Raw genomic sequence first — 72,089 nt, 5'->3', positions numbered from 1 at the left:
GACATTTGACATAAACATTTATATTCACATCGAAATTTGTTTACAGTTTTCTTAACACAATGACATGAAAAGAAAAGAAATGAAATCAGAATATCGATTACACTAATTTATCGAAAATCATAAGAAAAAAATTATATGTACAATAGTACAGCGTTGTTGTTGTTACACCCTAACCATCCTAGAGGGATCGGATTCCAACCATGGCTAACGATAGGCCTGGCACGCCCGCCACGGACGCATCCTTCGGCGGGACTAGCCCCCATTCTACGTCCAATACTTTTCAACCGTACCTGCCCACGTTAGGCTAAATTTTTCTGCCTGACTCATCTAGTAATGTCACCGTCAGAGGGTGATACGGGATTACAAGTCCCACCGCCACACCTCCAAAGTGAATTGCAGTGACGCAGTCACTGCCCTGTGGATAAATTTACTACTTCACCAACACAGTTAGACCGCAACAGACCGGTGATGCTGTTTTGTAACATATCAAAAAAAAAAAAAATCATTCACGATTAACTCTTGCTTTGCTAATTACTTTAACAATTACGAGGTTACTTACGAACATCAAAATGAGTTGAGCTTTTCGCTAGTATAGCTGCACATTAGTACACAGGCAAAACACCCTTGCTTTGCTGATCACTTTAGCAATTACGAGGTTACTTACTAACGTCAAAACGAGTTCAGCTTTTCGCTAGTATAGCCTACATTAGCACACAGGCAAAATACCAGTAAATCTAGCTATATATTATCATTCAACAAAAACTATTTAGCCGCCTTCACGATATGCAGTAGTAAATGATCGGTTATCCGAAAAATTCGCTTTTCGAATGCTCCCCACCCTATTCTGAATTGTCAGACATAGCACACAGGCGCTCAAATTGAGTATTTACGCACCCGCGTGTCCCACGGCAACTTTTAATTAAGGCAGCCCGACGTGGCGCGTCCCCTCGGCGAATATCAGAGGAAATATGGATCCGAGACTACCCGAGCGAAAAGACGAGCGCCAAGAACGAAGTGCAAATGACTTCATCCTCGCGAACGCCCCCGCGATAAAAGGGGGATTTATATTCGCCTGCGTTCGGCTCTTGAGCTTCCGTCCCCCTACTTTTTTCCGCCTCCCCTCGGCAATCGTCTCAGCATCCGGCCTGCTTACCCTCGCCTCGCCAGATATCACAAGACAGAGGCGCTGCGCCTGCCCTGCTACCAGCAAATGGCGGCCCTATTATCTCTCTGCCTCTATAATCCACCCGTTCGTCCCAGAGATAGCGCTGGCGTTGTGGAGCGGAGACTGCTGTTAGCAATTCCGATACCTCCCGGTCGCAACCCAATCTCCTTCAAAAAACTCGGGCACCATCGGAATCCGTCATACGTCACTCAGTTTCTAACGAGTGACATTCCCACTGCCGCAGTCTTCGCTTTTCCGGAAAATTTGGTTAGCTGACAATTTGTTCGCAGACGGAGAGTGTGGTGTCCCCCCCCCCCCCACCACCACCACCACTCTCCTCCTTACCCCCGGAAAACCAGTGTGGCGGCTGGTCGTATTTCGTTGGGTTCGTGTTTCTAGATATCCTTCTGTTACCTTGCCGACCGGTCTCTCCCTTCAATTTTATTTTACGCTCCACTTGCCACCGCCTTGCTGGCCACTTACTTCACAGACGGATGGGGGGAGCAGCGATGAAGAAATCAATCAGCGTGAAACACCACTGAGATCACAATCCTGCCTGATTTGTTCTCCTTAAGAATGCGATGCGATTTCATGGTGAGTCATCTCCGAGATTCTACAGAAAATGCGTTACGCTGAAAGCTGCCTGAGGAGAAAATACTCGATAGCCAGTAGTCACTAGGAAATTAGAAACGTCGATAAAGGGCACGAAACTGTCAAAGCATACTGAAACACATGTACTCCAGTGCTTTAACTTCCATTACAGTTCATCCGGATTGTGAGAAACTCGGACTTGAAGGATTATCGAAGGAAGTATTATCAAGAGTCTGCATTAGGCGGGGTATCTAAGAATATAATACGTTATAACGCACCCACACTTTCGGATAATTGAATTAACTGATGACACGTGTTTCTAATGTCCCTGTTGTCTATGAAAAAGCACCGGTTCCGAAGAACAAATTAAATAAAGAAGACGTAAAACCAATTAATAGCCGAACAGTTATTGCGCGACTACTTCTACGCAATAACGTTCGAAAGAATTGTGACGAAAGATAAAAACTGCAAAGCATTTAGCGAAATTCATGATAGTTGTCAATCATTTTGGGGAACTACTTACCTCGTAATTAACGCAAGACAGGCAGGCTCGAACGGACACAATAACACTAACTTTAGCCCAGACTCAGAATCACAGATAGAAACATGTAACAAATCTGATCGTGAAATTGATGAAGGAAACGGATATAAGCATATGCGCTTGACTGATAATTGTTTTGCACTCAGTTTACGTAGCAAATACCTTCGTACAACCTACCATAATGCCTACTGTTAGTATTTCTACTACTGTAATTGTCCTGAAATACGTATTTTCTGTTAAGCAAAATATGTCTTATTAGCGCGGAACGTTGATTAAATAGCAACTGCTGAAGTTTTGCTTAACACTGTTACGTATTTTGGAAATGAGAGCAGAAATTATTGCTCACACAAATAAATTAAATATTCTGATCCACAGTAATCTTTAATAACTGACTGAAATTAATTTTTCATAGTCACTGAATATTAATACTGGTTTTTAAAGTGAAGATTTCACTGAGCAACATAGTCCATTACCTTTATCTTTGTCTCAGTTATTTTTTAAGTTTTGATAATTTTGATTTCTTTAAACAAATTATTAGCATTGCAGTGGCTTAGAAATCTTAGTCTCTGTATCGTCAAAAGTGAGACTCGGTTTTAATTAATAATGACAGGATAGGACGTTACTTGGTAAGTGTTCAGGTTTAAGCACTTGCAACACAGCATTAACGCTAAGCTGAAAATTATTCACAGAATGAAACTACTACGCTGGCAAGCCTTGATACACTTCTAAATGTTAAAGTTATATTAATGAGTAGTTGTTGGTGCTGCTTGAGCTCGTCGACCAGCATCGCAATACGCTCCTCTTACTGTCTCTTCGCAATGAACAATTTTGGGCCCACAATGCTCTTCTTTCATATTTATTCCTCTTGTTGCTTTTTGGTTTGTACACTGTTAACACAGTAATTATGCCTGGCCAAAACACACGATTCTTCCAGTCTGCTACCTTACGATGTGTCACTTTACATGCCGCTAGCAACAACTACGCCAGAGCACTCTGCTGGCGAAGAGATACCGTCACACTGCACTGCGCTGTATGCATCCGTGCCCAGAGACAATGTTCCCTTCTTCACATATGCTCTTTGACCAGCTGGTTGCGCTGTCCACCAATTAAAATTCTTAATTTTACTGATGTATGACAAACAAACATACCACTTAAGCCTAAAAATCCTACAGTAGTAATAACTGTGAACAAAAAATGTAACGCGGCTACATTTGATGATAAACATAAAGTTTTGGAAAAAGAGAGAGAGAGAGAGAGAGAGAGAGAGAGGAAGTTTCTCCTTTGAGTGTTCATTTATTTTCAATAACGTTTATTGCAGTTTAGATCATATGGTCGGTTTGAAACGTAACATCTTAGGCGCACGCGTAAGTTGAAAAATTTAAAATATTCAGATGTATATATAATGCCACAGGCATACAAGTGCCACGCCGTAGTCGGCCTTCAATCTCGTATTTTACGTAAATTTGTCTTGTTATCTTTCTCGTCTCTGCTAGATTAAAACAGATTGGTAAGTGACGACACGAAATACCAACGGTCCAAACCGTAACTAACAACGTGTAACACGTTAACTGCCTGTATCAGGATTCTGTGATCTAGAAGGGGTATGTGGATTACGTGCTTGGCAGACCTACATTTGTATATCTTCAAATGTGAAGTCCAGAAGCATCATTCACACCTGTCAAACTTACGTGACTTACCCAAAGGATGGCTAATTTCATGTTGCACTGCAGTCTGTGAATTCTGAGCACCAAAGTACGCCGAAATTAGTACTCCTGGAAAGTGGTTACTCTGATAAATAAACAACAGACAAAGCTGGGAAATTTCCTTAATATATTTTCGCGACCCAGTTGTTGTTTTTGTTGTGGTCTTCAGTCCTGAGACTGGTTTGATGCAGCTCTCCATGCTAATCTATCCTGTGCAAGCTCCTTCACCTCCCAGTACCTACTGCAACCTACAACCTTCTGAATCTGCTTAGTGTATTCATCTCTTGGTCTCCCTCTACGATTTTTACCCTCCACGCTGCCCTCCAATGCTAAATTTGTGATCCATTGATGCCTCAGGACATGCCCTACCAGCCGATCCCTTCTTCTAGTCAAGTTGTGCCACAAACTTCTCTTCTCCGCAATCCTATTCAATACATCCTCATTAGTTACGTGATCTACCCACCTAATCTTCAACATTCTTCTGTAGCACCACATTTCGAAAGCTTCTATTCTCTTCTTGTCCAAACTATTTATTGTCCGTGTTTCACTTCCATACATGGCTACACTCCATACAAATACTTTCAGAAACGTCTTCCTAACACTTAAATCTATACTCGATGTTAGTAAATTTCTCTTCTTGAGAAACGCTTTCCTTGCCATTGCGTCTACATTTTATATCCTCTCTACTTCGACCATCATCAGTTATTTTGCTCCCCAAATAGCAAAACTCCTTTACTACTTTAAGTGTCTCATTTCCTAATCTAATTCCCTCAGCATCACCCGACTCAATTCGACTACATTCCATTATCCTTGTATTGCTTTTGTTTATGTTCTCCAATTTCGTATGTGTATATTCGTTACAGCACTGGTATAATGTACCAGCTGCTTCGATCTGAAATTCACAGTGAACTCGCGAACGTAACTTCTGCCTCTCGGTCTGAAACTACCGATACACCAGTTACTTGCACTAGAACACCAGAAGGCACACTACGGTCGCAGGTTCGAATTCTGCCTCAGGCATGGATTTTTGATGTCCTTAAGTTAGTTAGGTTTAATTAGTTCTACGTTCTAGGCGACTGATGACCTCAGAAGATAAGTCGCATAGTGCTCAGAGCCATTTGAACCAGAAGCACAATAATAATCTCTCGTCATTCTATTCAGTTTGAAACTTTACTTGTCAGGTGGGTCTTGGTATGAAACACTACCAGGATAGTTTTATGCCCTGGAACTTCAGCAGCAAACACAAAATGGCTAAAATCTTTCCCTACCGCAAAATAATGGTCATCAGCGACGCTTATTATACAACACTAACAGAGCACACAATTGGGCAGTTAAAACAAACAGTTCACTTGCTTGCATGGTAGCAATGGTAATGCAACTGGCATTGACGTCGGCTAAGCCTCTATGTCACAAAGCAAAAACCTCTTATAATCACCAGACAAACTCACTTCCCACATGGGTAGACCATTGACAACGTAATTTACGCAAAATTCGCTCAGACAAAGCTTATTTTGGCATAACTGCGGAGCCGCCGCGAGGTACGTGCGCCCGCTTTAGGCCACAGCAGCATTCTCCTCGAGCAATGAAGCGTTCTCTTGTCTTCTGTTACACCTGGGTGCAATGACGTGCCGTTACCACCTTTAACAATTGTGTTTGGCTTTGATATTAGTTCTCACGCTCTATTGTTTATGTTACTGTGTCCTTCAGAAAACGCTGTGTCCACTGCTGCCAACTACGCAGTATTCTGTAACCGTCTTCCAACCTTCCATGTTTCCAGAAGCGGTCGCTACGCCTGCGCCTCGGTGACTTGCGTTTCTCGACCAACACCGCTCCACGCCGAGGAATTAGCGCTGCCCGCTTCCTTAAGTGCACTCATTGATTACGATGCACCATCCACATTAAAACGTAAATACCTCATGATCCGTTACTCAGTCGAAATTGCGGTTTTCACCTCCATTAATCTAACAAAATCCTCTATGCTACTAGATATGCCTTTACTTGGTTAAGTTTGCATAAATTGTTTTAACTTACCGAATCTTGGTCCAGAAGTACCATCAGCATAGAGTGTGGACACATATACCACTTTCATATCTCGAGTGGAATCCAACATTTCGCAATTTCTTGATAAAATTCTGCAAAGTGGCTCTCTGCCATGTACATATCGTATCACAAATGTGAAGGCACAGCTATCTTAGACAAAGAAGAAAAAATTTTTATAATCCAGTGCTTGACCTGTATTTGTCTGCAGTATGAAACACCACTTCATAACCTGGAAGACATTTTAGATTTTAAGATACATGTTTGATACATGAGATTAGTTATAAGACATCTATGTATTACATATGATATACAGTGTTCAAAAGACTTCCTCTGTGGGATTTAATAATTTCTCTTTGAGATATGATCACGCTTACATATTTGTGTTGAATCCTAAGGTTGGAAATCATGTATCCAGTATTCACATGGACTGATCGCTACTAATGTTGCATAGGTACTGGCGAAAGTACCATCTTCCTTCTGTGAAATGAGACCAAGACCGTATGTTAATCTTTGCCAGATATATTGCAGTATGAATGTACTGCGACGGCCATCGCATAATTGTAATTAATGTTAACACTTCACCTGAAAATAACTAAAGAAAAGCTTCGACGATGTAAACTACATAGTTTAATGTTGAAAGCATCCTCTTAAAATTTCCGTGTTAAGCAACAGGAAGCTAATCAAGTGTTCATGGTGTGCAATGGTTGCTTTAAGCACCTACATCCAATGTTCCAATTTCTCAATCCTCCTACCCAGTGAACCCACAGAATGTCAGTTTTGAACTACAAACAAAGGTATCAGTAAAAAGAAAATGACGTCTAGTTTAACGTTTTCCTACAAATCATTATTAAATCTGAAATAGCTGAGAGGAAGGAGCTGAGAGGAGGGTATAATGTTGCGTGGGAGAAAGGCGTGATCGATATGGCTATGTGTAAACACAAGGATAGGATCACGTGAAAGAATCTCAAACCGTAAACATCCACGTGCAAGATTGCCTGTAAAATGTTAGACACAAAATACCTTCCATCGTGAGTAATTTCTTCAGTTGCACGTCTCTCTAGTATGTTTGATCTCGGTAGTGTAATTGTCTGCGAGGACAATATTTTGTCCTTTCAGAAATCGAAACACGTACTGAACGTCACATCTGACGGACGTTTCAGTTCACTTTATAAGTACCACTCATTGTTGTGTGGCGATAGCTGTACCTTTTTGAGTTGGCAAGTAGTCTGCCTGTTTGGGTTCACAGAAGAATGCTGAATTATTTGTACTTAAAATCCCTTGTGGTTATATCCATAAATATGAAATTGGGATCAGTAATATCGACGTGAAATCCAGCTTGTTCACTTACTGAGTAGCCAGACGTAAAAAATTGTTTTCACTCTGACGTGAAAACACTTGGAATATTTATGCCCAGCTTCGATAAATTCCTGTAAAATTTGGTATCAGAACTGGAAACTACTCGGCAAATTATTTATTTAGGGTGGGGACATCATATGACATTGTTGTAGATTATGTTACAAATATAAATCAGTGTTACTAAAGGAAAACATTAAATTGTACAATACTTTAATGGTTCAGTGTCGCTGCCCGAATATGATGTTAATTTACAGTCACAAAGAATGTGTTAGGGTGGTATGATGTGTTTTGCGACATCAGCAAGATAGGAATAACACTTTTTCCATTCTGAAAAATAAAGTTCTTGCATTCCGTGTAGTTCGTTCAGATTTTATTAGATGTCGTCCACGTACATGGAGTCAAATAGAAGCTTCATGGTTTAGTGAGGGTGCTTAGATTGCCTTGTTTTTCTGGTGATTCTTGCTGGATTCATATTTGCTCCCATTTATGACGTATAGCATATTCTTCATCTAAACGTCTCCAGCAGCTTTTATTGTTGTCTGTCTGGATATCAGACTGTCAGAGGTAGCAGTCGAAACGTAGAAAGAATGGGATGCTGGGGTTTGTTGAGTACATTCTTACATTCATGTAACAAAGCTTAGTGCCTTCTGATTAAGATAAACAGATATGGCTTGTAGTTGAAAGTCAGTAAGATGATGTGTTCCGTTGATATCTTTTGATCATAAGTACTTTTGCACTAAGCTGGTATGGTTGCTGATGACGCGCAAAATTCTGCAGTACTATACATTAATTTCAATTCAGAGCAGCCTAGCATTGCCACTGTAGATCTTGTGATGCCACCAACATCTGAAGGATACTACTCATGGTGCGATCTATGGTTGTAGCAAGAGTGAAATGTATTTAACTGATCAAGGGTTTATCGAGTGCAACAGGAAAATATTTTGAGGTATGCTTGTATTTTATAGAATTTCTCTTAAAAGAGAATGGCAGCTGTCTGCTGACCTGCCTGTTTCTTCTGCGAACTTTCCGTGGATATTAACGGCTAGGCCATTTGCATAAGCGAATTTTCAGCAGCCACCATGAGGAACTTACGCGGTATACATTGAAAAGAGTTGGAACAAATATAGAGCCCTTGAAAGGGTACAGTACCGCCCGACGTTGAAAATAGGTACAACATACTTCATTATTCTTGTCTGAACAACATATTTTTTCTAATAATAACTCAATTTCAATTAATACAGCGAAGCCGGATACCAGTGTGGGAAAGAATGACAATTTATTTATTTAATTGATCACATGTGCACTCCCACAAAATAAATCCCTACATCCACTTTGGTGAGATCTGTGAAATGAATGAATGTACAGTCGTCTGCTAACCGCAGATATTGAATGTGAATATATGATCATCTTTGAGACGATCCTTTGGCCACCTTTGGTGAAACCAAAGAGATGAAACTTACCGGAGCTTTGAGCACCTGAAATGTGGCTGACCAATACGGTAGCATGGTCTTCCCCCACCTCGACAGAGGTGCGAGATGACCTGAAGAACGGCCATGTTTCAGCACTCTGCCGCTGGATCTTGTGCTGTTAAGACCTGTCTTAGTTGTGCTCCGTAAAGACAAAAGAGTGGAGACATGGTATGCATGTGGATATTTAAGAGTAGTTTGAAATAATAATTTCTCTATTTCAGGAACTTTTGTGGGGAGAATTAAATGTCAGGCAGGTAATATTAATGGAATCGTAGTAATCTTCGGAAGTGACCAATGGTCACAATGAAACCACGTGTAGCAATAAGTTGAAATACTTCCGTGCGCTTAAGTTAAGCTGAATTACTAGCGTGTGTACCATAAGTTGAAATATTTAAGAAATGGCGTGTGGAGGACTTGAAATTAGAGACGAGTACTTCCACGTGGTGAGTACTGTGTGAGTCTCAATCTGTGTATGAGACAAAGGATGAAGAGAAGTACTCGTCCATGGTATCAGTTGAGGACTTGCCTGTGTGATGAATATGTTCTTAATATTACTTTGCGTGATATGATTCCGTGTGACGCTAGATTCAAACTCTGAGAGAGAAGCAAGGTGAGTCGGCCGTCTATCCAGCAACGGCACTTGGCTTGCATTGCACAGGAAGACGTGCATATATCTCCAGAGTTCATAGTAGGAAAGTAGAATTACAAAGTGGGGCAGTGTCGTGTGAAACTGGGATAAATACTAATTGAAGTGGGAAAGCTGAAAGCGGTAGTGTTGTGACTATTTATTGTATTGTATTCCATGTTGTAGTGTGGTGTATGTCGTGTAATTTGGGTGCGTGTGGTTTGCATGGGAGAGTAGCAAGGTAGTTTCAAAAGATTAGTGGATTATGCTTGTTCCTTCTGTACCGCTCGATCAGGAGGAAAGTTTCGTGATGATGATTGTGAGAGTCGAAGTGTGAGATATAATAAAAGGTCCACCATCCTATCCAGAAAGTGCACTGCAGCGTTAAATAATTACGAGACCATAAGGTAGAGAATCACCAATGTAAAGCCATGCCCACTGGGCGGAGTTTCTCATGTGTTATTGTTGTAGGTTATAGAATTTGTGTGTTTAGGTTATAGAATTTATCGGAAGAAATAAGATAGTGAAAAGAAAAAGATTGGTGGACTTTTCCTTCGAGTTGTATGTTATCATGATGTCCCGAATTTATAATGTGTGCACCATTCAAATTCAGTGCGGTGGCCACGTGTTGATAAAAGCCGTTAAATAAAAGACAAAAAGAAAATGTGGTATTGCCAGTGCGTAGTGAACAGTCAGAGTTCTGTAAATTACTGATAGTCAGTGTGCGTTTCCGTTGCATATTATTCATACAAGAGGATAATTTGTAACTTAATTGAGAGTACGAGAGTTCATACTACTCGATAAATAAGAATGAATCCACTCACTTGGCAGACCACTCATCTTGCAGGCCAGACTGCTTGATGCCACAGTATGAGCAAGGCATGTGGGTGCCTCTCATAATTTCGACCCTGCCAGGATTATTGCTGTAAAGATTTTTTTTATTTGATGGAATATATTGTGATACCGCTAAGAACTAAAATTTTTTTTTTGTTTGCAATTTCTTTCTGGATTGGTGAGGATCTTTTATTTTTTTTATGTAATTAATTGCTATATCGTCCAAGGCTGGAAGATCGTTGTATAATTTTTTTTGCATAATGTCCGTAGTAACTAGGTCGCAGTCGAAAAGTGTAGTCACCATGGAGAATAGTGATTGTGGCGTGAACGTAGGAGTGTAGCAGGAAGTAGGTGTCGATTTTGGGCTAATGAGCGAGAACGGCAAACACTCGGAAGGGGCTGAATTGTTCAGTGGTCCGCGGCTAGGTGATCCTTTAAACGGCGGGCTTTGTCCACAAACGGGGGCTTTTCCCGTCGACGCGGGCGAGCCGGGACTAGGTCAGGTATACAGTGAAAGTGCAGCTACCCTTAGGGAAGCTACGGTTTCTTAGGCGAATGAAGTGAGCGCGTCGAAAGTAGCAAATGACAATAAGCTACTGCAGTTTTTACAGAGGATGGATAGAGACAATAAGGAAAGATTGGAAGCGATGGATAGAGATAATAAGGAGCGAGATAGGGAGATTAAGGAAATATTGCAATCGATGGATAAAGATAGTAAGGAAAGTATGGAGGCATTGGATAAGGGAAATAAAGAGGCAATGAGGAAGCTACACTTAGTTATCGTTGAGCGTCTGCCCGCAGTTAATAATCGGTTATATGAGGGGGAGAAGAATCTGGGTGCGTTGAAGCAAGTATGTGACGCCGTGAAAGAAAAAGCCAACAATTTGGAGGTACGGATAATTGCAATAGAGAGTGATACGACAGAACGTAGGGACGTGTTGCCGGATGAGCGAATCAAAGAGGTAGTTGTCAGAATGAATACGATTAGTGCAGATGTAGAATAAGAGGCGAGACAGGCTCTGACAGTACGCAGCGAGAGGTTTATGCCAACCAGGAGGAGATACACTCACTATTACAGCTTAAAGAGGCGCAATTAGAAATAAGTAGGAAACATAGGGAAGAACTAGCACAGTTGCAATTAACGTGCAGTAGTGAAGGTGACACACCACCAGGTGGACTCCAGAGGGAGAGTGAGATAAATTCAAAAAACGAAAATAGGCAGAAAGAGGAAGACGAATTCAGAGAGTCAGAAGAACGGTTGTTTCGGATAAAAGAGGTGGCAAACCCAACTGGGTATAGTCCAAGGCTGTCTCAATTTCAAGATTCATTACCTTCATCGTCGGGACAGCTCCTCAAAATGAAGATTGTGTGTAACCATGTGAGGGACGAAGCTAAAGCAAAAATGCAGGAGGTTATTAAAGACTGTGGTAGCTATTTAAATGAATTCTGGTCGCAAAGTAAGCAGGACCAGGTTACGCAAAGCATATTGAAGATGCCAAATTGTAACGAAGGTGGTATAAGAGATCCAGTGGCGTGCTATCAGCAAATGCTGAGACAAAATATGTATTTGGATGTGCCATACGAACCTGGGGAGCTCATTAGGATCTGTATAACGAAGTTGCCAGTGAGATTGTGCAGAGATATAGTGATAGCAGTCAGAGGCGTAGACGATTCTGCGTCATTTCAGCACTGGTTACAAGAATTGGGTAATCAGAGCAATATCGTGAACGGAGACACGACACATAGGTCAGATAATATCGATGATAGGAACGGCAGAAACTATCAGAATGACAGGAGAGCATGGAATACTGGCATTTCATTCTTGTCATAATGGATTGAAGGATAGGAGAAACTAATCCAACATATCAGCCTTTAGCATCTTGCCTTAAAACACATGCCGCTAGCACTGAGAATTGTCTAGGTAGGAGACATACTCAACTGATATGTAGGAATGCAAATACCATACTTCTGATCAGAGAATAAAACACCAGTAATGGAATCTGTTAGGCTGGTCTCTCAAAGCAAAATTTGCAAATTTTTATTTGGAACACTAAAGTAAAAGGACTGTTTCCTCAAAAAACCAGTTGCTAAGAAAATGTTATGTAATAATGCCAATGAAACCAGTTTAATTAGTGCGATTTGACTATTGCAGGTACATAACACGTAATGTAAAAAGTCAACATTGTGATCTGTATGGAATGTTTATACTGCTGTTACAGGTAACATCAGTAATGTGATCGAAGTTTTTAAATTAGATGCCATCAGATCTATAGTACGTCACTGTAGTGGTGACAGTTATAATGGAGTGCTGTGTGTGGTTGTTTGGAATCTGGTGTTAGTGAAAGAGGCCACTAGCACCAAAGTTTCTAACACTTGGGCTGTCCCATCTCTCCCAGCTTGTATATTATCTGCACACATTTAATTTTCATGTAAGCACAGATTCCTAACTAGCAAATTCTTTACTGTATACAGTGGACCATTCAGAGTGAGGCGGATTGTCCATGAAAATGCTGTACTGATTGAAACGATCAAGGGAAAACAATCTCGTGGGCTTCATCACATTTCTAACACCAAATTATGGAAAAGTTATGGATAGATCGAAAGTAAGCAATTTATGGTAGATAGTCAGTGTATTTATTTGTGGTGTGTAACGTGGTGCAGGGTCAAATCGAACATAAGAATTTTCAGGCGGGATGTCAGGAAGTATGACGGAATAGACTGGTCGAATGAGTCATGAACAGGAGTCGACGGACTGGTGTATGTACGTATTTTTTGTCATATGAATAAGGATCAAGCAGTAACGATGTGATGATTAATGAGTGGATAAAGATGGTTGATAGAGAGAGAAGCGACGTGATAAATAATAGGGGATAAAGGTGATATTTAAGGAGAGAAGCGACGTGAAGCAGTGTGATTAATAAAGAGAGATTCGACGTGATGAAACAGTGGTAAAGAAAGGTAAGTAGAATTAATAATGTGGAGATGTCTTAGATGTATGTTACAGAGAGGCCTGTGTATGCTGCAATCGAGATTGATGCGAATGGGGAAGGAAGACCAGGAAATGATGGAGTAATGGACAGATGGAGAGCCGAAATACGAATGAAGAGATGAGGACGACTGCACAATGTGAAGGGACATAAAGGGAGTATGAGATCCAGATGGTGAACGTTGTGGAATACTGACGTAAGATGTAATATAAGTGTAAATCTAATTCTTACCATAACATTTGCAATATGAAAAAAATTACTTTTATTGTTGTTGTTGAAGCCTGGTACCAGTATAACTAATCAAAACGGTACCAAGAATGTGTACAGTTATTTTGCAGGATGACAGTTTGTGTATTTTTTGTTATTAGATGAAATGTCGCAATTCTAAGTTGATATTTAGCAGGATGAATAATCGGTAAAGTGAATGCAGAGGTAAGCCGATGGAGAGAGGTGCCAGAGTGAAAGGACGAATTTGGAGACTGGAATGCTATCTCCGAAACAGCTTCATGTGTTATGTGGTTGAGTGTAAGGGAGCAAAGGTATGGTATGTTGTTGTGAGTGTGGTGGTGTTAACGTTAGCTGACTTCTAGACCTATTCTGTTAGTGTATTAATGGATTGAATGAGAAGGAAAGTGTGACGTCTGGTGAGTGAGAGTCGTAGAGTAGTGTGATCAATGCGCACACTCCTGTAAAGGGGATGCTACCGGTCCATAACTAAAACATTATTGTGCTTTGTTGTTTGATTTGGATGAACCTCGATGGCAGGTCAGGATCTGACATCATGTGGATGGATCATACATGTCCTAGAAATGTTGTTATATATAATAAAAACGTAAAATATATAAAGGGATACTAATTTCAGTCTGTCACATGCACAAAGGTGCACTGTTGGTTGGTTGGTTTGTTGGGGGAAGGAGACCAGACAGCGAGGTCATCGGTCTCATCAGATTAGGGAAGGATGGGGAAGGAAGTCGGCCGTGCCCTTTGAAAGGAACCATCCCGGCATTTGCCTGGAGCGATTTAGGGAAATCACGGAAAACCTAAATCAGGATGGCCAGACGCGGGATTGAACCGTCGTCCTCCCGAATGCGAGTCCAGTGTCTAACCATTGCGCCACCTCGCTCGGTGTAAAGGTGCACTGTATATTGTAGTTTTAGAATCAACAGCTTCTAATATTTTCACTGTGACAGGATGTTAGAGTAGTCTACTATTTGATATTGTAATTATGAGCTGTGTAGTTTGTTTCTTATTCCTTTTTTTTTTTTTACACTTTCATGTTTTGTATGAGGGACGACAGGTACAATCAATAGCACAAGTATGGGCTGTATATAGAAAAGGGATAAATGTTGATGTTGTATGTGTAGAAAACTAGGGTGTATAATTTTATGTTTTTTAGAACAAAGATTCTTTTATTACCAATGTATCTAATAGATCATACATGTAATCAATGAGTATTTAAATAATGCAAGAATTTCCTTTTGTCTGTAATGTTGCGAGATGCACAGAAGGGTCTGACTGATTGGGTGTCGTAGCGCTGAGGTGCTACACAGAATGCGCCCATACCACATAAGCCAAGCAGATGTTGGCATGGGAGAGGCAACAGAGCCGGTCCGCTCCCCACTCCACTGCCGATCGAGGCACACTCCAGGCGCCCGCTACAGCAGGTCAACGGCCTGGGGCGACACGTACATACCACTGGCCATTCATAAGTTCCGCCACCCTTACGACTGGGGAAAGTATCCCACGGAGGCAGCAGCGGGTGGTTTCTTCTGCTCAACGGCTCGCGCGGCGGCGGCACGGCAAAATGAATGACGCGCGGCAGAGTCCGGCGGGCATTTTCTACCAGCAGATATTAACTAGTACTGGACTGTGAAGCCGTGAAACAAGATGACTGCTCGTATGTCTCCATAAGGTGGAAAGTGAAGGACTGGTGTTTCCACGTTGTGAGTGGTGGAAAAGATTTTGCCTATAGCTGACAGGACGATTGTTTTGTTTTGTCTTGACCACTGAACGGTGGGATCCATAAACTTTCGCAGTGACTTGTTAAGCATGCTTTGTGAATTGCATGTGGGACGCTTGGTATACTTAAAGAGGACAGTTGTCATTTGGTGACAAATTATTGTATGAACGCAATAAACTAAAGTGGGACTTTGACATTTGCATTTGTAGTAGGAGACATTTCTTTAATTAGTGCAGGAATAAGTGCTGGTGGTTGGAACTTACGACTTTTAATTACACCATGAACTGAAAGGACAGAACCGTGGGTAATAGTAGTTGTAGGGCCATTTCTGGACGACCAGATTCGTGTGGATGGTACTCTGAGAGTGACTATGACATTTGTGTTTAATGTGAGATACAGTTTACTGTTCAGTGTGTGTTCAAAATGCCGATTTAAGTGACCTAAAGACTTTCGTCCGGGTAACCATGGGAGAGCTTTGACACCGAGGCAGTGTTTCTAGGAAAACTATCAGCAACTTTTTGACCCCAAGAAAATCACAGAATGAAATGTTTCCGTGTGACTCGCAAGATAGGGAATAATGTATTTGTAATTGTGTAAATGTTTTTTTTATATGTTTCATTCCTGAAGGGACAGCAAGTGTAATTGTATTTCATTAACATTTGTGTTTAGAATAGTTAGTGTTTGTTTTTTGTTTGTTCTGGGTTATCAAGTTCACGTAGCATGTTTATTAGAATATTTGGTACAATGATGCTTTAATTATTAGCCAGTGGCGTAATACTAATGTACTGGTTCTTATTGCATTGGTCAGTAAGGTTGTCACAGGGGACAAGAGTTTGCATTGCACAACAAATATCAGAATTAACTGATGCATTTTGATGTCGTGGACAGTAATGATCTTGTTGGTGTGTTGACTGAAGCCACTTAATTGCATTATCGCAGTGGTGATATTTCACATTAAAGTGTAACCAAGGCTAGTCGAAATGCAAGTTCTTGTCATCTTAATGTGTAACAGAGAAATGAGCAGCAGAGTAAGATACGAGAGCTATTGGTGGATTGAAGCACTTATTGCTAACTATTTACTGTGTGTATTGATCAAAGTTGATGGACTGACTAGCTCAGCAGCAGGTATTTGTACTGGTGGACAGGGATATGGTTAAACTCACAGTCGAGTAGTGGTTGCAATTGCTTAAGTGATGATAGTTAATTAGGTATGACATGATGTCTTAGATGAACTATATTACGTAACCAGTATGTAACTTGTGGTATATTTCATCGTTTTTCTTCTCAGTTTTATTTCTCTGTAGGTTTGATGTACATTTTAGAGTAATGGTATGGAGCCTGACATTCTACATGTAACTAGTGTACGCAATGTTTTTCTTTTGTTGATTTTGTTTTATATTTAGACTTTGCTGTGTAAAGGTTTTTACCTCGCAATTTATGAATGTCAGATTACTTACTCTGTGTTTGGACGGTGAGTTATTTAAAATTTCATGAGCACAATTAGTATTTTTTTATTTGTTTTAGAACTATTGAAGTTTGGATTACTCCTAAAAATAACGGAGATCCCGGTACCTAAGCCAATTTTTATCTCACCATTATTTTTATTTGTACGATGTGATGTTTTATTTGTCATTTGTATTGTTGTAATTATGTATGTGTACATTACTCCGGATTGTGGAGAGTACAATAATGCAACGACTGTGTCAATAATTTGGTAAAGTAACAGCATTTGGTCGTCTATTTGAGGTCACCAGGGGCTAAGGTCTCCTCCTGGTTATTATGATGACTTGCTACGTTTGTTCTAATACAGCTTTCTTAAAAAAATATTCGGAACTACCCTCGCATTGCAAGGATAGTACCATGCCATTTTTTTCTGCATGGGTAGCCGGTGGTGAAAGGGTACAGTACTGCCCGACATTGAAAATAGGTACAAAATACTTCATTATTCTTGTATGAACAACATATTTTTTTCTAATAATAACTCAATTTCAATTAATACAGCGAAGCCGGATACCAGTGTGGGAAAGAATGACAATTTATTTATTTAATTGATCACATGTGCACTCCCACAAAATAAATCCCTACATCCACTTTGGTGAGATCTGTGAAATGAATGAATGTACAGTCGTCTGCTAACCGCAGATATTGAATGTGAATATATGATCATCTTTGAGACGATCCTTTGGCCACCTTTGGTGAAACCAAAGAGATGAAACTTACCAGAGCTTTGAGCACCTGAAATGTGGCTGACCAATACGGTAGCATGGTCTTCCCCCACCTCGACAGAGGTGCGAGATGACCTGAAGAACGGCCATGTTTCAGCACTCTGCCGCTGGATCTTGTGCTGTTAAGACCTGTCTTAGTTGTGCTCCGTAAAGACAAAAGAGTGGAGACATGGTATGCATGTGGAATATTTAAGAGTAGTTTGAAATAATACTTTCTCTATTTCAGGAACTTTTGTGGGGAGAATTAAATGTCAGGCAGGTAATATTAATGGAATCGTAGTAATCTTTGGAAGTGACCAATGGTCACAATGAAACCACGTGTAGCAATAAGTTGAAATACTTCCGTGCACTTAAGTTAAGCTGAATTACTAGCGTGTGTACCATAAGTTGAAATATTTAAGAAATGGCGTGTGGAGGACTTGAAATTAGAGACGAGTACTTCCACGTGGTGAGTACTGTGTGAGTCTCAATCTGTGTATGAGACAAAGGATAAAGAGAAGTACTCGTCCATGGTATCAGTTGAGGACTCGCGTGTGTAATGAATATGTTCTTAATATTACTTTGCGTGATATGATTCCGTGTGACGCTAGATTCAAACTCTGAGAGAGAAGCAAGGTGAGTCGGCCGTCTATCCAGCAACGGCACTTGGCTTGCATTGCACAGGAAGACGTGCATATATCTCCGTAGTTCATAGTAGGAAAGTAGAATTACAAAGTGGGGCAGTGTCTTGTGAAACTGGGATAAATACTAATTGAAGTGGGAAAGCTGAAAGTGATAGTGTTGTGACTATTTATTGTATTGTATTCCATGTTGTAATGTGGTGTATGTCATGTAATTTGGGTATGTGTGGTTTGAATGGGAGAGTAGCAAGGTAGTTTCAAAAGATTAGTGGATTATGCTTGTTCCTTCTGTACCGCTCGATCAGGAGGAAAGTTTCGTGATGATGATTGTGAGAGTCGAAGTGTGAGATATAATAAATGGTCCACCATCCTATCCAGAAAGTGCACTGTAGCGTTAAATAATTACGAGACCATAAGGTAGAGAATCACCAATGTAAAGCCATGCCCACTGGGCGGAATTTCTCATGTGTTATTGTTGTAGGTTATAGAATTTGTGTGTTTACGTTATAGAATTTATCGGAATAAATAAGATAGTGAAAAGAAAAAGATTGGTGGACTTTTCCTTGGAGTTGAATGTTGTCATGATGTCCCGAATTTATAATGTGTGCACCATTCAAATTCAGTGCGGTGGCCACGTGTTGATAAAAGCCGTTAAGTAAAAGACAAAAAGAAAATGTGGTATTGCCAGTGCGTAGTGAACAGTCAGTGTTCTGTAAATTACTGATAGTCAGATGTGCGTTTCCGTTGCGTATTATTCATACAGGAGGATAATTTGTAACTTAATTGAGAGTACGAGAGTTTATATTACTCAATAAATAAGAATGAATCCACTCACTTGGCAGACCACTCATCTTGCAGGCCTGACTGCTTGATGCCACAGTATGAGCAAGACATGTGGGTGCCTCTCACCCTACGGAATTTTTTTTCCCTCAGAATTCTTCGGCTGCCGATTTTCTTCTCTACTTTGAAATATCCATCACTCAGCATATCACTTAATAGCTGAGCTATAGTTCTACAGGCAACCATTCTTAGGAGATTCTGTGGTCATCTCTCGACATGGTAACTTCAACTGCAGTAAGTGTGCAAATAGTATGTATGTTTTCAATTCTTCTTGAAAGTTTGATTCAGACTGAAGCTACAGAGTTCCAACCTGCCCGGAAAGCCGCCGAATCTATAAAGCTGTAATATACGTAATCTCTTCTTGTCGTAAACTTTTAATAGCCTGCTGGAAATAGTGCCCCTGTGATACTCGTTGTATAAGACACGTTCCGGTGATAAATCTCATCATCACGACAACTCTTTGAATTTATTTACGTTCTCCTGTCATTTGCAATCCAGGCTATTCTTTGCACAGAAAATATAGCTCTAATTTTGCTGGACCGTAGCCATGGAGGGGAAGTATTTATATGTTTGTCTGAATTTGTGAGTACTCTTGCTCGCAGAATCGAACACCCTCCAACCTAACACCCTCCTAGGAATTCCGCCACTCACTCATTGTTTGATCTCGCTAATGTAATTGTCTGCGAGGACTATATTTTGTCCTTTCAGAAATCGAAACACGTACTGAACGTCACATCTGACGGACGTTTCAGTTCACTTTATAAGTACCACTCATTGATAAATATTTCCTAGGCTCCCAAGGTAAACTATAAACTTTGTATTACGCGTCTATAGAGTATCCAGCAAAACTATTTTCCAGAATTGAGAAAGAAATTCAGTTTCCTTATTCTCAGTTTTAAGAGTAAGGTCACACTCATTTCTGCACCAACGAGGTCAGCGAACAAGTAATGCGTAAAGTTATAATGGCAGATATTATCCCCTACCCTAATGCTGACCATCTTCGGCTGTTTTCCGACCAGAGCTCAGGACATAAGTTGCGGTAGTTCTCTGAAACCGGCGATTATATAAGTATTGGAAACATGAAAGCCTTTTACCAAATTTAATTCGTGTGAGTGATGCTACTTCCACACATTACCTGTCAAGTCACATTACACGTAACTCGTTTCGTTGTGTCTGACCTGAAAGCATTACAGAGAATTACACGTAATTTTGTGTATGGGCTTTGCTCTCTGGGGGACAAGTTGCACGTAAGAAAGTTAAATTCACTCCGAACAAAAGAGCAAAACACGCGAGCGATATTCAATATCTCGTGCTATACCGACGAAGTTTCTCTACCGGCGATAAAACTGAATAAAGCTAAAGTCAACCGTTATAGGACGTACACAATGCGTTATAAAATAAACTTTTTGTCTTTCTGTTGAATCTTTATGCACTTGAGAAACTGACAACACAGGTGATGTTCTTCTTACCATATAATCAGCGGTAAGTTGCTTTCTGCAATTCACGGTTACAATAATATCATTGAAATCGTCCACTAACGAATAACGACCGCTGTCTCACAATACACGCAAGGCACTACAGGACGACATTAAACCAAACTCTGTTCGTCCATCATGGCCAGGGGACATCGGCTGGTAACTACAGCCTCTGTTGGTCCATCATGGCCAAGAAACATCGGCTAGTATCTACTTTTCAATATCAATAAACTTCACCAACATCCGTAAACCTTAAGATATTTTTTTTCTGAAAGCAACCAGTTTCGGCAATTCATTTTGCTTTATATTCCCAGTGAAATTGTTTCATGTTGTCAGCTGTGATTCTAGAGGACACTTCTTACTTGAGTAGGATTTGCCATTGTTGTTGGTTTGTTTCACTGTTGTAATGCCGACCTGTTAAGTGATCTTTTTCTTCCGATTTTCTGTATAACCTAGGCAACAAGATAGTTGGGAATATTCTTAGTGTTCGCTATGCATACTATTTTCTCTTAATATGTCGACTGCCGCTGGCTTTTGCGTCAAGCTACTTTTGATGGTGTGACAACCAACTGTCTTATCATCCGCGATATTGCCAAGGTTTTATACATGCATACTATTGTATTTCAACATTTTATTGCAACATTTTACTTTAAATTAAGATTGGTACTCATCTAATACAGTTTAATAGGATTATATGTATGTAAAGAAATGAAGCTCTTGATTGTACACTGTCTAGTACTGATCTTTTCAATGTATTTACATGTTGCCTTATAAATTTTGTGGTGTTAAATAGTTTTATGACTAACAAATATGTACATATGTCTTAGTCTATTGTGCCGGGTGTGCACAGACATTTGGTTTAACGTAACTAACTAATATGTACACATATTTTAGTCTCTTGTGCTGGATGTACACGAAGATTTGATTTAAAGCCACTACTTTCATTTTTAAGCTTAAGCGATGTTATGATTACTCGTCATTTTCTGTAAGCTTGCCTTGTACACCCTTGTATACTACTTGTATACTCTTTCATTATGCAGGGGTCTGACGATGTCAAAGTGAACTGACGAAACTGGGTGCTTTCAGAATAAAATGAAATATCTTAAAGTACGAGACTGTTGGTGAAGTTTATTGACATTGAAAAGACATTAAAACAAATGGGTCAGTCCAGGATGGAAATCACAATCATGTCCACTTTGGACGAATAGCAATGTTCCATGTGCAGTGTTCCGTATTGGAATTCCAAGACAAAAAACAGTGTCAGTTTCTAGAGAAGTTTCGAACCGGTCTGCATTACGCTGCAAAGTAGAAGAATCATTCGCGTTTATTAACTAACCTACAGAGTGGTTATAATTTAACTTTTACTACTTGAGCCAATTTATATAAAAACTATTTATTTTACCGGTAACCAGCCTTATAGGAATGATGTTCAGACTATGTACAGCACAATTTGCGTTGTTACCAGCTTTAGTGACATGATTTGCCGTTAGACGCCCACACTGGTACGACGACGTAGGGTTGAAACACATGCATCAGTGGCATTATAGTTGCAGATATTCAACATGGGTCTGGACAGGGTGAGCAGGGATATACTCGTAAAACTGTTTTATCAAAACAACAGCATCAACACTGCTGCTCTTCGAGAGAATGGCCGTATTAAAGGAATACGGAGACGTCTCATTTCCGCACCGAATTTGAGGAACATGATTCGGAAGCTAGAATTAACTTGTGACTTGGGAATTGCTCCCGGGAGAGGCCGACCTTGCCAATTGCATCACAAACTGTTGAAGATGTTACTTTTCCGATGACTGAGAATGCTGGACGCACCATACACGAGCTGTGTCACGACAGCTGGACATTCCATGGAGCGCATCCCACCTGAGATGTTTCGCGCAGCAGTGGAGCAATCTCCAGGCTGTTGTGGACACAAATGGTCAGCATTTTTACAAATTCAAATTCAAACAAATAAATTTGGAAGTATATTAATGAACTCTGGTGATATCTAAGGCTGCAAGAATGGTAAAATGCTGGCGGCGGTTCTGAACTGAAGTACTAGGTCATCACAAATGACCACGATGTCGTCGGGCTCTTCCAGATTAACGTTATTTCTTTCCATTCTTTCGAAAAACGGAAAGGTAATGGAGAACTTCGATGAATCCCGTTATGACCTGTCTTCATGCGTCAAAGTTACATGATGTTATACAGGTGGCTAAATTAAACTTCCGAATTTCGGTCTCAAAAACAATTTGGCTTGTACAAAGTCTTGGGTTTATATTGCCGATATCATACGACGAAGGTTTTCACGACCAGATATTTCAGCTGCTGGGAATTCTTCCAGGTTGAATAGCCGTGGTCCATGGAACTCTTGTGTCCCTGACGTTTCGTCCAAGGCTACGTTGGACATCTTCGGAGATGTTCCTGGTTGTGCTGAGTTTTGCCGACTGACGAGTCGGACGTCGCAGTGGGCGTGGTCTGGATTTCACGTGACAGCAGAGATAAACCTTGTCAAAGATAAAATATAACTATCGATCATAGTAAGTCAAAGATAAAAATTTCTCATCGATTCTGTACTGCCACTGTCCATATTTTTCATCTTCTTCTTTTGTATTAAAATCATCCCTATATGTATATATTTAGATGGTTTCTCTATATAGCCGTGGATAATAGTTCGTCATATTACATAAAAATTCAGTTTACGAAAATTTCACTACGTGGTCACCCGACTGAAGAGCATGTTCCGCCACGGCTGACTTGTCTGTTTTCCCTAGTCGTCAAAGACTTTTATGTTCCTTTAACCGTGTATTCACACAATCTTTGTAGTTCCAATGTAGACCGTACCACATGTACACTGAATCTTCTATGCACTACTTGCAGACAGAGGGTGTAGCGTTGCTCTTGGAGGACGAAAATAAAAAGAATTCTTACTTTTTTTTAATGTCGAAAAAGTGAATATTTTGGTGGGCCACTTGGCAACAGAATCAGGGATTGATTACACTATTACAAGGTTATTACAAATGATTGAAGCGATTTCACAGCTCTACAATAACTTTATTATTTGAGATATTTTCACAATGCTTTGCACACACATACAAAAACTCAAAAAGTTTTTTTAGGCATTCACAAATGTTCGATATGTGCCCCTTTAGTGATTCGGCAGACATCAATCCGATAATCAAGTTCCTCCCACACTCGGCGCAGCATGTCCCCATCAATGAGTTCGAAAGCATCGTTGAAGCGAGCTCGCAGTTCTGGCACGTTTCTTGGTAGAGGAGGTTTAAACACTGAATCTTTCACATAACCCCACAGAAAGAAATCGCATGGGGTTAAGTCGGGAGAGCGTGGAGGCCATGACATGAAATGCTGATCATGATCTCCACCGCGCCGAAAATTCAAAGCGTTTGACTTTGTCATCGGGTGTCAGCGCTTGTAGCAATTGTAAACGGTAAGGCTTCTACTTTAGCCTTTTCCGTAAGATTTTCCAAACCGTCGGCTGTGGTACGTTTAGCTCCCTGCTTGCTTTATTCGTCGACTTCCGCGGGCTACGCGTGAAACTTGCTTGCACGCGTTCAACCGTTTCTTCGCTCACTGCAGGCCGACCCGTTGATTTTCCCTTACAGAGGCATCCAGAAGCTTTAAACTGCGCATACCATCGCCGAATGGAGTTAGCAGTTGATGGATCTTTGTTGAACCTAGTCCTGAAGTGTCGTTGCACTGTTATGACTGACTGATGTGAGTGCCTTTCAAGCACGACATACGCTTTCTCGGCTCCTGTCGCCATTTTGTCTCACTGCGCTCTCGAGCGCTCTGGTGGCAGAAACCTGAAGTGCGGCTTCAGCCGAACAAAACTTTATGAGTTTCTCTACGTATCTGTAGTGTGTCGCGACCGTACGTCAATGAATGGAGCTACAGTGAATTTATGAAATCGCTTCAATCATTTGTAATAGCCCCGTATAATAACCTACGTTGAGCATTAAATACCTGAATAAGAGCAGCATATTGATATATATATATTTGAGATCGTTCGGAAGAAACATTATCATTTCTGTGCATTTTTATAGTCGCGATGTAGTTATACCCGGATCAACACTAAGGGACCAGAAGATTTATAGACTTTAAAAGAAATGCAACACTGCACAAAAAAGTTGGTTCAGAAATAATAGGTAAACGATAATGTTCCTTCTGCCTCATGCTGCGTTCGGCCCATCAGCGTGATCGTAATTTCTGGTGATGAAGTAACACAAAATAATTATCCTTCAGGTAACTAAGGAGATGGAAATCATCAAGGTTAATTTACTAAAATAAGAACACTTATCTTTAACGCACGTTTTTTGTAATACTACGTACCTTTTCATATTAAATTACAATTGATGACCATTGTGGTTAAATACTTTATACATAACAATCAAAATGTCCTCTTGATGCTGCCTGTTCGTAATCAGTTACAAGAAAATTATGTTTTCTGATTGGAAAAAATAACAATTAGCATATTCACTCAATGTTTTCACATAAAATATAAAATACAGTTGCGGAACGCAGCAAGTCCGCGTCCGCCTTTCATAGAATACAAACAGTAAAAGGTGAGGCGCCAAAAGCCTCATTTGTCTTGAAACAACAGAATTCTTTTTTATACCATTAATCGATACATGTACATAGAGATTTATAGGCACCGCGCAAGAACGTCAAAGATAAAGAATAATAGACTCTGTCGCTGCTATGCGATGGTTCATTTATTTTACTTTACAATTGTTGGATAACTTAAGCCATCAGGCATTTACTATTGAGCGTATATTAATGTTTGTGAGGCGAAAATTACTAATATTACAAAGGAGACGTTTCTCCTTAACGGAAAGAACTGCTTGGTCTACTTTCTTAGTTGGTCTGAGAATCGGCCGAACGTTCTGTTTCCTTAAAATCTTGCCAATTCGTTATTTTTTGATGAACGGTAGAGAGATCGTGTTATTTCATCGCTGTGTCCTATCGTTGTCCTTAGGCATCCTGTTATTCGGTCGCAAAACTTTATTTATTTCCTTACTAGAGTACCCATTCTTCTCAAAAGCCTGCTTTGGATGTTTTTAATCCTTATGCAAGTATCTGTCGTTATGGGTAAGCTTCCGAAAAACTTTATGTTTCAAGCTGCCATCAGTCTGCCTCATAAGGAAGACACCCAAACAGGATATTGCATTGCCTCTCACCATTTCCATGGTAAACTGAATTTTAAGATTTATACTATTTAAATAACAAAAGAATTCCTCTAAAACATTTTTGCCATGTGACCAAACAACAAATGTATCATTCACGTATCGATACCATCGCCATGGTATCTTATTCGCTTGTTCCAGAGCTAATTGCCCGAATTTTTCCATGTAAAAATTGGCGATCGTAGGACTTCATGGGTTACCCATGAAACACCATCAACCTGCTCATAAAACTCATCTTCCCACTGGAACTGACTAGAAGTAAGACAGTGTCAGAAAAGAGCAGTCAAATCTGCTGAGAAAACATGCGGTATGTAAACCATAACTTCGTTAAACAGAATCATGGTAAATAAAGGCACTATGCCAAAACTGACAAGAATATCCTCAGGAGCCAAAGTTAGTCCCTGTAGATATGTTTCGAATTTGTAAATAACAGCACTCTACTGACCTGGACACAATAATAATAATAATAACAGTAACTGCCTCGGAAAATACTTGTGATGTTATTACCGTAGTGAAGGAACATAAGGACTGTTAATTATAGACGGTGGTGGAAACGAGCTGGAAACGACTACTATTGACGTCCATGCAGTGCTGTCGACATTTGTGAAACTGTGAGACACGCATTAGCAACTCTGTGTCCGGGACAGCAGCAACACGGCTTTTCAATCTGGGATTGTGTACACGGTGTGCTGTTGCTACATCTGACTGGAGATATCAGTACAGTCGTATGTTTTCTGTCGGTTGACCTACAAATGGATAAAACGGAATCCACATATCCGATTCAGGCTCTTCTTGCATCTAAGTCCTTACAGGGTCGCAATATGTAGTTCATGCTTAATTTTTTTTAACAATATGTTGTAAGTTGAAACTACTACTACAGGAAAAACTTCTTTTTATGCTATCTAGACTCGAAAAAGGCTTTTCCACGATGCCAAGGCATTAGCACCTCTTGGTTACAGCGAGTTCGAGTCCCAGTGTGGAAAACAGTTCTAATTAACAGTGCATAATTAACGTAACTCATACGAGAGTACAAGAATTCTGTCTCAGATAATAATGCTTTCTTGAGACAATCTAGAGTATTTAGTGGCCATTAAATCTGCCGAAGTGCTATTTCTGAATACATTCCCGTATGGAGGACATAGTGAGAGGCATCCCTGGGGTTGTGAAACAGCTGAATGGGTTGAAAATAATTAAATCGCCAGGTCCTTATGGGATTCCAATTCGGTTTTACAGAGTGTACTCAGCTGCATTGGCTCCTTACTTAGCTTGCATTTATCGCGAATCTCTTGCTCAGCGTAAAGTCCCGAGCGACTGGAAAAAAGTGCAGGTGACGCCTGTATATAAGAAGGGTAGAAGGACGGATCGTCAAAATTGCAGACCAATATCCTTAATATCAGTTTGTTGCAGGATTCTCGAACATTTTTTCAGTTCGAATATAATGAATTTCCTTGAGACAGAGAAGTTGCTGTCCATGCGTAAGCACGGCTATAGAAAGCATCGCTCCTGCGAAACGCAACTCGCTCTTTTTTCACATGGTATTTTGCGAACCATGGATGAAGGGTATCAGACGGATGCCATATTCCTTGACTTCCGGAAAGCGTTTGACTCGGTGTCCCACTGCAGATTCCTAACTAAGATACGAGCATATGGGATTGGTTCCCAAATATGTGAGTGGCTCGAAGACTTCTTAAGTAATAGAACCCAGTACGTTGTCCTCGATGGTGAGGGTTCATCGTAGGTGAGGGTATCATCTGGAGTGCCCCAAGGAAGTGTGATAGGTCCGCTGTTGTTTTCTATCTACATAAATGATCTTCTGGATAGGGTGGATAGCAATGTGCGGCTGTTTGCTGATGATGCCGCGGTGTACGGGAAGGTGTCGTCGTTGAGTGACTGTAGGAGGATACAAGATGACTTGGACAGAATTTGTGATTGGTGTAAAGAATGGCAGCTAACTCTATATATAGATAAATGTAAATTAATGCAGATGAATAGGAAAAAGAATCCCGTAATGTTCGAATACTCCATTAGTAGTGTAGCGCTTGACACAGGCACGTCGATTAAGTGTGAAGTGGGACAAGCATGTAATAGCAGTTGTGGGGCAGGCGGATAGTCGTCTTCGGTTCGTTGGTAGAATTCCGGGAAGATGTGGTTCATCTGTAAAGGAGACCGCTTATAAAACACTAATACGACCTATTCTTGAGTACTGCTCGAGCGTTTGGGATCCCTATCAGGTCGGATTGAGGGAGGACATAGAAACAATTCAGAGGTGGGCTGCTAGATTTGTTACTGGTAGGTTTGATCATCACGTGAGTGTTACGGAAATGCTTCAAGAACTCGGGTGGGAGTCTCTGGAGGAAAGGAGGCGTTCTTTTCGTGAATCGCTACTGAGGAAATTTAGAGAACCAGCATTTGAGGGTGACTGCAGTACAAATTCACTGCCACCAACTTATATTTCGCGGAAATACCACAAAAGATAGGAGAGATTAGGGCTCGTACAGAGGCATATAGGCAGTCATTTTTCCCTCGTTCTGTTTGGGAGTGGAACAGGGAGAGAAGAAGCTAGTTGTGGTACGAGGTACCCTCCGCCACGCACCGTATGGTAGATCGCGGAGTGTGTATGTAGATGTAGATGTCAGTGACTTCCCACTATAGGCGGTTCTAGGCGCTTCAGTCTAGAACCGCGCAACCGCTACCGTCGCAGGGGACTGATGACCTCAAATGTTAAGTCCCATAGTGCTCAGAGCAATTTGAACCATTTTTTGAACTTCCCACAATACATGATTGGTGATTAAAAAATTTTCTCTTTGCGGTTGACGCACGTGTTACAGTGAAAGCCGTGGAATATGCAATGAGCTGACAATTGTCGTGGGATACCGAGATGCACATATACAGATGGTCGTAGTACGGCGTACTCAAGGTATAAAAGGACAGTGTCTTGAGGGAGCTGTCATTCATGTGAAAAGGTGTCCGACGTGTTTATGACCGTGCGGCAGAAATTACCAGACTTTGAACGTGGAATGTTAGTTGACGCTAGACGCAACTGAGATGGTTCGGGTAGCAGTAGAGCAATCTCTAGTAGAGTTCCAGTCTGTAGTGGACACTTATGGTCGTGACACTGAGCAAGTTTGTAACCTACGAAGCACACACGGTACGCAATTGACAAAGGTTATACCCTCATGTGGAAATTGTGTTTCTCCCAAAGGTTTATTCGTTATTTCTCTCCCACATGTTCTTACAAATGTTTCCACGAAGTTTCGTTATCTCACCATCACTCGGTCTTCCTGAAAGCCCTCTCAAATAATGAAAGTTTGGTTATAGTCAACCTGTATTTTGTGAAACATCGAAAATAGGATACGCCAAGGAGACACTCTGACCTGCCTCTTTTTTTATACTGTTTGAGCGGATGACACAAATAGTGTGGCGAGACCACGAAAGGCAATGAAAGACGTATTCGCAGCACTTCAGCAGTCTAACCGGAATATGTGATTAAACATCAACCAGCAGAAAATGAAATACGTGGTTACTGGAAAAGCACGCAAGGAGAACATAACATGTCGGCCTTAATAACGGAGATTGGGGTTAGGAGTGGTAAATACACATTTGAGAGAGTTCAGCAGTTTAGGTATCTAGGTTCGACAGTCGTCCACTCAAACGGCACTTCCTTTGGAATTAAACAGACTAAAAGCAGCCAGTGCAGCTTATTTTGCTCTAACAAGACTCTTATTGTCTAGAATTTTGATCCGTGCCACCAAGTTACTCACCTACAAAACACGTATGAAACCTGTGCTCACGTATGCCTCAGAAACGTGGACCCCAACAGCGGAAGACAACGAAAAGCTGCACGCATTGGAAAGAAAGTTTCTACAGAGTATCATCGGCTCAATTTGAGAAGGAGGAATGTGGAGGAGAAGATACCATCCCGTGTTGTACAACATTTAAAGAGACTTCCCTGTCACAAAAATAGTGAAATCGTCCAGACTGAGGCGTGCTGGGCGTGGAGGACGGAAGAGAGATGCGCAAGTACCGGAAAACGTTCTTCATGGAAATCCTAGAGGACAGAGAAGTCGGGTCGGCCGAAATTCAGATAGCAAGATGGAGCCATCAAGGATATCCGGAAAATGGTTCAAGCAATGGACAGAGATAAATGGTGGCAAATTGTTGAAGCGACTAAGGCTCACAACGAGCTATAGAACAACTGCAGTGAAGTATAAAGAAGGGAAGGATGAAACGAAATGAAACTTCACTGGTTGAGACCGTATTTCACTGATCACGAAGCCAAGTCGAATTTACAAAGAACTTGGCAGGTAGAGCCCCACTATCCTGGTTACATACATTGTTTCGGTTGTAAATGGTACCATCAAACCGATGAATCCTCTGCTGAGGTAAGCTGAAACACAACGGTTGTAACTGTTCCCTATTATCCTTGATATTGGCACAGGGACGAAGTTGAAATCCGAACTGGATCCTTCATATATGTTCTATCGAGGACAGATTTCGGTATGTTGTGGGGACGAGCATTATCCTGTTGAAAAATGGCGCCATGATTTTGTTGCGTGATAAATAATACACGAGGACGCAGTATATCCGTGACGTACTATTCTGCCATCAATCACTACCAGCGAAGAAATGATATCATATCGAATCAGTCCCCACACCACAGCCCCAGGAGTAACGCCAGTGTACCTCTCCAATACATTGGAGCAATGGGACATCTTCCCAGATCGATTCCACTACTCGCCAAAGACTTTCGGCCGGAGTAATGCAGATCCATGGTTCACCAATGAAAATAATGCGCCGCCACTCACAAGTAGTCAATGCTTCATAATCACCGCAGAACTCCCAACGCAGTTGTTTACGTTGTGATGTCAGCGTCTGTCCACTCATGGGACGACATATGCCCATCTCAGGTGCGGCCAGTGGTGCAGGATAACACAAAACGTCGCAAACTCTGTTAACTGTGTAAAGTATGTATGTAGAACTGTAAACGGATCCTAGTCTAGGTTCGACATACGTTACGTACCAATAATAATGGAGATGAAACCCTTGTGCGCAGTTTCTTGTTAAGCCACCTCACAAGGACAATTATAAATTTAAAAATTACAGGGTCGCCACCAGCCCAAGCCCTTCTTAGCAATTAAGAAAAGGCCGAATTATAAGGGTGCAATTTCTATTAAATACACTAACAAGATGAACAACATTGTATGTCGTATATCAATGAGCTTGTTTAATTAAATTTATTTTTTGTTCATCACAAGCAAGCAGATTAACTCAAAGAAAAAACAGGAAATAGAAAATTAATTTGAAAACTGGCATTAATGAGAAAAATAATGGACGTAGAGTTTATCTTCTACGTAGCACATTTATTTCATTACTGAATTTGATGCACATCCTATGAATACACATGACTGGTGCCTGAATGAAAAATTTAACTAAATAATTCGCCAAAAATGGTAGAATAGCACAATTAAAAAAGGAAAAACAACCAAACGGAAGTGGAATACAATAATTCAATCATTCCATCTACATACCCACGACAGAAATAGTTCAGGGAGATACCTATCACCATTATGCTCCTGCACTAGCTTGGAAGGAGGTTTATCCGATTCGCAAGGTTTGTATAGTAGATATACGACATGGAATCCGCGCCTGCCGTTTACGATTGTCCGAACTTCAGCACGTGGTAAACTTGATTACTAGTGAACTGTTCAGAAATTAGACATTAAAACAGGCACAAATGTAAGAAATTTTAATGATGCAATAGCAGAGCGATTTTGCCGTCACGAAATAATATTAACTCGGCAAGGCAGAAACCCTCTCTAGGAGCTACGAACTGTACTAACTAACCGCTAGCTGCAGAGTGTCCTTTCTCCACCGAGCTTCGCCTAACTACCGGTGCAACGGAAGCTACAAGAGGGGTAGGCTTCCGCCACCAACCTGACAGACAAACCAACCTCATACTAAAAGGGGTAAACCTCTCTGTCCAGGCACTGGGGTCCTAAGTTGGTCATCTAGTGCTACCCTCCAAACGAGAAGCAAACATCACCTGCTCCTAGCAGACGACAACCAACTGAGCGTCCCCCACAAAGGAAACCCGAAACCACTCGTAAAAACACTAATTCAGTCACATTCACGCACACATAAGGTAGGGTGAAGGGAAAAACGTAACAAATACGGGTCATGATTTCCTACGGAACACAAAAAAATCAAACATAATATCATTCAATAAGCCTTAGTTTGTTTGCTCAGTCTTTCTGGGAGAGTTAATAAATTAAACCGCAATCAGGCGGTGGACAGAATAGGATGCACAGAATCCACCGAGACAAGAGTCTTATGAAACGACTTCACAGAGACGTTTCACCTGTTCTCGGATGGAAAGTGCATGTGTGAAAGGATTACGACGTGTTGGCTCACAAAACAGCGATCCTCCCTTTTGGTTGTCAGAAGCGATCGATCGGAACCTTGACGGCAAGTATGCCTACCCTCACGTTCCCCATCGGGCGGCTGCCACATCGAAATGCTCCACAAATTTGGATACTGCGTGAGTAATCCAGCAGCCCAGACAGAGACCCACAATGGAGCCCTCTCAAAAACTGTCATTTGCTGATAACGCTGTCTTACTCGAGTATGCGGCATCTGCGCATCCTTCACTCCAGTAACCTGTTCACTTGTCACAGAGAATTGCAACTATACAATCTTTTACACAGCCGCCGTTTACAAAGTTACATTAACACCTGACCACACCTTCGGTGTTTACCACTAATTTGGCCATGAGGTGTACATCCATAAATTAACTCCGTGTCTTTATTTCGGAACGAGCATATCCCTATAACATACGAGCCTGATTCAAGATAACAGATCTCATGGGTGTATAAGTACCCTTTAGGAAATAAACTGTATCTCTTGATACATCATCGAAATTTTGAAATTTCGGTAGCTGTAGGAAGCTGTGGACTTGGAAGCACACTTTGAAGACGGAGGCGTTGACGGATGTATGGTCGGCCATTGAAGTGCAAACTTATTGTTTTTGCTATTATGGATAATGTCTTCAGCCGCGATTCATAGTCAAATAGGTGAGTTATAAGGATCGCCGCGCGGGATCGGCCGAGCGGTCTGGAGCGCTGCAGTCATGGACTGTGCGGCTGGTCCCGGCGGAGGTTCGAGTCCTCCCTCGGGCATGGGTGTGTGTGTTTGTCCTTAGGATAATTTAGGTTAAGTAGTGTGTAAGCTTAGGGACTGATGACCTTAGCAGTTTTAAGTCCCATAAGATTTCACACACATTTGAACATTTTTATAAGGATCGTGTGTTATGTCACGAACAGAAATCTGCTTTTCGTACTGAAATATTGATATAAACAGGAGATGAGTGAGACTAGCAAAAGTCATTATGGCGAGCAAATCGGGTGGTATTGGCCGTGTCGACGGGTTGATTCAAGCCGACTGTCGCATTCGAATCGATTTTCATCTGTTCCACGTGGATGCTCAGGATTTTGATTAACGGCCTCGCGGACTGGGAATCTAAATTCATGTGTGCTGCTACGACACATTGTCCTACCACCGAAAGAAATGCTCAGACAACCATATTGCCAGTTTTGAAATGTAATGTGTATCTAAGCCTTAAGATAAGTGTCTGTGTAGGCTATATTTCATTCTAAAAGTCTCCAACGAAGTATCTCCTGAATGTCATCCCGGTTTCAGATTCTTGGCAAGAGAAGACATCCAAAACTACCGACTTACATATCCATGATCTCGAGTACAATTTCAACACTTTTCCCAACAAAGTTCGTAAATGCAAGGTCGTGAATGTGGCAAAGCTATCTGCCTGTATACCATGCAGAATACAAAAACAGTATTTACTAAATTTTGTAACACATATACTCAGAGACCTGAAATGTCACCTCAGATTCTTATTAATACGTAGGTATTTAATAACATTTATAGTAAATCAATATCTACAGGGTGTTTCAAAAACGACCGGTATATTTGAAACGGCAATAAAAACTAAACGAGCAGCGACAGAAATAAACCGTTTGTTGCTATATGCTTGGGACAAAGTACATTTTCAGGCGGACAAACTTTCGAAATTACAGTAGTTACAATTTTCAACAACAGATGGCGCTGCGGTCTGGGAAACTCTATAGTACGATATTTTCCACATATCCACCATGCGTAGCAATAATATGGCGTAGTCTCTGAATGAAATTACCCGAAACCTTTGACAACGTGTCTGGCGGAATGGCTTCACATGCAGATGAGATGTACTGCTTCAGCTGTTCAATTGTTTCTGGATTCTGGCGGTACACCTGGTCTTTCAAGTGTCCCCACAGAAAGAAGTCACAGAGGTTCATGTCTGGCGAATAGGGAGGCCAATCCACGCCGCCTCCTGTATGTTTCGGATAGCCCAAAGCAATCACACGATCATCGAAATATTCATTCAGGAAATTAAAGACGTCGGCCGTGCGATGTGGCCGGGCACCATCTTCCATAAACCACGAGGTGTTCGCAGTGTCGTCTAAGGCAGTTTGTACCGCCACAAATTCACGAAGAATGTCCAGATAGCGTGATGCAGTAATCGTTTCGGATCTGAAAAATGGGCCAATGATTCCTTTGGAAGAAATGGCGGCCCAGACCAGTACTTTTTGAGGATGCAGGGGCGATGGGACTGTAACATGTGGCTTTTCGGTTCCCCATATGCGCCAGTTCTGTTTATTGACGAAGCCGTCCAGGTAAAAATAAGCTTTGTCAGTAAACCAAATGCTGCCCACATGCATATCGCCGTCATCAATCCTGTGCACTATATCGTTAGCGAATGTCTCTCGTGCAGCAATGGTAGCGGCGCTGAGGGGTTGCCGCGTTTGAATTTTGTATGGATAGAGGTGTAAACTCTGGCGCATGAGACGATACGTGGACGTTGGCGTCATTTGGACCGCAGCTGCAACACGGCGAACGGAAACCCGAGGCCGCTGTTGGATCACCTGCTGCACTAGCTGCGCGTTGCCCTCTGTGGTTGCCGTACGCGGTCGCCCTACCTTTCCAGCACGTTCATCCGTCACGTTCCCAGTCCGTTGAAATTTTTCAAACAGATCCTTTATTGTATCGCTTTTCGGTCCTTTGGTTACATTAAACCTCCGTTGAAAATTTCGTCTTGTTGCAACAACACTGTGTTCTAGGCGGTGGAATTCCAACACCAGAAAAATCCTCTGTTCTAAGGAATAAACCATGTTGTCTACAGCACACTTGCACGTTGTGAACAGCACACGCATACAGCAGGAAGACGACGTACAGAATGGCGCACCCACAGACTGCGTTGTCTTCTATATCTTTCACATCACTTGCAGCGCCATCTGTTGTTGAAAATTGTAACTACTGTAATTTCGAAAGTTTGTCCACCTGAAAATGTACTGTTGTCCCAAGCATATTGCAACAAACGGTGTATTTCTATCGCAGCTCGTTTAGTTTTTATTGCCGTTTCAAATATACCGGTCATTTTTTAAGCACCCTGTACATTTGCCTCTGGGCCCAGTATTCCTTCGGTGCAGTTGGTCGATACTAAAAGCGCCAAAACGAAAGACATTTATCCGGAAAGGTATTACGCTCACCTTTGGATCACGTGAAAGGCCCATATTTTGTTATTCAGTTGCTATCAACCCTTGCTGACTGTTCATGTACAGTGTGCGATGCACATGGACGCCCAAGCGAAGCACCACTATTTCAGTGAGGGTCACATGTTTGCAGTAAAGAGAACGGCGATACACACGATGTGGAGGCGTGCACATTATCGCTGATGAAATTAACGTTTGGTGTGATTCATCGAAGGTACAAGGAAGATCCGACGATCGCAAGTAAAATGATCTAATATTCATAATTAACGGTATTCCTGATGGCGCAGTCGGTAAAACTTTTCCATATGAACAGTTGTTTCTGACAAAAATAATAATTTACGACTCAAAACGGATAACTGTAGGTTTCCTCTTTCACTAAATCGTTTTCCCCACAAAACGTTGCCATGGTATTAGCAAATCACACAACCGGGTATTGTCGCCTTCTTGAAGGTAAAACAAAGCACATTATTGTCATCAGTGATTTGAAACACAGAAGACAGATCACGCTACGACTTTTACGTGAAGGTCACAGGAATCAATGCTCTAATGTAAATACTGCATGTCGCAGACCTTTTGAGTACTATTTCCTTTTGCGGTAAGATTAGTTCCTACAAAAATCAAAATCGTTGCAGAAATAAAAGAAAAATTAGAAATTTTGAACGTCATAAGCATTACTAGGCAAATCTTATATGATAGAGTAATATTTGAAACTGCTTTAATTAATTACGCTACAACATTCAGTTAACTATACAAAAAAATTCATCCGATAAAAACATACACATCCACTGCGGAAATTAACTATACAACAGTTGTATTAAACTAAATTGATAATTGGTAGCGCAAGCCCCACAGATTGGGTGTTGGTCTATACCGTTTTTGCATAAATGTGTACTAGTATCCAAAACCCCGTCGAACTTACACAGCTTTCCTTGAAACTTCGTAACAATAACGAAAGTTGTTCCGCTGAGCAGAATGAATTCGTTCAGTTTCTATGTTTGTGTGCGACACAGCCGAGTTGGTGCGTCCTCAGAAATTCGCTGCTCTGCAACGATACACAGTTTCTCATTTCCCCCGCTGCGGCGCTGCGGGGCAACTGCGCCCGGCGCTCCGCCTCGTCCTTATGTTAATTCCGACTAATCAGATTAGAAGTTGACGGACTTATTTCGCTGTAGAGGCCGCGCATGCGCGCATTCCGCCGCCAAGTTACTCTTCGTCACTCGGCTCAAAGACGTGACGCCGGAATACTGAGTTTATGACCGAGAGCTCCCGGATTAACTGGGCCAGGCCCTTGCAGCGTCGGACTCTTCCCAAGTCACAACGAAGCTGCCGTCTTCCAGACGCCACCATCTCTTTGTCACTCAAACTTCACCCTTCTTTATTCTCACTGATTCTCCTTAAAAACATGTGTACTTTACACTCAGAATTAACCGAACTCGTTGATGCGTTTCCAGCGGTCTTCCTCATCCTCTTAAATCCCTTCCATATATATGATTTCTGATGTGGAAGTTCAATTCACTGTTGCTTGATACTGTGGGAGTTGATCACTGTAAAAATTCTCACACAAGTAGCCTCAGTGAATAAATTTCTTTCACTTCACCTCAATGGTCACAAATTTATTTGTCACCAAACTACCAGTTTCGGGCTATAATGACCATCCTCAGATCTGTTTTATAAAAATATGTTCTAATGTACTGGAGCCATAGTGGCATCGTGAAATGCTGTTAGGAACTGTTTTCATTAAACAGATGTGAAGATGGTCATTATAGGCCGAAACCGGTAGTCTGATTTGTGACAATTGATGTGAAGTAAATACTATACTAGGGAAACTGTTCAATTTTAAGTATTTCTGTACACCATTCTCGTTATTAAGTTGCATGTATGACCCCAAAAACTGCTATCGCATCAGTTCTTCAGCATCGTAGAGGCTTTCATTTTATCTCTTTCCACTTGTTCACTATCTCCTCTTTGTTTAGCTTTGGAATTCGTCGTCCACTCGTAATGCTGACATATTCGGTTGTAGTTTTACAGAATGTTGTTTTAACCTTCCTATACGTCACATTAGTCCTTCCCACAATTTCTTCGCGTTTTTCCCATGGCCAGTTATCCCTGTCTTCGCTGAATTTTCTGTTAATTTCATTTCTTAGTGATTCACATTGCTGTATTCGTGTTTCCTAATAAAATTTGTACTTACTTCTTTCGTCAAGTTATTGGGGGTGAAGCTGATTCCTGGACGTGATGCCCCTGCATAGCTACTTGGAATAGATTTTCCAGTACTGAACGGAACATCAGCATTCCAGAAGTACAAGCAAATGATGTCATCTGTTGTACATAGGCCGTCCATAAGGCCAAAGTTATCTATACAGACTTTTAATGTAGAGGGACTGTCATCTTCCAAACAAGAGATTTTGGGTGAACTCTGTCAAACTAACTACTGCGATGTTCTCTGCCCACAAGCAACCCTCAGAAATGATTAAATGTGTTGCGCCAAAATACCTGGAATGGGAATAGTTTCTGAAAGACTTCATAAACAATATGGAAGTGCCTTATTTGTACGACCCGACCTCCACATTATGTCTACATCGATCTCTGAACACACACAATGATACTGAAATACTCACAGTAGAACCTGATAACTGCATCGTATCTTCTATCCACAAACAACCTAGTGCAGAGTTCCCTTTTGTAACTCTTGAGAACTTCAACAAACACCAAACCAAGTTTGTATTTGCAGTCTTCAACAGCCACAGTACAGTATGGCGCTACTCGCAAGATGATGACAACGGGGAAGAGGTGCTGAAACTAACTCTAAGTCCACGATGGTAAACTCCCCACATCTTCCAACAGTGGACGTTGGAAACGTGGATCTAACCCAGATCTAATCTTCGCAAGTGATCAAGTAGCCAACAGTGTGATAAGACAGTTTGTCACCCTGTGCCCAATTCTATACACCGCCATGTGATGTGCCAAGTTACTGCAATATCCCAACCGAGAACCATTCCATTCCGCAGAAAACACAACTTCAGTAAGGCTAACTGGGAGCTTTCTAGTGCCAACCTGGATAAAATTGTAACTGATCTCAAGGCAACACCAGGAAACCACAATAAGTTTAGGGATGGAGTGAAGGAGGTATCACGGTCATCTATGCCACGGGGCTGTAGAACATAACACCTCTATGGATTAACAACCCAGTCGGCAGTACTAATGAATAAATAAGTACCTGTCGCTGTTTGAACAAGATCCGTTCAATGAGCAAACCATCTTGGCTGGTCAAGAAGTAATATCTTATAGCAGAAAACAAAAGAGAAAGATGGATTAAACTTATGGAGGAAACAGATATTTCAATTAGTAGGCTGAAGGCCTGGAAACTGCTGAGAACACTAAATAACTATCCTACCAAACATTCCAATCATGCTACCATCATTCCAAATGAAACTGATACACAGATTCTTGAGAATACTAAACCAAGATCTCCTAGCAAAAATCGGACTTGAAATTAGAGACTAAGGGACAATCTCTGAATAATATCCTGACTAGACCATTCAACCTAGGTGAATTACAAGGAGTCATGCACAAATGAAAACATGGCAAGGCAGCAGGATTAGACGACATTTGTGTAGAGCAAATTAAACATTTTGGCACCGCAACCAAAGACTGGCTCTTAAACCTGTATAACCACTGTCTGGCTTTCGTCAAGATCCCGAAATTATGGCCCAAGGCACGCGTGATTGCGATATTAAGACCTGGAAAGTCACCTACGGATCCGAAGAATTTCGGGCCAATATCTCTCCTTTGTCATCTTTATAAGATCCTAGAGAGAATGATTCTTCAGCGCTTAACTGAGGTAGTTGATCCACTTCTTATCTCGCAGCAAGCTGGCTTTAGACCAGGCAAGAATTGCACCTCAGAAATCCTTTATCTTTCTCAGTCCACTGAATATGGCTTTGAGCAGAGAAAAATAACCGGTGTAGCTTTTGTTGACCTTTCGGCGGCCTTTGACACCGTAAACCACAGAGTGCTACTGCACAGAATCTACAACCTGACTAACGACTGCGCGCTGACGAGGGTAATTGAAACACTCCTAAAGGAAAACACAGCCGATGGAGAACTCAAAAGAACGGTCTTCCTCAACGAAGTGTACTGTCAAATGGCTCTGAGCACTACGCGACTTAACTTCTGAGGTCATCTGTCGCCTAGAACTTAGAACTAATTAAACCTAACTAACCTAAAGACATAACACACATCCATGCCCGAGGCAGGATTCAAAGCTGCGACCGTAGCGGTCGCTCGGTTCCAGACTGTAGCGCCTAGAACCGCACGGCCACTCCGGCCGGCAAGTGTACTGTCACCTATTTTATTTAGTGTGTACACTAACGATCAACCACAGCCTCAAGGATGCAAAAGCTTCGTATATACAGATGACCTCGTTCTGGTTTCCCAGGGCAATCGGTCCGAAGATGTAGAGATAATGCTTACGCACGGTCTACAACAGCTTGGTACGTAATATGAAAAGAATCAGCTCGCACCCAATCCTAAGAAAACGGAAGTGTGTTCATTCCATCTGAAACACAAACAAGCTGACAGGAAACTTGAAATATTCTAGAATGAAGTTGCTCTAGAATATTGTTCCCGCCTCAGGTATTTGGGTGTGACTCTAGACCGTACACTGACCTACAAAGGAACATTGAAGCTGAAGCAGAAAGAATCCTCCAGAAACTGCCTTCTCCGGAAACTGGCGGGATCGAATTGGGATACACATACACAAACATTAAGAAGAACAGCACTTCCCTTATTCTATTCTGCAGGAGAGTATGCTAGCCCAGTGTGGTACAATTCAGTACATGCAAAGCACGTTGATGTAGCCTTACGTGACAGCTGTGGAATTTTTACAGGCTGCCTAAGGCCAACCCCCATGGACAAAGTTCAATGTCTCGCTGGGATTGCTTCATGTGACATCAGAGAGAGGTCTCCGCTGACATCGAGAGGCATAAATCAAATACAGTGACCTCACATCCACTTTTTGGACATCAACCTGCCAACACAAGACTGAAGTCCAGGAAGAGTTTCCTAACAACTTCACAGCCCGTAGAAGGATCAGCTGCGGCTGCCCGACTCACCAAGTGGAAAGAAAGATGCCAACACCTGTCAAACTGGATGACACCACAAGAATCCCTGCTGCCTCGACACATGGAGAAGTGGGTCATCTGGAAGTCCTTGGACAGACTACGGACTGAAGTCGCAAGATCGAGGGACAATCTCCTTAAATGGAACTTCCAACTGCCAACTGCCAACACAACACTGTGCCAATGCAGTGTACTGCAGACAACCCGGCATCTCTTGAAATGAAACTCATGCCCAACCAGCTGTAGCATGAAGGCCTTAACGTCTGCAGCACCCAATGATATCAAAGTTGCCCAATTCTGGGTGAATACCGTATAGTTTTGTTTGTATGAATTGTATGTTTTTTCATTTTAGTGTACCTCTGACACGAATAAAGAAAAGATCAAGTAACTGAAGTACTTCTTCTGTTAAACAAGGTTCCTTCGCAATTACCTTTCTTGCATCTGCTTTTGTCTCTCAAACTCTTGTGACTGCATTTCTTAGAGATGCCTGTTGTGGTATGTATTATAGCCATACCTACAGCCTTAGAGAACTTCAATGTTAACTCATCCTTCGTCATTACTTCAGAATTCCATCTCTTCCGAACTATTCTCTTAAACTTCAGACTGCTCTTAGGTTTCTGAATCGTAAAAGGCAAATCCATAGAAAGATTCACAAGCTGCAGCTATTTTTAATTTACAGTGGTGTACAGGGTTTCCTAGTCTGAAGCTCTTATAATGTCTCAGAAATCACTGTTTCATTGTTAGACAGCACTTCTGGGATGGGGTATCCAATCTGGGTTGTTGGAATAGGGACAGTTATAAATAACTAACAAAACGGCATCCCCAATGCAATATATCTGAACACAATTTTGGTATATTTTCTTGGAAACTCTGTCAGAGAAAATAAGTGGACTGAGGCAAACAAATGAAGCCACCGCATAAGACAATGCCTCGATAATAGTGGTAACTGGAAACTCGGTGGCCTAGTTGTGAGAAATTAATCGAAGTTTTATAACCTGGTTAAATTTGTGTTCACGAAACAAATTGGAAATTCTTTTCACAGAACAATGTATACAGTCCTCAAAAGGTAACTGCCATAGACTTGGAAGCCTACTATTACAAGACATTACTGTGCAACTGCAGCTATAACAATCGTCATTAAATCATAAAAAGATGCATTCGGATATCTGCTGCATTTTGTTTGTATTCGCCCACAAGTTTGCTGTAGGTGGAACTTAGTATATAGAACACAAAGCAAACTCCATTCCACTTTGTTTATATGGTAGATCGTTGGAGGCACGCGATCTCCTCCTGCGTGTATTGTGGGTATGATGGAATTTCCAAGTTATTACTGGAGACTGAATGGCTTTCGTTGGTCTTTAATCGACACTGCTGGAACGTTACTCTCTGCTTTTCTGAAATAATAGCGAAGCGGTTAAAACCTTTTTTCATACCTGCGAAATGGCACGTGTTAAAATTTTGCGACCCAGTTTAACGAGAATTCTGTACTCTAACGTACATATCGCAAAAGCAAGCGGAAAGAGGTGTCTCAACTTGATACAGCTTCAATACATCGTTTCACATGTAACTGGTAGTTCTATTTGGAGTTGAATTCATATCTTTGATTCCGTTCCTGCTCGCAGAGGGTAAAAGAGAAGAGTACCAAGCAGCATCAAGCCAATGATAGCGCTGCTCTTTTGCTAACTGACAACCTTATTTCCGAAACACCTCTTTCTGTCTTCACCCTTGTAATTTTGCTTGGCAACAACAAAATTCACACCGTATGGTTCAGCTTTTAACTGAGTATTAATGGACACAGTGAGGATATGAAACTTCGAAAACAACCATCTTGTCAAATATTTTTCCTTGACATTTATGACAGCGAAATTTATTCTGATTCCAGTTTCTGTGTATCCAGATTTTGTGCTAAAATGTTGGCTATTGCCATATTAATAATGGAAATAAACTTCCTGAATAAGTCTGTGATAAATGTGGATACTTTTTAATGAATAATCTAAGTCACTTAAGATTTTTCTTCATTTACAAGGTCGTTTCGGCTACTGTCACCATCATAACAAATGGTTAAAACAATGTTTGGTGTCAGCTTTAGTAAAATGTGTGGTTCGTTGGCAGTTGACGCCCTGTATATGTATATGACGGTGGTGATAATGATTATGGAAGTATCCGAAACGCCATAAATCAACATACTAAGAGGTTTTGACAGATTTATACAAAAACATTGATCACTGCTACGTACTGACATAATTATTCAGATAACATTCACCGACTGGAACCCATAAGTAATTAGATTCCACGTTTTCTATTCCGCTATGGACAGGAAGGACACTAAAACAGTTAAGTGAGCATCATATTTACTTCCATCCATATTCCTTCCGGTTTACCCTCTTCTGCTTTCAGTTTTGTCAGGCTCTTCTTGTATTTATCTTTTACTGGACGAGGTGACGCAGTGACAAGGCAGTTAGCCTGCATACAGAAGGTTGAAGCTTCTTATTCCATAACGGTCTACGAGGCTTTTGTTTTTCATGAGCTCCGTACTTCGTTTACATTAAATGTTGGAGCTGTTGATTTCTTTAGAGAGCGGGGCCCGTTTCCTTCCCCAGTCTGTATTTTACATCACGTAAAATACAGATACTGTAAAACATCAAGTCTGTTTATTCCCGGCCTATTTGATGATGTGAAAAGTCGCTTCGAAGCAAAGAGCTTTAAGTATCCAAATACTTGTTTCGAAGCATAGTATGTATTTTCGATCCTGCTTTACGTTCCTAGGCAAATTTCGCTGTCAGAAATCAAAATACTCACAGATTACTCTTTACGTTACGTGATAATAATTTTAGATTAACACAAGTGGATGAAGACGAATAAGTTTTGTTTTACTGGGACAACGCGTACTATGTAATTACATTAAGTACAGTGTACTCCTTCAGCTGAACACATGAAGTCAGGAAACGTTTTAGCCACATACATTTTTCATCCTAGTTTAGGATCGGTGCTGGCGAAGTTAGAAAAATGTTTTATACCTCGGTGTATTTTTTTGTTTTGTTCAGAATGGTCAGTTAATTTCATCTATCAGTTTTGGCTGCCGAAGATTAGTAATGCTTGTTTGTGTCAAACGTCTCGCAATAAGATACAACACGTAACTGCACGTTGCAAGTTTTTCATTAATGTCTGCTTTCTCGGCACTCTTGCCGTTTCATGTAGACCACGCATCTGCGTGTTAATGTGCTTTGCTGTTTCCAAACCCCTTTCGTGTAATGCACCCCCTGCCACAGTCTTCACAGAATCACTCAATGACTTTCTTTCATATTTATATTCCTGAAATCCTTCACCTGTAAGACATTTCTCAAAAAGCTCCTTTCTCATGTTTGCTAGATATTCCCTACTCACGACCTCAGGTAGCGTATACTCCATTATGCATTGCCACATACATGCCCTCTCCCTCTACTAAAATATCTTCCCAATAATTTTGTATGGTTTTCTAGACTAACTAAGTTACCCACCTTATCATGGTCCATATGTAATGATTTGAAAATTTCCTTTCCCGAAACAAACCTCTGTCTCCATTCTGAATCGTTCCTCCAAAAGATCCTCTAACTGTCATTAACTAGACCATTTGGTACAACTTGTAAGAGGTCCGAGAAGATGTAATTTCATGTAAGAGGTCCGAGCAGATGTAATTTCGATGTATTGCTCATGCGCTGCCTGCGATATGCAAGGTATAAGAGAATCGCTGACCAGAGAGCAGTGTTGACTGGGAAGGAACTGTATGGCTGTAGCAGTAAGTTGTTGCTTGTCTGCACTAGTCTGCAGTCTGCTCTGGTCTGGAATAGTGTATCGTGTTGGCTGGGCCGGTCGCGGTGCAGCGATGCCGGAGCCTGAGTATTATTGTATAAGGTAAAAAGCAGCCTCGCGCATACCTGGTAATGTATCTGAACTCCCATGCAAATGTTTTAAAAATGTCCTAATAATAATCTTTGTCATATAAAGTAATTTTTTAAAAGCATTCATTTCAATTTAAAGAATTTACTAATTTCTCCAATCCATGATCAATCCGATTGTTGCAAAAGAAAAATCAGTTGCTTCCTTTCATAAATGACAAATCTATCGGCCAGCATTGCACAGAGCTGTGCTGGGAAAAATTTATTGTAAGAGCAGATATTTGGCGACTTTATTGAGGTAAGAATTTTTCCTTTTTTTTTACTCAGAATGATCTTACAGGGCCGTGACGCAGCACTGCTGTCGTCCAAAATTTACCAGGTTACTGAATTTATTTTTTATTACGAGGTTTACGAATTTTTCTGTTTTGAGCTTACATTAAATGAGAAAAGAATTTTGTGGGTACATTAAATGGGAAACAAATTTTGTGTGGAGGTTAAATGTGAATGAATTCCTGTAGGGAGGCTATAAATGGGAACCAATTTTGTTCTGAGGTCACACAAAAAAAAATTAGAATCATATTTATATCATTATTATTATTATTTAGACTATTTTGTGGAGAGGTTACACTGTTGCAAAAAAAATCAGTTGCTTCCTTTCATAAATGACAAATCTATCGGCCAGCATTGCACAGAGCTGTGCCGGGAAAAATTTATTGTAAGAGCAGATATTTGGCGACTTTATTGAGGTAAGAATTTTTCCTTTTTTTTTACTCAGAATGATCTTACAGGGCCGTGACGCAGCACTGCTGTCGTCCAAAATTTACCAGGTTACTGAATTTATTTTTTATTACGAGGTTTACGAATTTTTCTGTTTTGAGCTTACATTAAATGAGAAAAGAATTTTGTGGGTACATTAAATGGGAAACAAATTTTGTGTGGAGGTTAAATGTGAATGAATTCCTGTAGGGAGGTTATAAATGGGAACCAATTTTGTTCTGAGGTTACACAAAAAAAATTAGAATCATATTCATATCATTATTATTATTATTTAAACAAATTTTGTGGGGAGGTTACACTTGGTGACAACCGACCAGGATCGTATTTCTTTGTGAATGTCTGAGAAGTAGTCATATATGTGCTCTTATTTACTTAAATGTAGTTTGCATCTGGCGCAACGCATTTACTAATTTGTCACTCTTTCTTTCACAGATCGTTGACAATTTATTGCTATTTGTTGTAATTGTGTTTGTTCCTTTTCTTTACTTTTTCTTTGTTTCATTTTTGTGCTTAATTTTGATTTGTGAAAAATGCCGCGAAAAACTGTTAACAGTACATCGCGATGTGCAATGAGTGAAATATGCGACTCGAATAATTTGACCGATAATACTTGCGACACTCCGTGTAATAGTGATAATCCTCCATTTACAGACAATCAGTGCGTACCGACCACTAATAATGATTTTAATACTAATGATGAACAAACAAATTCAATTGTGTCCTCTGTTAATTTAACGACAATTGATGACGCGGCACGTTCTGATACAATGAACGCTGCCCGGTTTGACACGCCTAATTTGCGAAATTTACGTAGTGAACAGATAATTGTTTCTAACGAAGGTGAACAATATTCACAAAACACGTCAGATTTATTTGATTCCGGTGTAGTGACCAACAGTGCACATCCGATTGGCAAACCTTTTTGTGAATCGGAGAATGACCTAATGGTTACACAAAGCGTGACCAGTGCACATACAGCATCACAGAGCACAGAGAATACAGCGGCTAATTTTGACATGGATCAAGTTATGGCATTATTGCTACAATTTGGTGAAAATGTAAAACAACTACTTAATGAATGTTTCAAACTGCGGAATGAAATACTAGATAACCATTTCAAACAATGAAAATTTCGACAACCATTTCAAACAACTTACTGAATCGCGCAAACAACTTAATGAAAGTTTCAAACTCCCGAATGGAAAACACTACAACATTAACGAACAGAACAAACAACTTATTGAACAGATTACAGCCGTTACCGTGCAACGTCATGATACTAAAGAACAATTACGTGACGAAATTGAGGCTTATGCTGGGAACAGTAGTGAAGAAATTAGATCTGTTGCACAAGGATTAAATAATACACATGCAGCCAATACAGAATCCCTTAGAGATGAAATTAATTCAGTCACTGAACAATGTTCAAAAAACGCAACACAGATACGCGACGAGTTTAAATTAATGTCAGCGAATTTTCACGCACTCTGGATATGGAAGTCGATAAGAAATTTTAACAACAGATCAGCCAAATTGACGAACGTATTAAAGTGACAGAAATGAAAAATGTTTCAGTCACTAACACGTCACAGCATACGCCACGTTCCGAACATTTGTCACACTCACACAGCAAGTGTAATTTAGGTAATTTACAGAGACCACACGACATAGAATCCCAAGAGACACAGACAAACAGATTGTCATGCAATCCTGAACCTACTAAGACATACGGAGACGATAATTTTTATTACAAACACTTTCTATCCGTGAGAAAATGTAAGGTATTTAAAAATGACAGAGCACAAGTACACGCTTTGGACTGGTTACAATTTGTTTTTGACTTTTCACCGGCATTGCTTGTAACGCAGAAACTAAAATTTATTTGCAGCGCGTAATTGACCTCAGGGGATTCATTACACTTCGATGAATATGTGCCGTAGCGTGCTCAGGGCCCCGAGCCGTAGTAGTGCTATTTCATCGTTAGTTTTCTGCACTGCTGCCTTCTCTTTTACTATCCTTTATATCTATCAAAACAGATCTTCAACTATCGATCTATCTAGAATTAAGAATGAGTAAAGATAACCTGATGTGACAAGTTTTACCGAAAGCGGCAGTTTCATTAGACACTCCCGAAATGGAGTGTAATTTTAATAACAGGCATTATTTTAATCATCAGTATGTACAAAACTTTCAACAATTGCAAACATATTTTGGTAACAATAGAGGTTTTTCCCAACAACAGCAACAAAACCCACCGGTCGGCATACCTAACCAACAATGTAATGTGCAAGGTCAACCTAGCTTTAATGTTTCGCCGCCTACACGTATAGCGTCGGCCACACCAAATAGTAACGCACAGCAACAAGGAAATCAGTACGTACAGAAAACACACCATTTCAAATCATATCGCAATGCACCGTATAGAAATGACTATCATGACAGACGTAAAAGTAATGAGCACAATTTTCAGCGTACGTTTAATAACAGTCGGTCTTACCAACAACAAAATCATCCGCAACAACATATTATCATGAATGAACCAGACAGTAGATATCATCCCGAACGTAATACGTCAGAAAGAAATAACAGAACAGTACAAATAGTGGAAATGCCACAGCATCCTCCCGAAAATAATAGCACGTCAGATAGAATTTGACTAGATACAGTACAGGTTGCATCTTCCAGCAACGCAAGCAATTCTTTTGACACGCAGAATCTTGTTCACAAAAATGTTATTACTTTTGACGTCATCCGATACACACTTTTGCATTAAAAGACAGAATCACGACGTATGTAGACGACATTCTTATTGCAGAAGCTAACTGGTCTGAACACAGTCTGATTCTTGAACAACTGTTACGAACTTTTCGTGCACAAGGACTCACAGTTAATCTCAGTAAATCGCACTTTGGCAAAACTTCTATAAAATTTCTAGGACATGTAATTTCAGCAGAAGGCATTGCGCTTGACCCGGAAAAACTTCAAGCTTTACGTGACATTACTGCTCCTACGACGAAGAAACAACTACGCAGCCTTTTGGGTTTAATTAACTTTTTCCGTAAATTTATTCATTACTCTGCTTTAGACACTACTAGATTATGTCAATTGACAGGTAAAAACTCTATTTGGTCCTGGGATAGCCAAGCTCATTCTGAATTTGTGAATCTGAAACAAGCTTTGTTGAATGCACCACTTTTATCACATCCAGATCTTACTAGAAATTTTTCCATTGCCACCGACAGTTCTAACACCGCTTTAGGCGTACACATTTTTCAGGAAATTGAAGAAGACGGTACTACAGTAATTAAAAACATCGCCTTTGCGAGTCGCATTCTGTCACCTGCTGAACGCAATTATTCTGTCACAGAACTTGAAACATTATGTGTTGTATGGGCATTTACGAGATTTCGGCATTTTCTTTATGTAAGACATACGACCGTTTACACAGATCATAGAGCTATATAGTTTTTACTTTCCGCTAAATTTACACACGACAGATTAAGCAGATGGAAACTTTATTTACAGGAATTTAATTTTACAATTGTTCACATTCCCGGCACACAAAATATTGTAGCAGACGCACTATCCCGTTCTCTCAGCAACAATCAGCAAGACATCGCAACCAACTTCTGCCAAGCAAATTTCAGCGTCATGTACATTCAGCAAGTTGCATTTGAAAATTTCATTTCGTCGTCATTACGAGACATAGCACAAGAGCAGAGTAAAGACAACGTATGGAAAGAAATTAAACACCTTTGGCAAGATAGGAATAATGTTACCATTAGAAACCATTACACTATACGCAATGACATTCTGTTTCGCCGCTCTCATCCTGACAGCAACATTTGGTTATTATGCATTCCTGACGAGCTTGTTAACAAATTAATTTGGTATACTCATTTAAGTTACACACATTATGGAGCCAGGAAATGTTTTCCTATGCTGAGACAGAACTGTTATTTTGCCAACATGGAGAAACGTATTAAACGAGTTTTAGCGTCATGTAAAATCTGCCAGAAAGCTAAGTCAGACACAACTTCACATATTCCTCCGTTACATCCCATTGTACCTGTTAAATTGAGACACATGGCCGCTGTAGATATTTTTGGTCCGATTCCCGAATATCATAGAGATTTTTGCTACATCTTTGTCGCAGTTGAACTCACTTCAAAATTTATAACCTTCACTCCGTTACGCAAAACTAATGCTAAATCGATTTCAAATGCATTTATAAAACATTTTCTGTTCCATGTAGGGCATGTATTGAAAGTAATTTGCGACAATGGATCACAGTTTCGATCTGCTATATGGACACGTGTGTTACGAGCTAGAAACATTTCTCCGATCTATATATCCAAGTATCATGCTTCTTCGAACCCTTGTGAACGACTAATGAAAGAAATTGGTAAACTATGTAGAATATACTGGCATAAAAAACATATTGATTGGGATACACACATACTGTCATTCCAGGATGTAATTAACTCGATACCAAATAAATCTACTATGCTATCTCCGACTGTTATAATGAAAAATTTTGAACCACCTAACAAAATTAAAGAATTAGTATCGTTTCCTACCTCTTGCCGACTACGACACCATGAACTAATTGACATTGCACTCAACAACATCAAACGTGCCGCAGAGCGCTGGAGAAGACAGCAAAAACAGGTTTGTACACGGCGTGACTTTCACATTGGACAGAAGATATTAGTACGCACACGTTATTTATCTACCAGAGGAAAGAGTAGATGTAGTAAATTTGAGCTTCTATACGCAGGTCCATATCGAATTCGCAGCATTCCTCACCCCAATGTAGTACACGTCGAAACTCTGAGAACCAGAAAAAGTAAAGGCAATCACAATGTCTCCAATATTAAACCATTTATTGAATGAACATGTTTTATGATTTGTCACACTGTAATGCCATTTCCTGATTTTTATAAGACCACTTATGCAATAATATTTATATGAACACTTACTGATGATTATCATATATTTTCTTGGCAAGTGCCCAGCAAGGTAAGGTTAGCAGGTCGCTTTTCTTGTCGTTAAAAAATCAGACCGTGCACATTTTTTCAGGTAACTTACATATTTTATGACCAATTATGCAATTCTATCTAGTGACATATTAATTTTATCAAATTCTTTCTCCATTAAAGTCGTCAACTCTCACCTCTATCAACTACACAGCATACAAGCTGAACACAAAGAAAGTCATTTCTTGTCATTATATATCAGACTGTGCACATTTTCCATTTTTTATGTATGTATGATTGTTTTGCTGTTTTGTTTGTATGCACTACGAAATCTTTAAGATATAACAAACACAAGTTGACTTTGACATTTTGCCTTATGATATCTCATCATCGTGACTTATTTTACATTTTTTACTACTACATTATGATACTCTGTGTACATTTTTGCACCTGAACACTGTCTATGTTTTGACATAATACGTTTTCTGTCATGCTATGCTGTATGCTAAATTATATCACTAGAAACAAGTTTTTATTTAATGGGTATATGATTTAAATGCAAGATATTAATCTTTATTTATCATTTTCAGAAAGCAATAACGTGTAAAGAAATAAATTAAACAAACCACAGTGGATTACTATGAAATGGGAATTTCACCTTCGGAATGTACGAAAGAAGATGCAATACTCGTCACAAATGGATCAGAATTAACAAACATTAACAAGAATATACTATACAAGTCGTATGATAGCAGTCTTAACTAATTAGTTTTCTTTCACAATTCGAGGCGTTTGATGCAGGCTGTCAGACAGAACTACACATCTTAGTTTTAGTGATGAAATATGCTAGAAATAAGAAACTCTATACTATGAATAGTTGTATGAAGTAAATGGTAATATGAATAATGAAGAATGAAGTGTCTTTTTTGCAGATGATAATGAATGGTGATGAATAGTTATATAAAGAATATGCTAATATGAATAATGAAGTTTTTCTTTGCAGGTGATGATAGTAATGAAGTTATGGTAATATGAATAATTAAGTTTTTCCTTGCAGATGAGAATAATGATGAAGTTTATATATTTACTGTTAGTTAAGAAATGCTATGTAGTTATTTAAATATTTGTTGCAATTCGTTTTGACAGTATGTCTTATGTCGCATTGTATAATGACTGAATGTTTTGGAAAGGACAGCTAGAGTACCTACATATTGAGTACACGTTTCATTACCTGTTAATTCGAAGTTCACTACTTTTCGGCATAACATGCGTTTCTTCTTTCAGCTCAATAATCCATTTTGTATTTTTTGCAGAAGAAGCTATTCATGAAATTAATATTCTATTAGCAGTTAATTATTAAACCTTTTCTAGTACTTGCACTTTTTTACCCATTTGTGTGTGTCATTCATGAATGTGATCACATATACTCTACTTGTTTCATAACCTTGCTACAGCTGACTCATGACGAATGACGTTAATAATCTTTCTTTGCATCAGTAAGTCAAAAGCAAATATTTTTATGCCGCAGCATTTAATTATCGATCCCAATGCAATGCATTGCGAGCACAAAAAAATGTATTACCAGTCCCAAATAATGCTACCAGTTTAAGAGAGTTCTGAGTAATACTGAATGCTGTTTTCTAACCACAGACCTTGAGTAATAGTTACAGTGTGTTACATTTTAAATATGTCCTATGTCACTTGAATGATGAGTTCTGAGTAATACTGAATGATGTTTTGTAACAATGTATAAATGCTATGCCAATAATCTCTGTAAATAATATTTTTGTTATACTCTATAAATGCTATGCCAATAATTTCTGTAAATAATATTTTTGTTATACTCTATAAGTGCTATGACAATAATTAACTCTCATTTTGAATGATGACTTCTGAATTATGCATAAAAATGGTTTGTAACTGGCCAATGAGTGCCAATAATTATTTTTAAATATGTCGTATGTCACTTGAATGATGAAAAATGTTTTGTAATATTCAATACTTGCTATATGTTTAGTAACTGGCCAATGAATGAAACTGTTTCTTATATTTTAAATTTGTCTTATGTCACTTACATGCTATTATATATGAATAACAGTAGCTTGATGCTACACTCATTAACTCCTGTTTTGAATGATGACTTCTGAATTATGCATAAAAATGGTTTGTAACTGGCCAATGAGTGCCAATGTTCAATGTAATCAGATGACTTATGAATAATATTCTGTAATACTCTATACATAGTACAGAAATATTTAGTAACTAGGCAATGAATGCCACCAATTACTCAAATCGGTTGATAGACTAGTGTAATTCTCAATGATGACTAGCATACGACTTAATGTCCTTCACATTCTGACCTAATTACCAGAAATTACTGCAATATCCGTTTTTCCTGTCCATCCGCATGATCATGGAGTACTATACTTGGTTTTTGCACTAATTCTACGTTGGTGCAAGAATATGGATTCTGCAAGAGTGTGGTGTTGACACATCATGCTGTCCACCACCTTGAGCGATGGAGATGTTATTATGGTATCACGGTTTGGTGTACCTAATGTACTACCAAAATGATAACATTGAATATTAAAACGACATTTCAGTGTCTTGGCTACACTGATTAATACATCTGGGAAGAGAACTTCAGATTGTCTCACTTGGTGTTGTGCTTCTGCAGAAAGATATGGACTTTCAGTGCAGCTACGTGCAACCTACTGTGCTACAACCATGATGCAATCCTTCCCTTTCCTATCCTGGTTCTTATAAAATGTTAAAAATATATACAGTGTGTGTGCACTTTATGTCATTTGTTAACATGTTTTATACTCATTGCGTATACTAGTTCTTGTAAAATGGTAGAAATATATGAATCAGTAATTGTAAAAACAACATTAGTCCAAAAAAGTAAATTTTTCAGGAGAAGCAAAAAACTGTATACAGGCTAAATAATGGACAGAAGGATAAATCCATTAATTTTAATATTGACTGTGTATGTTAGGTGAGCTTTAACAATAAAACAAAGTACTTTAAATGTAATAACTTTGCATGAACGATTTTTTTTAATTGTACGGACTTATGTTGTTATTGCAGGATGAACATTTTGGACTGACATTTTAACATCAACATTTGTTTATGTTATCAAAAATTACTTTATTGTATAAATTTAATATACAATATTACTTGTACATTGTCTAATATTGTTTTACAGAGAAATTGAAAAATATTGTTAATGTATGCACACACTGTATGGAAAGACTAAAGATATGACGATGTAAATCGTGACATTAGGAATTAAATTTCTTTTTTCACTTAACAGGACAATGTTATCAAAAATTACTTTATTGTATAAATTTAATATACAATATTACTTGTACATTGTCTAATATTGTTTTACAGAGAAATTGAAAAATAGTGTTAATGTATGCACACACTGTATGGAAAGACTAAAGATATGACGATGTAAATCGTGACATTAGGAATTAAATTTCTTTTTTCACTTAACAGGACAATGAAGTATTAACACTACACTATACAGGTTATTTTATACCAAAAATGTATTATGAATCATCTTCAGGAGTGTCCACAGAAGGCCACTCAGTCAATTCCAGATAAAAGGCTTTGTGCTCATCGGGAATATACTGCATTAATTGTCCCACATCTTTCAATTTTTTGACATCGATTGCAACTTTGTTATTATATGCAATTTCTGCAGGCAACTTTGGTTCTGTCTGTAATGAATGTCGCAATGAAAAGCGGTGTTTTACGAGGCCATCAGTATGATAGTAACAGTCAACTTTACCTGGAAGCATTTCACTGTGATGGAAGCTCATAAATGAGGACACTGTGAATTTCACTTTACTGCTTTTGTCCACATTCGTCCCATAACTGTCGTCAGACAAACAGGATCGCTTATAAAATTTGGGCCACCATTTTTTGTAACCCAAAATCTCTTCCGAGGTAACAAGCTTTACATTAATATTTTGTTTTTTGGATGATGTCACCATACATTGAACATACTCATACAAAGAATATATTTTGTCTTTTCTTCATTATCACCCTCTTTATGGAAGCAAATGTACGATCACATGGTAAAAATGAATGGCCACGCGCAGGAAAATACTGGAATACATCTTTGAATCTGCCAGAACTTACAAGGCAGTTCATTACCCTAACCACTGTGTTGTTCATATTTTGTGCAGGGCACCCATCCGAGAACAGGTGTAATTCAGTAGCACTATCAGGTATATCTGTGTTGATGTAATCAACCAAAAACGAGCATACTTCGTTAGGTCCTTTGTGGGCAGTACCTTCGTGATACATATATACCTTGGATTTGTTGCTCTTTAGGTCTGTAATACAGAATGCATTAACGTTAATTTGCCGTAAATAAAAAGCTTCCTGTACTGGGAGCTTAGGCAACTGCAGATTTTGCATATAATCGAAACACAATGCTACCACATGCTCATTTTCTGCACACTTCTCCTTAACAGCATCCATCTTTAAATAGAATTTTTTGCTTCTTCTTTTATGTACCATAAGTTCCGCTACAGCCACACGCTTTGCAGTATCGTTCAATGATGGACTCTTAATCTTCACTGAAAGTGACTCACAAGAGCAGCAAGTATCGACTTGCGGCCGCCCAAAGCGTAAGTTAAAACGCTCATTGAAAACCCTTAAATAAATTCCATATGACACTCTGGTATGAGGATATAACTTCATGAACAGTTCGTACATACTTTTTACAGATAATTCAGGATTTAAATAATACATTTCTTTGCTTGAATAATGTGAGATTTTCGTAGGGAATGTTTTAATATGCTCCTCAATTATCGATAGGACTTCCTGTGGTGTTGCATTGGTTGAAGCAGTACGTCCTCTACTGTCACATGGGCGAACATTATTTTTCACACAGTTACAAATTCGTCGCACACGTTCATTTGTAATGCCAAAAAGACTACAAAATGCCTTTTTGCACACTTCGACCCGCCCAGCATCTCCAGTTACCACGTGATATCGATAATTTAGTGCTCTTGGCTTAGGCTGGCCATCACTTTTCCGGGGTCTTCTGCGTACCACGTCTTCTTTTTCGATCAGCCCTGCAAGGTAACCATCTTGTGTGTTCTTACTCTCAAAATCGTGAAATTTAGTGAATATATCTATCTGTTCATGTTCAGAGATCTTGAAACACAGTTTCTTACATCTGAAACATATTAATACACGAATACCAATGTCAGGAATTGTAAAAGAGTTGCAAAAAAATTATTTACGTAAAATCAGTTATTTTTTATTGATAGAGTAAATTATCCATATGATAAAACCTAGAACAGATGGGAACCTCTAAGAAGTAAAAAATAGACAGACAGGAGATTAATTCACATAGCCTTTGAACTCACCCACAGTCAGGTCCTATTTTTACAGCATTAATTTCTCTTCCACTGTGATTCACGTAACCAATTCCCTTCGTTCTGGCAGCTTTTATGACATTTCTTTTATATAGTTCCGGTTGCGCACCTCTCTTCTTCGACATTGTGCATAGATAATCCAAAGAAACGTGTTCTATAAACAAAACTAAACGGCAATGTATACGCAGCTGCTACAACAATTCACACAGGTAATTAGATCACAGGCGTCAGATATGCTGCCATCTGGCATGCATTATATTCACTACATGGAAAAAGATCGGAGTATGTTGGTCTGGTGCTGCCATCTGCCATTTCTTGCAATAATAACGTAAGTCCTGGACTGATGTTGTTACTGCAAAGAACACGAAAAACTGTATGCCTGTAAAAGCATTAAATTGTGAAGGACAAGTGTGATTTTTACATAGATGCTGCATCTAAGTATCCTGAAGGCTTCTCTGCATATATCTAATTTTTGCCAAAAAGTGTACATGTGTTGTTTTTACAATTACCGATTCATATAGAGTCTGTGTGCACTTTATGTCATTTGTTAATACGATTTGTACTCATTGCGGTAAAAAAAAACAATGCATGTGCACTTTATGTCATTTGTTAATCTGTTTTGTACTCATTGCGTATACATTTTGTCATTGCTTGATATGTTCTGTACATGTGCACTATATTTCATTTCATGTTGTGCACTTATACACTCCTGGAAATTGAAATAAGAACACCGTGAATTCATTGTCCCAGGAAGGGGAAACTTTATTGACACATTCCTGGGGTCAGATACATCACATGATCACACTGACAGAACCACAGGCACATAGACACAGGCAACAGAGCATGCACAATGTCGGCACTAGTACAGTGTATATCCACCTTTCGCAGCAATGCAGGCTGCTATTCTCCCATGGAGACGATCGTAGAGATGCTGGATGTAGTCCTGTGGAACGGCTTGCCATGCCATTTCCACCTGGCGCCTCAGTTGGACCAGCGTTCGTGCCGGACGTGCAGACCGAGTGAGACGACGCTTCATCCAGTCCCAAACATGCTCAATGGGGGACAGATCCGGAGATCTTGCTGGCCAGGGTAGTTGACTTACACCTTCTAGAGCACGTTGGGTGGCACGGGATACATGCGGACGTGCATTGTCCTGTTGGAACAGCAAGTTCCCTTGCCGGTCTAGGAATGGTAGAACGATGGGTTCGATGACGGTTTGGATGTACCGTGCACTATTCAGTGTCCCCTCGACGATCACCAGTGGTGTACGGCCAGTGTAGGAGATCGGTCCCCACACCATGATGCCGGGTGTTGGCCCTGTGTGCCTCGGTCGTATGCAGTCCTGATTGTGGCGCTCACCTGCACGGCGCCAAACACGCATACGACCATCATTGGCACCAAGGCAGAAACGACTCTCATCGCTGAAGACGACACGTCTCCATTCGTCCCTCCATTCACGCCTGTCGCGACACCACTGGAGGCGGGCTGCACGATGTTGGGGCGTGAGCGGAAGACGGCCTAACGGTGTGCGGGACCGTAGCCCAGCTTCATGGAGACGGTTGCGAATGGTCCTCGCCGATACCCCAGGAGCAACAGTGTCCCTAATTTGCTGGGAAGTGGCGGTGCGGTCCCCTGCGGCACTGCGTAGGATCCTACGGTCTTGGCGTGCATCCGTGCGTCGCTGCGGTCCGGTCCCAGGTCGACGGGCACGTGCACCTGCCGCCGACCACTGGCGACAACATCGATGTACTGTGGAGACCTCACGCCCCACGTGTTGAGCAATTCGGCGGTACGTCCACCCGGCCTCCCGCATGCCCACTATACGCCCTCGCTCGAAGTCCGTCAACTGCACATACGGTTCACGTCCACGCTGTCGCGGCATGCTACCAGTGTTAAAGACTGCGATGGAGCTCCGTATGCCACGGCAAACTGGCTGACACTGACGGCGGCGGTGCACAAATGCTGCGCAGCTAGCGCCATTCGACGGCCAACACCGCGGTTCCTGGTGTGTCCGCTGTGCCGTGCGTGTGATCATTGCTTGTACAGCCCTCTCGCAGTGTCCGGAGCAAGTATGGTGGGTCTGACACACCGGTGTCAATGTGTTCTTTTTTCCATTTCCAGGAGTGTGTGTATGTATATATATATATATATATATATATATATATATATATATATATATATATATATATATATATATATATATTCTTTGACTGTAAACTTAGTTAATTAAGAAAAATTTGTTGCTCGTGGCAAGTGCAATTGACTCACGATCGCTGCCAAATTTTTCCCCCGCAGTGGAGGGTTATGTAAGGAGTCCGAGCAGATGTAATTTTATGTAAGAAGTCCGAGCAGATGTAATTTCGATGTATTGCTAATGCGCTGCCTGCGATATGCAAGGTATAAGAGAATCGCTGACCAGAGAGCATTGTTGACTGGGAAGGAACTGTATGGCTGTAGCAGTAAGTTGTTGCTTGTCTGCACTAGTCTGCAGTCTGCTCTGGTCTGGAATAGTGTATCGTGTTGGCTGGGCCGGTCGCGGTGCAGCGATGCCGGAGCCTGAGTATTATTGTATAATGTAAAAAGCAGCCTCGCGCATATCTAGTAATGTATCTGAACTCCCATGCAATTGTTTTAAAAATGTCCTAATAATAATCTTTGCATATAAAGTAAGTTTTTTCAAGCATTCATTTCAGTTAAAAGAATTTACTAATTTCTCCAATCCATGATCATTCCGATTGTTGCAAAAGAAAAATCAGTTGCTTCCTTTCATAAATGACAAATCTATCGGCCAGCATTGCACAGGGCCGAGACGCAGCACTGCTGTCGTCCAAAATTTACCAGGTTACTGAATTTATTTTTATTAGGAGGTTTAGGAATTTTTTTTTGTTTTGAGCTTACATTAAATGAGAAAAGAATTTTGTGGGTACATTAAATGGGAAACAAATTTTCTGTGGAGGTTAAATGCGAATGAATTCCTGTAGGGAGGTTATAAATGGGAACCAATTTTGTTCTGAGGTTACACAAAAAAAAAAAAAATAGAAACATATTCATATCATTATTATTATTATTATTTATACTATTTTGTGGGGAGGTTTTAAACTGCCTTTGGTTACTCTGATGTACTACATCTCCATAGACATATCCATTTTTACTAGTGCCCCATCGACCACTTTCCTCTACATCTACATCTACATCTACAGCCTGACTCTGCAATTCACACTTAAGTGCCTGGCAGAGGTCCCATCGAACCATTTTCATACTACTTCTCTACCATTCCACTCTCGAATATCGCGTGAGAGAAAGAAACACCTAAATCTTTCTATTAGAGCTCTAATTTCTCTTATTTTGTTATGATGATCATTTCTCCCTGCGTGGGTGGGTATCAACAAAATATTTACGCATTCGCCGCGCGGGATTAGCCGAGCGGTCAGTTCCGTTTTAGCCGCGGTCCCGAGTGTCCGCTGTTAACTGCTGCGCTGCACTTCCATGTTTACATCGTTGTACCTGTGCTTCGCCGAGTGCTGTCCGTCTCTTAATCTCAGTGTTCGTTCCTATTCCTTGTGATCTGATCGCTCTTTTTGGTCTAGTTGCTGCTAATTGCAATTTCGGTTGTTTAACCGCAATTGCGTCGCTGGATTAACCATGGCTACAAACCTCAGGAAGAATACTCTGGTATTTGCTTTTGACAAGTAATCCCGTCCTGTTCAACCGACATCCCAAGAAATAGATGACTGGATTACACTGGTAATTGGTCTCAATTCTGAAACCACCCATACCTGGCAGTTGGATCAGGAAAAATGCTGTCTTTTTGTCAAGTTAATCAGTGCTGCGACTGGCAGACTAAAACTGTGTGCCGGACCAAGACTCGAACTCGGGACCTTTGCATTACGCGGGTCTCGGTCCGGCACAAAGTTTTAATCTGCCAGGAAGTTTCATATCAGCGCACACTCCACTGTAGAGTGAAAATTTCAATCTAGAGTGCTGCGACTGTTGATAAAGTGTTACGAAAGTGGGGCTATGAAGTAGATTTTTTTCATAGAAATGGTTATAAAAGTAAGGTTTCCATTTATAGAGCGTTCGTGTCTTGAATCTTCCCATTGAAATTGAAAATGTTAAGATTAAGGAAGCTCTTTCAAACTACGCAGACGTTAAATCAATTGCAAATGAAAGATGGCCGCCTCGCTTTAAACTGCAGTGTTTTAACGAGGTTCGCTGTGCAGAGATGGACGTTAAGACGAACATTCCGTCTCACATAACTGTTTGTGGGTATAAGGCACAAATTGTTTATACAGGTCAGGAAGCTACATGTCATATATGTAACGAAACCGGCCACTTCAGACAGGAATGTCGGCGGCGAACTGTTGTTCTTAATAGTAATTTGATACAGCGTCAGAAGCTTACCTTAAATGAACTGTTACCAAAGAATAGCCCGGATCAACTGGTTCAGGATGTTAACGCAGCGGGCCAAGCTGATGTCTCCCTTCACGGTAACAGTCAATTTTCCCCGTTAACAACAAAGGGAAACCGTGTTACCACTACTCGTGAAACTGAAATGCAAACAAAAAAACGACCTCTGGAGATAACTGATAGTTGTTCAGAAGACGAGCTGTCTTGTACCATTCCCTCGCGTCGCAAGCAAAAACAGTACGATGAGGAGGCAGAGGAACCTGAAGGCAAAATGCGAATAGAAACTGATGAACAGAAAGATAATACACATATGGTACCAGAAAATGAAGCGGGTGTAATCAGTATTAATTTGCAAGAAACAACAGGTGCAGCAGCTGATTGCAAAGATCAGCTGCTATCTGTTAATAAACAAATTCAGGGAGAGGTTGCAAAACTGCAGTCTCCATTGGTTTCCCTCCATCAGGAAGTGAGTGAAATTAATAAAGAACGAGGAAGTGATGGCCAAACTGAAATCACGGTGAACACCTCAGGGCAGGCGCCGGCAACCGCAATTGCGAAAGCGTCTGCTGCTGCTCCAGATAAGCCGCTAAGTAAAATACCGACGCAACCAAATGAGAATGTAACTCGTAACCAAGGGAAGGGAAAATCCAGTAGGGGGCGACCCAAGCCCAAAGAATGTCCGGCCCGAAACGGTCTTACACGAATCACTAGTGGAAAAATCAGAAAGTTCACCAGGAAATCAGTCTGCTTGCAGCACAAGAGAAAATATCAGAAGTAGAAAAAAACGGGACAGTAACTAATTAACTGATTGAAGTGTTATTCCATGTTCAGCCTTCCGATAAAGCTGTTACAGCTTAACAGAACCCTGATCCACAGGATACTAATTTAGTTCATCAAAACAACTACCGGGTGATAAAAAAGTCAGTATAACTTTCTAAACTTAATAACCCACGGAATAATGTAGATAGAGAGGTAAAAATTGACACACATGCTTGGAGTGACACGGGGTTTTATTAGAAAAAAAAAGTTCATGATATGTCCGACAGATGGCGCCGGACAGCAAAACGTCAGTGACTGCGCATGACAATCGTGTATAAAGGAGCTGTAATGAGAGAATGAGATGTGCCAGAAGTCGCAGCATGTTGACGTTACCTGAAAAGGCGCGTTTAGTGAAGCTGTATTATCAGAATGGGGAATGTGCTAGTTCGGCGTTACGATCCTATCACCATACGAAGGGGATTCGAACGGGTAATGGTTCGTTGACAAATGCAGCTGTGGCGAGAATGATTTCGAAGTTCGAAGCCACGGGTTGTTAAGACGATAGACCCCGTAGTGGCCGACCGAGCACAATGCGTAATGCTGCTGAGACAGTTCAGGAAGAAATGGAGACTGTAGCGGGTTCGTCTGTGCACGGGGAAGTCAGCGCTCGTGCAGTCGCACCGGCATTCCATACACTACTGTTTGGTTGGCACTTAGGCGTACCCTCCGATGCTATCCGTACAAAATCCATCGGTATCATGAACTGTTACGTGGCGATTTAGTTAAGTGGAGGGCATTGGCGGTGTGGGCGTTTCAAAAGAGGGCGGAAGATGACGATTGGTTGAGTAACGTGTTGTGGACCGACGAAGCTCGTTTCACGCTCCGAGGGTCTGTCAACGCCCACAACTGCAGAATTTGGGCTACCGAAAATCCTAGAACTGTCGTGGTTGCTCCATTGCACGACGAGAAAGTCACGGTATCGGTTGGATTTACCACATCTACCGTTATCGGGCCTTCTTTCTTCGAGGACAAGCGTGATTCTGGTTTTGTAACTGCTACCGTGACGGGTGAGAGGTACGCCGATATGTTACAGAATCGCACCATCCCCAGCCTGGCTGATAAACGCCTGCTGGAACGTACGATGTTTATGCAGGATGGCGATCCACCCCATATTGCTAGACGCGTGAAAGATCTCTTACGCGCTTCGTTTGGTGATCATGGTGTGCTCAGTCGCCACTTTCGTCATGCTCAGCCTCCCAGGTCCCCAGACCTCAGTCTGTGCGATTATTGGCTTTGCGGTTACCTGAAGTCGCAAGTGTATCGTGATCGACCGACATCTCTAGGTATGCTGAAAGACAACATCCGACGCCAATGCCTCACCATAACATCAGACATGCTTTACAGTGCTGTTCACAACATTATTCCTCGACTACAGCTATTGTTTAGGAATGATGGTGGACATATTGAGCATTTCCTGTAAAGAACATCATCTTTGCTTTGTCTTACTTTGTTATGGTAATTATTGCTCTTCTTATCAGATAAAGGGCCATCTGTCGGAAATTTTCTGAACTTTCGTATTTTTTTGGTTCTAATAAAACCCCATGCCATTCCAAGCATGTGTGTCAATTTTTCAAATTTATGCTGACTTTTTGATCACCCGGTCCATAGTGACAGCACAATGGCGCAATTTTATTCTGTCACCACTATAAACATAAATAAAATTACGACCGGTTTGAAATTAAAGGGCCTTAAGGAATTTTTGTACGAATCCGCGACTGATATTTCCCTGTTACAAGAAGTTATAATTTCGGATTTAGTAATTCCCGGTTTTGTCAGTTACATAAATGTGTCTCCAGAAACAAGTGTTGGAACAGCTGTTTTGGTGGGGGAAGGAATTACAGTTAGCGAGGTGCAACGACTGGAATCCGGAAGGGGAATAGGACTAAATATCTATGATGTGACTACCATCAACTTGTACGCCCCTTCAGGAAGTACTCACCGAGCTGACAGGGCACATTTCTTCAAAGATGACCTGATATACTTGTTAAGGAAAACTCCAAGACAGTTATTACTTGGAGGTGATTTTAATTGTGTTCTAAATCGAAAAGATCAGTTACCTAATTTTAATATCTCAAGTGAACTAAAATAACTAGTCACTGGTTTAGAATTGAAGGATATATGAGAAACAAAATACCCCTCCATTGTTGAGTTCACTTATGTCACGGTAACATCACGTATCAGGATTGATAGACTATATATTTCTAAAAATCTTGAAACTTCCGTGACAAAAGTAGAAACCATTCTTACGTACTTTTCAGACCATTCAAGTGTCTTAGCTTGCATAAGTCTAACAAGACAGCCGGTTCGCCGGTTCAAGAATCAGTGGAATTTGAACACTTCCTCGTTAGTAAATCATGATTTAGAAGACCTGATTAAAGAAACATGGGCAATCTGCCTGCGTGCTCGTAGTAGTTATGCCACTGCTATTGACTAGTGGGTTAAAATGGAAAAGCCAATGTTGAGGAAGGTTCTTATTCAATACAGTGCCCACGCCGCAAGGGAAATGAAATGCACTATAGAATATTACTATTCCGTTTTGAGAGATCTATATGATCAAGTCTCTGCAGGTTCCTCACTTCGGATAGCAGAAATAAAAAAAGTCAAAGCCAAGTTCCTTAATATCAAGAGAAGTCAAATGGAAGGGTTGAAAATAAAATCGAAGGCAAATTCGGTGTCAGAAGATGAAACTACTTCCCTATATCATTTAGTGAAGCAAACGAAGAACGGGAGAAGGACTTTTATTGATGAAATTCGAACAAAACACGGTACGATTCTCAGCAGCGTATCATGGACGAGATTTATCGCTATTATTGGGAGCTATATTCTGTACAGCAAAGCAGTGATGCTTCCATGGAAGAATTCCTGGCATCCTAGCCCAACAGCTGACAGAAGATAACAAAAATTTTCTCGAGGTTGTCAGTGAAGAAGACGTTTATGAGACTCTGTGCGCCTCACCACCAAAAAAATCCCCAGGACCGGATGGTCTGCCTGCTGAGTTTTACATCCGTTACTGGCCAATAGTAGGTGCGGAAATCTCGGACATTGTAAATGAGGTTATTCAGGGTAAAATGATTCCGGCTGAGTTTAAGGAGAATAAAGTTGTTCTTGTGCCAAAAAATAATAGAAACAAAGATTTAAATAATTTTCGTCCAATTTCACTGCTGAATTCTGATTATAAATTGATAGCTAGAATAGTAAACAAGAGAATTTCATGCCTTGCACATAAAATTATTAGTCAACATCAGAACTTCGCGCAAGGCAGAACTATTTTTCAAAATCTAGCATAGTTCAGGGCTATCATTGCAATAACTTCTGTAACTAACATGAAGTGTGTTTTATTGTTTTTAGATTTTTATAAAGCGTTCGATGTAGTAAATCATGAATATCTTCTACAGACATTGAAGAAAATAGGTTTCAACGATAGGGTCATACAGTTGATTAAGAACACATCAACTGGAACAAATGCTAAAATAGCGGTGAATTGTCAACAATCCAGGCCGATGCAAATACAACGAGGTGCTACTCAAGGAAGTCCTTTGTCCATGTCGCTCTTCGCCATTTCGCTGGAACCTTTCCTCCGACATGTCCATGCTAGATTAAAAGGCTTAACATTATCAGGAAATAAAACAGTTATAAGAGTCTATGCTTACGATATAGGGGTCATTATAAGGAATAATGACGAGTTAACCACGCTGGAAACAGTGATTGATTCGTACGGTAGAGCATCTGGAGCCAATGCAAACGAAAAAAAAAGTACGATCTTAAATCTCAGAGGTTTTGATAATATCAACGTTGAGTGGGCAAAATTAGTCCGACAACATAAAACACTTGGGATCACCCTGACAGCATGCACTATGAAAATGACGGCTTTGAACTGGAAAGTTGCAACAGATAAAGTGCAAGAAGCCATTATAGAGAATTTAACTCGATATGTGAACCAAGTTCAAAGAACACAGTATATCAACTCATGCATCATTGCTAAAGCTTATTATACTACCCAGCTGTTTCCAATACCGAGAATGATAGCGAGGAGAATAATGTCCAAATTCACCAACTTTTTGTGGAGAGGTGAAGTGTTCAGAGTACCCGCTGAAGTAGCCACTTTAGATCCTAAAAATGGTGGACTAGGATTAACTGCTATAGCGGATAAAGCCTCTGCACTTTTTATGAAAAGGCAAGTTAATTTAATAAGAGACTCACGAGAAAGCATAACCAGCCAACTTTTCGAGATCATTAAATCTCGAAGCCTGTTTCCCCCAATTGACGTGCAGAATATCAACAGTCGCTTACAGCATGTGAGGATTTCCTATGGTGAGTTTAGTTATGTCAGTGTCGAACTCAAACAGTCACGACACTTAACATCGAGAGCCATAATGCAGGAACGAAAGAAAAGCGAAGGAAGGAACAAAACAGAACGACAGTTTCCAAACATTCAGTGGACTGAGATTTGGAAAAACATTAGTTCTGATGTGCTCACGTCTAATATAAAAACGTCGTGGTACAAGACAGTTAACAACATAGTAAGGACCAATGAAAGACTGCACGCAATCGGACTCTGTGAAACAACTTTATGTCAACAGTGCCATCCAGTTAACACAATAATTCATAGATACACTTGCAGTGGTCACAAGAATAGTTGTAAGTGGATCCGGGAGTAAATAGCTCTGATTACAAGAACATCCCCTGAGTATATATCGCTGTCATTGATACACAGGCCTGAAGCACGCTCTTTCTCAGAGCAAAAAATAAGGCTGTGTACTGGTTGCTGGTAAATTTTGTTAATTACGTCCTTAACAAATTAGCATCCGATAGCATCATAGAGTTCAATTTACATATGCTGTGTGCATTCCACAAAATTAGAAGGTATTCGAATCACAAGAAAAAGTTCGGTAATAGGTTGAAAATTGCTTTTGAAAGAATGGGCATTGGTTAATATAAAAAAGATGACTGTGTTGACAGTGATGTTTTGTAGTAACCTTAAGGATATTATTTAAAATTTTACAGTATATTTTTGAAGTGTGCTTTGTCTACTTAAGAGAGAAGTTTTTGAAATTTATAAGCTAATGTACAGAACTTATGTGACAGTGAAATTGTGTGTCTAATAGTGTCAAAACACAAAACATTTAAGGTGCATTATTGACTTATATTAGAAATCTAGAAATAGACAGTTTTTATGAAAAGGTCCTTATCGACTGGTTAAAACCATAAGATTCTATCTGATAATGTAGCATTCAATGGCTGGCACATTGCCCTGTTCATTTTTTAACTGTAATGTGTAAGTCAGTTTGGCAGTGAAAGACTTATTATATAGGTCTGATCACTTCAGATACTTAACATTCAATTAATGTCCAGAAAGTGTAGTTGCAAGGCTAGTCAACTTTATTATATATTTCCTTTCCGCCATTCTCAAGTATTTCAGAAATTGTCTAATATGATTATTAAATTGTTTTATATTTAAAATTATCCCACCAACTTGCTGATATCCATCATAAAGAACTGTTTATGCTTCTGTGAAGATTGGAGCTCACGTAATTCAATGTGCAGATTGTATTTCTTCGTGTTGAAATTTGAATGTTTTTAAAAAAAATTCTTCATCTACATCTACATCTACATTTATACTCCGCAAGCCACCCAACGGAGTGTGGCGGAGGGCACTTTACGTGCCACTGTCATTACCTCCCTTTCCTGTTCCAGTCGCGTATGGTTCGCGGGAATAACGACTGTCTGAAAGCCTCCGTGCGCGCTCTAATCTCTCTAATTTTACATTCGTGATCTCCTCGGGAGGTATAAGTAGGGGGAAGCAATATATTCGATACCTCATCCAGAAACGCACCCTCTCGAAACCTGGCGAGCAAGCTACACCGCGATGCAGAGCGCCTCTCTTGCAGAGTCTGCCACTTGAGTTTATTAAACATCTCCGTAACGCTATCACGGTTACCAAATAACCTTGTTATGAAACGCGCCGCTCTTCTTTGGATCTTCTCTATCTCCTCCGTCAACCCGATCTGGTACGGATCCCACACTGATGAGCAATATTCAAGTATAGGTCGAAAGAGTGTTTTGTAAGCCACCTCCTTTGTTGATGGACTACATTTTCTAAGCACTCTCCCAATGAATCTCAACCTGGTACCCGTCTTACCAACAATTAATTTTATATGATCATTCCACTTCAAATCGTTCCGCACGCATACTCCCAGATATTTTACAGAAGTAACTGCTACCAGTGTTTGTTCCGCTATCATATAATCATACAATAAAGGATCCTTCTTTCTATGTATTCGCAATACATTACATTTGTCTATGTTAAGGGACAGTTGCCACTCCCAGCACCAAGTGCCTATCCGCTGCAGATCTTCCTGCATTTCGCTACAATTTTCTAATGCTGCAACTTCTCTGTATACTACAGCATCATCCGCGAAAAGCCGCATGGAACTTTCGACACTATCTACTAGGTCATTTATATATATTGTGAAAAGCAATGGTCCCATAACACTCCCCTGTGGCACGCCAGAGGTTACTTTAACGTCTGTAGACGTCTCTCCATTGATAACAACATGCTGTGTTCTGTTTGCTAAAAACTCTTCAATCCAGCCACACAGCTGGTCTGATATTCCGTAGGCTCTTACTTTGTTTATCAGGCGACAGTGCGGAACTGTATCGAACGCCTTCCGGAAGTCAAGAAAAATAGCATCTACCTGGGAGCCTGTATCTAATATTTTCTGGGTCTCATGAACAAATAACGCGAGTTGGGTCTCACACGATCGCTGTTTCCGGAATCCATGTTGATTCCTACATAGTAGATTCTGGGTTTCCAAAAACGACATGACACTCGAGCAAAAAACATGTTCTAAAATTCTACAACAGATCGACGTCAGAGATATAGGTCTATAGTTTTGCGCATCTGCTCGACGACCCTTCTTGAAGACTGGGACTACGTGTGCTCTTTTCCAATCATTTGGAACCCTCCGTTCCTCTAGAGACTTGCGGTACACGGCTGTTAGAAGGGGGGCAAGTTCTTTCGCGTACTCTGTGTAGAATCGAATTGGTATCCCGTCAGGTCCAGTGGACTTTCCTCTGTTGAGTGATTCCAGTTGCTTTTCTATTCCTTGGACACTTATTTCGATGTCAGCCATTTTTTCGTTTGTGCGAGGATTTAGAGAAGGAACTGCAGTGCGGTCTTCCTCTGTGAAACAGCTTTGGAAAAAAGGTGTTTAGTATTTCAGCTTTACGCGTGTCATCCTCTGTTTCAATGCCATCATCATCCCGGAGTGTCTGGATATGCTGTTTCGAGCCACTTACTGATTTAACGTAAGACCAGAAGTTCCTAGGATTTTCTGTCAAGTCGGTACATAGAATTTTACTTTCGAATTCACTGAACGCTTCTCGCATAGCCCTCCTTACGCTAACTTTGACATCGCTTAGCTTCTGTTTGTCTGAGAGGTTTTGGCTGCGTTTAAACTTGGAGTGAAGCTCTCTTTGCTTTCGCAGTAGTTTCCTAACTTCGTTGTTGTACCACGGTGGGTTTTTCCCGTCCCTCACAGTTTTACTCAGCACGTGCCTGTCTAAAACGCATTTTACGATTGCCTTGAACTTTTTCCATAAACACTCAACATTATCAGTGTCGGAACAGAAATTTTCGTTTTGATCTGTTAGGTAGTCTGAAATCTGCCTTCTATTACTCTTGCTAAACAGATAAACCTTCCTCCCTTTTTTTATATTCCTATTAACTTCCATATTCAGGGATGCTACAACGGCCTTATGATCACTGATTCCCTGTTCTGCACTTACAGAGTCGAAAAGTTCGGGTCTGTTTGTTATCAGTAGGTCCAAGATGTTATCTCCACGAGTCGGTTCTCTGTTTAATTGCTCGAGGTAATTTTCGGACAGTGCACTCAGTATAATGTCACTCGATGCTCTGTCCCTACCACCCGTCCTAAACATCTGAGTGTCCCAGTCTATATCTGGTAAATTGAAATCTCCACCTAAGACTATAACATGCTGAGGAAATTTATGTGAAATGTATTCCAAATTTTCTCTGAGTTGTTCTGCCACAAACTCTGCTGAGTCGGGAGGTCGGTAAAAGGAGCCAATTATTAACCTAGCTCGGTTATTGAGTGTAACCTCCACCCATAATAATCCACAGGAACTATCCACTTCTACTTCACTACAGGATAAACTACTACTAACAGCGACGAACACTCCACCACCGGTTGCATGCAATCTATCCTTCCTAAACACCGTCTGTACCTTTGTAAAAATTTCGGCAGAATTTATCTCTGGCTTAAGCCAGCTTTCTGTACATATAACGATTTCAGCTTCGGTGCTTTCTATCAGCGCTTGAAGTTCCGGTACTTCACCAACGCAGCTTCGACAGTTGACAATTACAATACCGATTGCTGCTTGGTCCCCGCATGACCTGACTTCGCCCCGTACCCGTTGAGGCTGTTGCCCTTTCTGTACTTGCCCGAGGCCATCTAGCCTAAAAAACCGCCCAGCCCACGCCACACAACCCCTGCTACCCGTGTAGCCGCTTGTTGCTTGTAGTGGACTCCTGACCTATCCAGCGGAACCCGGAACCCCACCACCCTATGGCGCAAGTCGAGGAATCTGCAGCCCACATGGTCGCAGAACCGTCTCAGCCTCTGATTCAGACCCTCCACTCGGCTCTGTACCAAAGGTCCGCAGTCAGTGCTGTCGACGATGCTGCAGATTGTGAGCTCTGCTTTCATCCCGCTAGCGAGACTGGCAGTCTTCACCAAATCAGATATCCGCCGGAAGCCAGAGAGGATTTCCTCCGATCCATAGCGACACACATCATTGGTGCCGACATGAGCGACCACCTGCAGATGGGTGCACCCTGTACCCTTCATGGCATCCGGAAGGACCCTTTCCACATCTGGAATGACTCCCCCCGGTATGCACACGGAGTGCACATTGGTTTTCTTCCCCTCTCTTGCTGCCATTTCCCTAAGGGGCCCCATTACGCGCCTGACGTTGGAGCTCCCAACTACCAGTAAGCCCACCCTCTGCGACCGCCCGGATCTTGCAGACTGAGGGGCAACCTCTGGAACAGGACAAGCAGCCATGTCAGGCCGAAGATCAGTATCAGCCTGAGACAGAGCCTGAAACCGGTTCGTCAGACAAACTGGAGAGGCCTTCCGTTCAGCCCTCCGGAATGTCTTTCGCCCCCTGCCACACCTTGAGACGACCGCCCACTCTACCACAGGTGAGGGATCAGCCTCAATGCGGGCAGTATCCCGGGCAACCACAGTCTTAGTCCGATCGGGGGATGCGTGGGACGAGCTGGCTGTCCCCGACAAACCCCATCCGGACCCCCACAGTGATGCCCATTGGCAACAGCCTCAAGCTGTGTGACCGAAGCCAACACTGCCTGAAGCTGGGAGCGAAGGGATGCCAACTCAGCCTGCATCCGAACACAGCAGTTGCAGTCCATATCCATGCTAAAAACTGTTTTGCAAAGAACGTCTGAACTAATCTACAGAGAGCGCAAACAAATCGACAAAATTTAAACGGTTATTAAAATACAAGATTGCCTAGTAAATGCAGTAATGCTGCTACTTGCGCACTGCTGACACACTGCTCGACAGCGGAAGGAGACAACGCGATTTTACATTATTCAGGTACTAAAACGCGATGCTACAACTCTCAAATACTATAATACGCCAGAAATTTATGTATCAAACAATGCAAGTACCAAAAACACGCAAAGAAATTAAGAATTAAACTATGTAAGAAATGAGTGAGCTAGGAGTATACGACTTGCTGCTGCAGCTGCTTATCCAACGGCGGCAGGGTTTCATGGTTAACGTAATTCTTTCTGGTAATTTAGTGAGTAACACGATCTTCTGTTGTCTTTCCTTAACATCAGCATAATTGAAATGATCAAACTGTTTTTGATTAAATAACTTCATGTATGGTATGTGTCCAAGGTTAGTACATGAACTTAGTATGTATTTGGAATGTGTAACATTGTTTTTTATAAATGTTTTATAAAAAAGAAAAGAAAAAAAGCGGTTTAAGGCGCTGCAATCATGGACTGTGCGGCTGATCCCGGCGGAGGTTCGAGTCCTTCCTTGTGCATGGGTGTGTGTGTTTGTCCTTAGGATAATTTAGGTTAAGTAGTGTGTAAGCTTAGGGACTGATGACCATAGCAGTTAAGTGCCATACGATTTCACACATATTTGAACATTTTACGCATTCGGAAGAGAAAGTTGGTGATTGAAATTTCGTAAATAGATCTCGCCGCAAAGAAAATCGCCTTTGTTTCAGTGACTGCCACCCCAACTCGCGTAACATATCAGTGACACTCTCACCCCTATCGCGCGATAACACGAAACGAGCTGCCCTTCTTTGCACTTTTTCGATGTTCTCCGTCAATCCTATCTGGTAAGGATCCCATACCGCGCAGCAATATTCCAGCAGAGGACGGACGAGTATGTTTGCTGTCTCTTTAGTGGGTTTGTCGCATCTTCTAAGTGTTCTGCCAACAAAGCTCAGTCTCTGATTCGCCTTCCGCACAATACTACCTGTGTGGTCTTTCCAATTTAAGTTGCTCGTAACTGTAATTCCTAGGTATTTAGTCGAAACGACAGCCCTTAGATTTGTGCAATTTATCGTATACCCAAAGGTAATCGGATTTCTTTTAGTAACCAAGTGGATGATTTCGCACTTTTGTTTGTTTAGTGCTAGTTACCATTATCGCACCATACAGAAATTCTCTCTAGATCATTTTGTAATATTAAAAAACTATTTTAATTATTTTTACTAGTTAATTGTTTTTAATAGTTAATGTAAAACTCCTCTTCCTTACAGGTAACTTCTCCAGTAACATGTTAGTAACATCACCGTCCTCAAGGCCGTAGGCTAAATACTTTAATCCTTTCGTTATGTCCCCATAAAGCTCTTTCGTATTATTTTCCGTTTGTCATGCAAGCCTTTTTTACACGCTTCCGTTTCTCTTTGGGTTAGTATTTCTCTAAAACCCTGTTGAAAATTCATCAATTGTTTCATAGTTTTCTAGTATCTCCCATACCCAACTTACTCTGTCATCATTCAATAAAGCCGTTGCATGTCTTATCTTAACCCTGTCCATCCGTCCTGTAGTAAACCAAGTTTTTAAACCATTTACAAAAGCTACAGGATTCAAACTGCCTTTAGAATCAAATTAGAGGTTATTAGATCTGTTTTCTGTAATTTTAAAAAAAATTAACTTTCATGACAGAGTTATCTTCGTACTTTACTTTCTATGTTGTCTACCTTGTCTTTTACTTCATCTGCGAACATTCTCAGTTCTTTAACTCATTTCACACTCCGATTTCACTGACCATTAAGTGCTTTAATTATTTCACTGCCAGATTGCGTAATGACGTCCTTTATTTTCATGCAAAGATTTTTCTTTATTGAATCCTCAGTCTTATGGCTGATGTGACGTGGGCTGCCACAGATTCTTCTCCTATGCCAG

Source organism: Schistocerca nitens, chromosome 1 (assembly GCF_023898315.1).
Source record: "Schistocerca nitens isolate TAMUIC-IGC-003100 chromosome 1, iqSchNite1.1, whole genome shotgun sequence".
Lineage (NCBI taxonomy): Eukaryota > Metazoa > Arthropoda > Insecta > Orthoptera > Acrididae > Schistocerca > Schistocerca nitens.
Note: the sequence above shows the minus strand (reverse complement) of the source record.